Here is a 72089-nt window from a genome sequence, read left to right as displayed (position 1 = left end):
ACATGAGGACTTTTATTTTGTTTAAGAAAGGCTATTTCAAAGATGTAGTGCCTTCTGTGTATATTTAGACAGGCAGGGGAAAATGCCAAAATATTATTGTCATGTCATCACAGTAAAGAAGTGCACATTGTGTTTTATATTATGTGTATTTGAAGTGGTCTTATTTTGTGGTACCATCTTTTTTACTATTGTGGCTTTTTTTTCGGTATGCATTGCGGTTATCGTTTTAAGTATCTGTGCCAGGCGCACCTATTTTTTATAGGTCTAGTGACATCATCAACAACTAGAATTTTCAATGTTTTATGCTCTGTTTAGTAAGATCACCCATAACTAGGATTGTAATTGTTTTTTTTTTATATATGAATGCTGTTGTCTTTTTGTGAACAAGTAATATTATATAGTTATGACTTGCCCTTCCTTAGCCCTGCCGGACCTCTGTGGCGCACTTTAAATGACCACCAAGTGTCTGTGTCCAACAGCATTGCAGATACATTGTCCCCTATAAACCAGAATGAAGGTAACATCATTTCAATAGTGTGGAACATATTGGCAGTACATCTCACCCCACAGTAGAAGGCTGTCCACAATTGATTTAACACAATCTGCCAATTGTCTGCAGGGCTCACGCCAACCCCCAACTTAATTAACAAACTCCAGATACCACACGTCCAGACCTTGTCTCGACACATTACTTGCAGCGACTGACAATAGTGCCCAATTACGTTACTGAGTTGCATTCGAGGACACCTCTTTAAATGCATTACGCACTGCAGTGAGAAGTGATCAGCAGGAACATCTGGGTATGTGCCAAGCACACCCACTTTAACTTAGACAGGTTCAATGTGGGACCACACTACTGGTCTGCGGTGCATCCAGTGAATACTGTGTCTAGCTTCCAAGTAGCTGCCTTTACGTCTTTTTGGCACAGTTTTAAATATGCTCCCCTATTTAACTCATTACACCCTGAATGAAGTAAATTCAGTTCCTTGACCGTCACACCTCACGCTTCTCATCTCACCTTTCTGGCGAGCTTGGACCCTAAGTAAAGGATCTTCCCATATTGAGTCAAGTGGTAGAAAGAAGGGGAGGAAGGATTTGAAAGCATTATTTGACCACGTCACACAGCAACCTTTTTATATGTTTTCTGGTTGCTATTACGCTCTAGACTTGGCCCAGCATCAAATGATAGACCAGCCACACAAAAGAAACACTAGATTTAGAGCAACGTAAATGTCGGAGCGGATGGTGGTAATTATTAGAGAGAAGAAGGGAGATAGATTGATGGAATGGAATGTACTCTAGCTACACCCATGGTTTGACTTGATGATCACAGGTTCAAATGCTACTAGGTCTATTGAGCATTTCATTCTTCTAAGGTGGATAGATGCTAGGTCTCCTCAGCCTTTCATCTTTCTAAGGTGGATAAAATGAGTACCATTTAGGTAGGGGAACAATAAAGATTTGCTATTTAGCGCCACAATATTTATTTATTTATTTATTTATTTCAGCATTTGTAGAGCGCCTGGATACACCCACAGGTGTGTCCCTGCGCTATATTAAACATTCTGCAATCTTCGGGAAATATGTCTTCCAGATTCATGTACTACGTCTTACTATTGGGTGAACAGCCACATTGTACAAACATTTCGGAAGAGTTTCTTTGATGGTTCCTCCCGGAGGGTCAAAGGTAGTGTGTTCCAGCTTTTCGCTGCCAAGTATCCGAAGGAGCGTGCCCCCATTCTTGCCTTCTTGATCCTTGGGACTTTCCCCAGATGGGTCCCAGTGTATCTCAGTTGCCTTCCTGTTTTATATGGAGTCAAGAGATCGTTGAGGTACGGAGGACATCTGCCCTGTAGGATGCGATTCCCAATACACAGTGCCTTAAATGTTACTCTTTTCTGGATGGGTAGCCAATGCAGTGTCTTTAGTGCATTCTTCGAGGGTGCTTTCCTTAGCAGATTCAATTCCATGAGGGCCGCTGCATTCTGAACAGTTTGTAGCTTTTGGAGCCCTTTTTTGTTGGCACCAAGATACAGTAGGTGTCCATAATCTAATTTAGATGTAACAAGCGCATGGATCAGGGTTTTTCTTGCCGCCAGAGGTAGAATATCTAGTGTCTTCCTTAATATTCTAAGGATTCCGAAGCATCCTCCTGCAACCCTCTTGATCTGGGTCTCAAAGGATAATCTATGGTCTATCCATATCCTAAGCTTGCTGGCCACCAAGCCGATGACCAGATGGATGGGGTGTTTCCGACTATTAATATTTCCGTCTTACTGCCGTTTAGTCTCAGGCAGGTATCTGTCATCCACCCGGCTAATTCTTTCAGGCATTCCGCAAAGCTATTGGCCGCTAGTGCTGAATTTGTAGTTAAGGTTACCACAAGCTGTGTGTCATCTGCGTATGAACTATAGTGACACTGTATTTGTCCACAATCTCGGCCAAGGGGGCGAAGTATAGATTGAACAATGTTAGGCTCAATTTTGAACCCTGTGGCACTCCCTGTGCTAGCTTGATGTGTTCTGAGGTGTATGTGGATTGCAGTGGCGGTTCTCCCATGGAGGCGTTTGGGCGCCGCCGCACCTGTTTTCTCGCCGTGCGAGAAGAAGGCAGAAACAAATGGTAGTTATTTATTAATAACTACCATTTGTTTCTGCCTGCCCTTCTCGCACGGCGAGAAAGCAGTCAGCCGTCAGCTGATTCCGAACTTCCTGGTTTCTCGAGCCTCAGGGCAGGGGGGAGTGGCTTGCCTACTGTTGTGAATACATACTGTTTGGACAGCCTGAGAGGCTGTCCAAACAGACAGTATTAGCAACAGTGGGCAAGCCGCTCCCCCAAGCCTCCTCCCACTCTCCGTTCTGCAGGATGCAGACTGTGAGAAATGACGTATTTAGGGCAGCTGGCCGAACCAATCAGCGCCGGCTGCCATGGAGGGGAGGGAGGCTGCCTGCAGCAGCCTTCAATGACGAGAGCCCACATTCAAAATCCAGGACGAAGGCGGGAGCAGTCTCGGGACGGAGTCAGCGCGGGAACGAAGCCATTAAGCCAAGGTAAGTTTTTTTATTTATATTCATTGTATTTTGAGATCCTTTCTTATGGCCCAGCTTGTAAAGGACGTTCTGTTACTTCTGCAGTAGAGATGGTTTCAAAACAGTGAAGGAAAAAGGTTGTTTACTCCCACTATATCCAAGCCTGTGAGAATCACCCACTCTGGAACATTTTTCCATTCTAAAGTTCACCAACAAATGGGTCAAAAGAAAAATTCAGGGTGCTAGACTGAAACAAATATTCTCACATCTACAGTGGAGAGATTTGGATCTACAACACTAGGCTGCCCCATCCTGATAGATCTATTGATTTTTATTTAACTTATTGCATGAAAAAAGCATCACAAAATGGCCACCATATTTTAGTGTTCGAGTGTGGGCTGTATGACCTGTCGGAAGGAGAATTTTTTTTTTTAAAATCTTTATTGACAGGAAGGAATATTGTTCATATAGTAACATACAATCATACGGTCGTGGTTACATTTTGTACAGTTATCTCTTCATAGGTGGCAGTACTCATGTTAGAAGCATAGATTTGCATGTATTAAACCTTTGAAGACTCTTAGATACATTTTCGTGTGTTCTAGTCGTATGTACTACATTTTAATACTTTTCCCCCCTTGTGCATTATTCAACAGCAATATTACTTTTATATTATAGAATGAACAAACACCCCCCCCAACCTGTGTCATCATTGCCATTGTGTTTCCACCCACTTCTTCAATCAGCCACTTCCTTAGTGTTCTCACCGTTACATAGCCAGGTCAGTGCAGAAACCATTGTGCATTCGTTTTGCTAAGGTTAATACCCCCACTCCACTCTTTCACTCCTCCTCCCCTTCCGAGTCTAGGTCGTCCCCCTCTGGCAAAAGGTCACATATCTCTCCCCTGTACACATTCCATGCTGCCCATACCTTGTTCCACTTGCGGGGCGCCGCGCGTAGGACGTATACTGCCCTTTCTGTGACCATCAGGATGTCCATGTTTTTAGCCCATCTGCTCGCGGTGGGTAGTTCCGGTGCGCCCCACTTCTGTGCTATATCTCGCTTGGCCACTGTCATGGCCAGTGTTGCCCAAATCAGTTCATATCTACCCAAGTCATTGGGGTCCCAGATGTTTAAAAGGCATTTGCGTGGTTCCGGCAACACGGAAATTTTAAGTGCTTGGGAGATCGTGCGCATTATCTGCCTCCAGAATTCTCGTATCTGTGGGCATTCCCATAGTGTGTGAAACAATGTCCCCTCCTCCCCGCAGCCTCTCAAGCAAAAGGGATGTGGCGCTCTCTGTATTTTGTGAAGTAGCGTCCTGGTGTAGTAGATGCGGTGTAAAATTTTGAGTTGCACCAGTCTGAATTTACTCGAGATCCCAACCTCTCTTGGGGAGGCCAGCACCTCATTCCACTCAGATTCATCCGCCCCACCTATTTCTCCCTCCCACCTTTCTTTAAGTTTCAGTGTGGGATCCTTCAGATTATTGATCAGTTTTTTATATGTGAGTGAGGTCGCGCTGTGGATCATGAAGTCTGTTAATAGCCTATCTTCCAACGGAGAGGATTCCGGCAGAGTAGCACCCGCAGGAATCGCTCGGAGTAATGCGTGTCTAATTTGTACATAACGGAATGTTTCTGTGAGTCCGAGGTTATATTGCTGCTGTAGGTGTGGAAATGGTACTACCGTGTCATTGTCCCAGAGGTCCCCCACCGTAGAAATGCCTATGGAGTCCCACCGTTCAAAACCCTTACAGCCTCTGAGGTTTCCCAATGATTTTGTGTCCCATAATGGTGTCATTTTGGTGATTCTACCTGCCCATCCCAGGCGAGCCTGCGCCATGTGCCATAGGGCCGCCGTGTGTCTGGTCGGACCGATTAGACTTTTAAGTTGCGATTTATTGTATAGCACTGACAGCATGCAGTCCGTTCCAAGCTGTGACCAGTCCGCCCGATAGGCCGGGTCCTCTCTCGGGGTGTGGATCCAATAATTTATTACTTTAAGCTGGGCCGCCCAGTAATATAGCTGAATGTTAGGGAGTGCTATTCCTCCCTCATACCAGCTTTTAACCAACTTGTCGTACGCTATACGTGCCGGGCCAGTATCCCAGAGCAAGGTAGAGACCAGCGCCACGATCTGCTTGAAGTATCGTGGTGGCACTAGATGTGGGGTGTTTTCCAAGACATAGAGGAGCCTCGGGAGTGCCATCATTTTGTATAATGCCGCCCTTCCCAGTAGAGTCAGGGGCAGGGCCGCCCAATGTTTAACGTCCGCCCGTAGGCGATCTATAGGTGGCTTTAAGTTACTGGTAAAGAAGTCTGTTTCCTCACTCGTGATGATAATACCCAGGTATTTGAAGGAGGTTGATGACGTAGTCAGGAGACAGTCATCCCGCAACCTTGGTGCCGGGCCTTTCAGTGAGTATATGACAGATTTCGACCAATTCAGGGTGTAGCCCGACGAGCGTCCGTGCGTGTTACAGAGTTCTAGCAGGGCTGGGATGCCGTCGTCAGGTGCAGTCATGTAGATGAGCATGTCGTCGGCGTATAGAGAGACTTTGTCCTCCCATCCCTCCTCCCACTTAATGCCCGTAAATAAGGGTATAGTCCTGATCTGAATTGCCAGGGGCTCTAGCACCAGCGCAAAGAGCAAGGGCGACAAGGGGCAACCCTGTCTAGTCCCCCTGCCTAATTGGAACCTCGGCGATATGTGGCCATTAGCCACTACTTGTGCGACTGGCTTCGTGTAGAGCAGTCGTATCCAGGCTATATATTTCGGCCCAAATCCCATACGCTCGAGTACCATGAAGAGATATTCCCATTCTACGAGGTCGAACGCCATTTTAGCGTCGAGAGAGAGAATCACAGCCCTCTCCGAGAGGAGGTGTGCACGGGCCATCACTCCATGAACTCTCCGGAGATTCAGCGCCGTGCTTCGGTGAGGCATAAAGCCTGACTGGTCAGGGTGGATCAGGGTACTTAGGTGTGGCAGCAGACGGGTGGCCAGAAGCTTAGCCAATATCTTGGCCTCAATATTAAGTAATGATATCGGGCGATACGAGGTACATTCAATCGGGGGTTTCCCCGGCTTAGGTATTGCCACGATTGTGGCCGTGCGTTGATCCAGCGGCAGTTCTGCCTTTTCCCTGCTTTCCAAATACATGGCCAGCAGTGGGGTACTGAGCTCCGGAGCCATAGACTTGTACCATTCCATGGGTATCCCATTCGGACCCAGTGGTTTGCCAGACTGTAATGCCTGAATTGCCCGCTGAATTTCGTCTTCCGTCGGGTCTACTTCCAGGGCTCGCATATCTTCTTGCGTAATGCTGGGGACGGCAATGTCCGCCAGTGTTGCTTCTGCCATTTGCTTTGTGACTATGCGGTCTGGGGTGTATATTGTTTGATAATGCTGGGCCACGGCGCAAACTATTTCCTCTGGGTGTGCTAGTGTCCGCCCTCCCTCCGTGTGTAGTCTCTGAATGCCCTTCGCTCCATTCCCCCTCTTATCCAACCATGCCAGCATGTTACCCGCTTTGTCTCCCACGTCGTATACTCTATGTTTAGTGTTTGCGATGTATCCCTTCTCTGTCGTCTTAAGGTGGGCCTGGTATTGCTGTTGCCGAATTATGAGTGTGTGTGTCGTGGCCGGGGAGGGGTTCTCCGTGTGTGCAGTGTTGGCTGTGCTGAGTGCTAGTTCCAATTCTGTGAGTTCCTTCCGGGAATCTCGTTTGTGCCCCGTTATTGCTGCTATGGCCGCCCCCCGGAGGACTGTTTTGTATGCTTCCCACAGGATTGATGGCGATGTCACCGTCCCTGTGTTTTCAGCAAAATATTGCGTTGTCACTAGTTTCAGTTTCTTCCGAATCTTCGGGACTTTTAAAAAGTTTGGGTAAATTGGGTAGAGTCTTGCGCATTTTCTTTCCCTGGTGGTGAGTGATAGAGCAATCGGTGAATGGTCAGAGATGCCCCTGGGCAGGATGTCCACTTTGTCTACTATTCCCAGTCCTAACCTCAGGGCTAGAAAGTAATCTATACGGGATAAGCTATTATGTACAGCTGAGTAGTAGGTGTATTGAGCATCCTCGGTATGTAGATGCCGCCAGATGTCTACGAGGCCCAGGGCTTCTACAAAATCCGAGAGCGATGCAGTTCCTCGTGAGCGGGCCCTAGAGGGAAAGGTGTCCATTAGTGGATCCATGATTGCATTGAAGTCCCCCCCAATAATCGTATCCCCTTCAGGGAGGTTAAGGAGGAATTTGCCTAGTGCAGGCAGGGCCACGGAGTGCAGTGCCGGGGGGATATATACCTATACTATATTGAGAGATCTGCCTTCCCATTGGCCATGTATTGCAGCAAAGCGACCCTTATCATCCGCCACGCGATGTGTTATGATAAAGGGAGATGATTTTTTTACCAGTATTCCCGTTCCCCTGGAGCCGGTAGTGAATTCTGCATGTATCGCCATTGCATAGCCGCGCCTATCAAGTGGTTTGCAGGTGGATCCCGCAAGGTGGGTTTCCTGTAGTAGGACTAAATCCGGGCTTTGTCGCTTTATGGCCTGCAGTACCAAGCCCCTTTTTATTTTGTCTCCTAGGCCTCTGACATTCCAGGTTAGCATGCGCAGTGGGGGCACCCCCATAGCCACAGGGGAGCCCTCAGCGGGCGTGTTGTGAGGCGGCCTGGCCATTGAGTCTGTGTGAGAGCATCGCATTAAGTGCGTCCCTAGGATAAATACATGTATTGCTTCGTGCTATACAGTGGAAGAAAATGGCGACATTCGAGGTGGTGGTATAATGTGAGTGCTGAGTGATGACTATGAACAAAAACATGAACTCTAACAAGAAAACTTCATTCCCGTCCCCCCTCCCTGCTACCCTGCTCCACGGACAAACCCCCGCCCGATTCCCCAACTTTGCAGAGTGCTTTAGTCCTTCCCCAGCCATCTTACTTGCTCGTGGGGTTGGTGAGTCCCTTACGGGCACTGACTGTGCCCACCTTGCTCAGCTACGCCAGGTCCAAGGCCTTTCGCGCCACACCCAGTCCCGTACAAATACAGTCCGGCTTCAGACCGGAGCCAGTTGCCCAGAGTCAAGCGGGTCCCTTTCAAGATCGGATTCCGTTTCTTCAGCGCCGTCTTGATGGGGCGAGTGGGAGGTCTGACTGTTCATTGTCTTATCTTTACGATGTGTCGGGCGGTCCCGATGTGAGCGATGTCGCTGTCTCGCTGGCCTCCAGCCCTCTAGCCACTCTTGTGCCACTTCCGGCGTATCAAAAAACCACGTCTTTCCCTCGGCCACAATTCGTAACTTAGCAGGAAACAGCATGGAGTATGGCAATTCTCTGTCCCGCAATGCCTTTTTCACCTCCGTGAACGATTTACGACGCCTGGCCACCTCTGCCGTGTAGTCTGGGAAGAAAGCCAAGGTTGCATTTTGGATCCTAACAGGTGGTGAGGTTCTTGCCGCTTGCAGGATCGCATCCCTGTCCCTAAAATGGAAGAGCCTGGCCAGCACAGGCCTCGGCGCTGCTCCTGTCTTGGGCGGACCTCCTGGAACTCTGTGCGCCCTTTCCACCGAAAAGAAGTGGGACAGGCCTTTAGGCTGCAGTTTGTTCTTTATGAGATCCTCCACGTAGAGGTCCATGGCCCCCTTCCCCTCCGTCTCTGGAAGTCCAAGGATGCGCACGTTATTTCGTCGCGAACGCCCTTCTTGGTCGTCCAGCTTGTCGTGCAGGAGCTTGGTGACTTTCTGCATGCGTTCCATGGCCACTTGCAGGTCTGATGTGTCCTCCACAAGAGATTTCGTGACCACCTCCACCTGGGACACTCTTTCCGCCATTTTGTGAAAGTCTGCTCGCAGCAGCGTGACTTCAGAGGAGATGGCGCCCACTGTAGTTTTAACCTCTGAGAGGGTTTTCATAATGTCTTCCAGCGTTATTTTTTTGGTTCCTTCTGAGTCCTGGGCATTACCCGTGGAGTTGCGCCCTGCATTGTTCGACTGACGTTGCTGGCCGTAGGCAAATTTATCCAACTTGGCCTGTGTGGAGCCACTCCTAGTGCCTTTGCCCGCCATGGTTCTGGGGCTCGTGGAATCCGGAGTCTTTCCCTGCCGAGTCGCCGATTCCGTCTTGTTCCGCGGCTCGTAGCTATGAAACAGGGAGCGGTGGGCTGGCACGAGTTCGGTGGAGTAATGTCTTCCTCCGTCTGTAGAGGCCACACCGGCCGCTTTAGTGGTGCAGGATTTCACCGTTGGTCGCTGCGTGAGCTGCGATTTGCCTCTCTGCAGGCCGCGCCTCGTGGTCTGCGTTCTCACCGTCCAACAATTCCTCCCTGAGCAGGGACAGTCTCGGCAGCCTCTACTTGGGGTCCTCTGGGCAGGTCCACCTCAGTTGTGTTCCTCGGATGGCGGAGGGTCTGTTTTGGGCAGTCTCTCCCCCACCTATAGGCCAGGCAGGCCGCAAGCTCTCTCGCTTGGTGTACAGGATCTGCGTCTCCACCGTGCCAGGGCTGCTGACGCTTCTGGGTCAGTATGTGAGCCCCGAGTCCCCTCTGTAGGTTCCTGCGTGGAACCTCTATGTGCCACCGTCCCCCGGGGGTACTTATGCTTCTCACCTCAGATCGGGGCTTGTATCTGCGTCCACTCCGTCCTGGCGGCAAGCGGGGCGCGGGGATCGCCGCAGCCGTCCCGTGCAGTTCGCTAGGCCCCCGGGAGGGGGCGGGGGGGGGGGGGTATTGCCGCTGCGTAGCGCGCTCTTGTCCGTATCGGTCCGCACCCGTGCCTGTGCGCCACGCCAGTCCCGCAGACGCCTGTATGCGTTCTGTAGGGTGGTGCCTCTATACGGAGGCAAACTAAACGTTCATAAAAAAGTTTTTTTTTTTTAATGTAAACAGCGCAGTGGTTTACCAGCCGTAACACTGAAGGGTGCTAATTTTATGGCAAATGTGCACATGGATCGCAAGCAAAAATGCCGTAACTCGCGAAAATTCGAGACACTGGGTCAAAGGGGGCTGATCCGTTGCCCCATACTATAAGTTGTGGTGGGCGCAAGAAAAATGTATGTGAATTAGTGCTGTGTGCTTTGAATGGGTGTGTGCATGGGTATGTGCTAGCGAATGATGGGTTTATGTGTGCGCTTGTGAATGGATGGGTGTGAGTGCACATGTAGATGGGTGGGAGTGAGTATGTCAAGTCAAGTCAAGTCAGAGAATTTATATAGCGCACTACATACCCAGAGGGTCTCAAGGCGCTTAAGGAGGGGTGGGGAATTACTTGTCAAATATCCATGTTTTAAGTTGCTTTCTGAATGCTAGGTGGTTCTGGGTAAGGCGAAGGTAAGTGGGAAGTGAGTTCCAGGTTTTAGCTGCCAGGTAGTAGAAGGATCTACCTCCCATGGTGGTTTTGTTGATGCGAGGTACAGTGGCAAGGGCTTGGTTGGAAGATCGTAGCTGGCGGGAGGGGGTGTAGAAGGACAGTCGAGTGTTGAGGCATTCTGGTCCGATTTCGTAGAGTGCTTTGTGTGCGTGGGTTAGGAGCCGGAAAGTGATCCTCTTATTGACGGGAAGCCAGTGGAGGTTTTTCAGGTGACCAGAGATGTGTTCTTTACGCGGGATGTCTAATATGAGCCTGGCTGAGGCGTTTTGGATTCGTTGGAGTTTTTTCTGGAGTTTAGCGGTAGTACCGGCGGAGAGGGTGTTTCCATAGTCCAGTCGGCTCGTGACCAGAGCGTGGGTGACCGTTTTCCTAGTTTCGGTGGGGATCCAACGAAATGTTTTTTTGAGCATGCGAAGAATGTTGAAGCAGGATGAGGAGACGGCGTTGACTTGTCTGTTCATTGAAAGTGAGGAATCCAGGATGACGCCCAGGTTCCGTGCGTGGTCTGTCGGGATGGGTGCTTTTCCAAGGGCTTCTGGCCACCAAGAGTCGTCCCATGCGGAGGGGGAGGTACCTAAGATGAGGACTTCTGTTTTATCTGAGTTCAGTTTCAGACGGCTGTGTTTCATCCATTCGGCTACTTCTTTCATTCCTTCGTGTAGGTTAGTTTTGGCAGTGCTAGGGGCATTGGTGAGTGATAGGATCAGTTGAGTGTCATCCGCGTAGGAGATGATGTTGAGGTTGTGTTGGCGGGCGATGGCCGCGAGGGGGCTCATGTATACGTTGAAAAGGGTGGGGCTGAGTGAAGATCCTTGTGGTACGCCGCAGATGACTTCAGTGGCCTCTGACTTGAATGGTGGAAGGCGGACTCTCTGGGTTCTTCCGGTGAGGAACGAGGTGATCCATTCTAGTGCTTTTCCTTGGATTCCGATGTTTCTGAGGCGCTGTAGAAGGGTGCTATGGTAGACTGTGTCGAAGGCTGCGGAGAGGTCGAGGAGGATGAGGGCGACTGTGTCTCCATTGTCCAGTAGAGTTCGAATGTCGTCTGTTGCTGCGATGAGGGCGGTCTCAGTGCTGTGTTTTGCTCGGAAGCCGGACTGTGAGGAGTCGAGGGATTTGTTGGCTTCGAGGAAGGCGGCGAGCTGGTTGTTGACAGCTTTCTCGATGACTTTGGCCGGGAATGGAAGGAGCGAGATGGGGCGGTAATTTTTGAGTTCGGAGGGGTCCGCTGTGGGTTTTTTCAGAAGGGCGCTGAGTTCAGCGTGTTTCCAGCTTTCCGGGAAGGTGGCGGAGTTGAAGGAGCAGTTGATGACGCCTCGGAGGTGCGGTGCTATGATGGAGTCTGCTTTGTTGAAGATGTGGTGAGGGCATGGGTCTGTGGGGGATCCTGAGTGGATGGAGTTCATCAGGCGGATGGTGTCCTCAGTGGAGATTGGGTTCCAGTCATTAAGGATGTTCGAGGGGGGTGAAGGTCCAGCAGATGGTTGGGTGGGTTGGTCTCCGGGTTGGTTGTCGAAGCTGTTGTGGATGTCTGCAATTTTGTTGTGGAAGAATGAAGCTAGGGAGTCGCAGAGGGCTTGTGAGGGGGTGATGTTGTTGGAGTTGGCCGAGGGATTGGTAAATTCCTTGACGATGTTGAAAAGTTCCTTGCTGTTGTGGGCGTTGTTATCTAGTCGGTCCTTGAAGGCGGTTTTCTTGGCCTTTCGGATCAGTTGGTGGTGTCTGCGGGTGGCGTTTTTGAAGGCGTCCTTGGTGCTGGTGGTTGGGTCTTTTTTCCAGGCCTTCTCAAGGGAGCGGCAGAGTTTCTTGGATTTCTTAAGATCATCGTTGAACCATGAGGCCTTCTTGCTGCCAAGTTTGCTTTGTCGTTTTTTCAGTGGTGCTAGGATGTCGGCGCTGTTGGATAACCATAGGGTGAGGTTGGTGGCGGCTTGGTCGGGGTTTGAGGAGTGGGCTGGGGGGTTTAGAAGAAGCGATGAGGAGATCTGGTCGATGGTGATTTTGTTCCAGTTTCTTTGCAGAGTTGGTTGGGGGTGGTTGTTGGGTTTGGGCTTGTTGTAGGTAAAGTGAACGCAGCTGTGGTCAGTCCAGAGGAGAGCTGTAGTGTGGCTGAAGGAGACATGATTGCTGGAGGTGAAGATAGGGTCGAGAGTGTGACCTGCGATGTGGGTGGGGGAAGTGACCAGCTGTTTAAGTCCGAGGTTGGCAAGGTTGTCCAAAAGGGTGGTGGAGTTGCGGTCGTTGTTCTTTTCAAGGTGAAAATTGAGGTCTCCCAGAAGGATGTAATCTTTGGAGGGGAGCGCGTGTGGAGTGATGAAGTCCGTGATGTCCTCGCTAAATTGTGCGCGGGGTCCTGGTGGCCTGTAAAGGAGGGTGCCTCTGAGTGTGGTCTTGGGGTCGATGTGGATCTGGAAGTGAAGGTGTTCAGAGTTGGCGTGATTGACGTCAGAGCTGGTTGAGATGTGGATGGATTTCTTATGGACGATAGCGATTCCTCCTCCTGTGTGGCCTTTACGGTCCTTGCGTGTGATCTTATAATCTTCTGGGATGGCAATGGTGATGTCTGGGGCGGAGGAGGCGTTCATCCATGTTTCTGTTAGGAAGGCGACGTCCGGAGAGATGGTGTCTAGTAGATTCCATAGGTCAATGGCGTGCCTGTGGACCGATCGGGTGTTGAGCAAGATGCATTGTAGGTGGTTGGGGTCGGGAATCTGAGGTGTGATCGTAGCGGAGTTGTTGACGGTGCCGATGAATTTGCAGGAGTAGCATGAGAAAGGTCCATGGGTGTGTCCAGGAGCGGCTTGGACGCAGTTGGGGGAGCGGCCGGGGTTAAGGGCTAGGAGGGTGGTGGCATCGTAGGTAATGCGGGAGGGCTGGGCAATGCGAGGGCCAGGGGATCTGGCGCTGGGCGCGGTCCAGGCGCGGACGGGCGTAGACGGGCTTACCTTTGGTGCACCTTCGACGCGGCTGGGGCGCGGTCGCTGCGCGTGGACGCTGCGCGCGGGAGCAACTGTCATATATGGATAGTGGAGGGGGAGGGGCGAGGGCGGCTCAGCTGGGAGGCGGGGCGGGCTATAGAGGACGACAACAACAAACAAAATGGAGGCGGAGGGGGGAGCACAGCAGAGCGCTTGGGGAAAACGCGCTATCAGAGTTAAAGTTACACAGGCAAATCAAAAGTGCATACAAGGCAAAGCGGCAAGCAAGGCAGACTGCAGGCAATGATTCTGAGGCAATATAGATAATAAGCGCAGCACAACGATACCAAGTGCTTGTGAGGGATGGGAGGATGGGACTGTGCTTGTGCGTTCCCACGGCCCGCCCCACTAATCGTCGACATTACGAGCCGCCACTGGTGGATTGTGACACTTGAAAGCTGCGCTCGTAAGGTAGGATGCCTGCCATTTCAGGGCTGCCCCATCCACACCCCCCTTCTGAGTCGGTGCACTAGCAGCTCATGTGACACCATGTTGAATGCTGCGCTAAGGTCTAAGAGACCCAGCGCAGTCATCAGGCGTACGTCCACTCGATTTCATACTGACTCTGTGGCATAGAGTAGTGCTGTCTCAGTTGAGTAGGATGATCTAAAGCCTGATTGTGTTGGATGCAGTAGGTCATGTTTCTTAATGTGTGCTCCTAACTGTACATTCACCACTTTTTCTGATATTTTTGAGAAATAAGGGAGTAGTGAGACTGGTCGTACATTTTCCATAATGTTCCCATCAGCTGTCGGCTTCTTTTTCAGTGGGCGGACAATGGCTTTCTTCCCTATAAAACCGGTACCTTCCCTTCTCTGAAGGAGGTTTTTAACAGCTGCTGGATGTATGGTAATATTGTCCCTAGTCCTGCACCGATGACTTTGGGTGTAGCTGGGTCTTGTGGTGAGCCAGATTTTATGCTCAGTGCTATCTTTCTCGATTCTTCTAGAGAAGAAGGAGTGAAATGGGAGATGCTATTGTTCCTTGTGGCTTAAGTGTCCGTTTCAAGCATTGTCCGGGAAGGAGTCATAAATCTTAGACACCGTTTCCACGAAGAATTCTGCGATTTTATTGGATGATTCTTCTGAGCAAGGGGCTGGTGCTACAGTTCTTTCTAATGAGGATAGTTCTGTGAAAATGCTGAATAGTTCCCTAGATGAGTTATCTGCTGTTTCTATTCTCCCTGTGTAGTATGCCGTCCGTGTTTTCTTTATAAGTGCATGATACTGTCTCAGCTTTATTTTGTATACCGTCTTGTCAGAGTCTAAGAAGCCCTTCCTCCATTTACGTTCTAGCTTTTTACACACCTGCCTTGCCATCCTTAAATCCTGTTCGAACCACGGTGCGCTCTTCATGTTTCTGCGCGGGGTACTGGTTGACCATGGGGCCACCCAATCCAGGGCACCTTCAATCCAGTTATTTACTTCCTGACTTTCCTGGTTAATGTCTGTGTTTAAGAGAGGGGGGTTTGCTAACAGAGCCTGTGTAAAGCTGATTTCCTTGAAATTTCACAATTTCCTATGTCTGCTATTAATAGGCTTATCCCTCTTTGAGAGGTTTTGTTAGAGGAATTACAAAGGTCACTAAATAATGGTCCGACCACGGGACCGCCGTTGGGCAGTCGACTGACAGCCCCTGGCAGTTTGAGAAGATGGGGTCAAATAGATGCCCTAGTTGATGTGTTATCCATGTTGATTTTAGTTCTAGTTAGAAGCCTGCCAACTCTTGGATTAAGGATTGCGCTTCCCCACATGCTTTGCTGTCAAAATGTAGATTTAGATCCCCCAGAACTAGCAGGTTGCTATAGTGTAGTGCCGGTTGGATTAGACACTCCAAAAGACTTTCCCAGATGCCCGAAGCTGGCCCGATGATCTATAAATCAGAAAGCCATTTATTGTCTGCTTGGCGTTAGCTTTTATAGTGAAGGATGCAGCTTCACAGTAACGTATTGTTGCCTCTTGCATTGAGCAGTCTATAGATAATTTATGTATCACTGCTATGCCTCGCCCCTTTTTTATCGGGCTGTTCACTCTCAAGATCCCGTATTGCGGTGGGAGTGCCTGTAGGACATCAGGAGCTGAATTCGTCCAGTCAGGTTTGTGTCAATAATAGGATGTCCACATTCTTTTCTATGATGCAATCATATACCGTATTTTCCGGCGTATAAGATGACTTTTTAACCCCTTAAAATGTTCTGGAAAGTCGGGGGTCGTCTTATACGCCGGATGCTAAATTTGAAGGAATGTTTTCATGCGTTTTTACATAGCGCAGACTACACCCGAAGGTGTCAGACTGCTTCTGCATTATATAAAAATAGGCTGATGTGAGCAACAATAACAATGGATAAATTACAAAAGCAAACATTAAGTTACATGGATCAAAAGTGACAATAGCGAGCAACAAAAATACATGAGGTAGCAATCGGTACATTCCTGGAGAAAAAGTGATAAGTGTGCAGGTTACAAAAACATACAAAGCATACAAAGCATACAAAGTACGAGCCAAAATAAAATAAAATACATTCTCCAAATGGCTATGCAGGACTGCGTTGGACTGCACTGGAAGTGGGGGTAGTCTTATACGGCGAGTATAGCACGAAACCTACATTTTATTAAGCAAAGTAGGGGGTCGTCTTATACGCCGGAAAATACGGTATTTCAGTTTTGTGTTTATTTAGAGACCTGCAATTAATTAGTATGCAGTTCAGCCACTTGACTTCTTGATTTGTGTTGTCAGCTATTGCTGAAGGTAGCTTAAATGGGCAATGAGCACATGTCTTCAACCCTTGTTCCACTGCTATATTATGACTGCATTGTGTGAAACCCCTAGGCTCTAGCTTTCTAAGTTTGCTGCTTGAGTACTTTAAACTTTGATCCTCTGAAAATTGGCCAGCATTCGTGGCCCTTGGCCCGGAAGGACGCGGAAGGGCTTGCCTTTGGTGCGCCCACTGCGCGCGTCCGCTGCACGGCCTTGCTGACATCTGCTTAAGCAGTGGCTATCCTGAACACTAGACCGCTGCCTTGCGGAAGTGGTTTGGCGGAAGTGAGTGAAAGTGGCCTGCCCCAGCCCTCCGCTCAATGGCACTTGCAGTGACGGAACAGGGTGTATCGGTCAGGACCCCAGGTGAGGGTGTTTAACAGTTATTTTAGAGCGCGCAATTTTTTAAAAACCTGTCTAGCGTTGGTTCTTGATTTTCACAGCACTTCAATTTAAAAACTATTTAAAAACACACAATTCCCGCTAAATGCAGTCGCTGGTATTAGCGCTTTCGCAGCCAACTTACTTGCTGCTGTCTTAGCGCGTCCCTCCTGGCATCCGCTTGAGTAGTCACTGTCCTGAACACTAGACCGCTGCCTTGCGGAAGTGGTTCGGCCGAAGTGAGTGAAAGTGGCCTTCCCCAGCCTTCAGCTCAATCAGCACTTGCCGTGACGGAACGGGGTGTATCGGTCAGGACCCCAGGTGAGGGTGCGTTACAGTTATTTCAGTGTACACAGTTTTAAAAAAAAACCTGTCTAGCATTGGTACTTGCATTTTACAGTACTTCAATTTAAAAACACACTATTCCCGCTAAATGCAGTTGCTGGTATCAGCGCTTCCGCAGCCAACTTCTCGCTTCTTTCTTCATTCTGAGTGAATGTGCGCATTACAAAAACTGACCCCCCATTTACAGTGCAGTTAATCCAAAATGCCCTACATCAGGATAGCACCCAAAGAAGAAGATAAAGAATACAGAAGAAATGAAGGTTACAAATACGAGTCTGCGCGCCAGTAACATCGACGAGGTTCATCGAGGACAGTGTCAACGACGCTCGAAAAACTTTCAGTAAACAAAAATGACATTTAATATTCACACTTTATGTGTTAAGCACCATTTGGCATACCATCGTTTTAAATTCGGTCACATTACCGAAAGTTGCATTGAACTAAACAGTCAAAGCTATTTGAATTGCATCATGGGAATTGTAGTGTTCCGTGTATAAAATGTAACGAGGGACACCTGAAGGGCGGAAATTTGAACGGGGAGCCTAATTAAGAAGTTGTAACGAGGGGTTTATAAGAAAGGGTTTCAGGAAGGGAGATGAGGTAGTTTTAACGGAGGAAGAACGTGTGGTTTTTTAACAACAGAAGGCAGGTATGTTATAAGTAGAACACAGTGTAATGGTTTGGTTTGGTGTTAAAGCATCAATGGTAGAGGGGTGGGTACAGAGAGAGATGAAATCGCTTAATAATTATGGGATAGAAGTAAAATACGTGAGACAAAGCTGCGGCGATATGTATACGGGTCACTATTTAAGAAAAAGGTGAACGTAGAGGATTTTGAATATGGAAAAATCTTGAAGGGGCACATTAGCAAGAAAGTATCAGGACGCACTAGAAAGGCACTTGTGAGAAACTTGTATGTAAGGAACTGGGCGATGGGGAGGCTTTCACTGCTGTAAAAACGAACGTAATGAATTGTATAATGGGGAGGTTTGGATAATTTCAATGTGTTAAGTATTTAAATAGGCAGAAATAAATTAATGAATGCGCCGTATACTCAGGGACACTTGCAATGCACAGAACAGTTGCGAAAAGCCTTTTAAATGTATCGATGATTCTCTGAGAAATTATAATAGTTTTGAATTAAAATGGTCCTTGTAGTTGGTGATGCTATAATCGAATGGACAACTGTATTGGTGACTGTGATTATTTTTATTTGTTTACAGAGACCCCCGACGAAGGGCGTTGAGCCCGAAATGCATTGGGTACTTTTAAAATAAACACTGCCTGAAATGAATTTATGCTCTAGTCCTGTTCATTCTTAAAGTCTGGATAGACATAGTTGAACAGTAAAAATTCGGAAACAGCATAGACAATTTTAGCGTGTGGACTCGAATTAAAACAGATGAATAATGATTATAAATTTGGAAGATTAAGGAGTAAAACGGACGAACATGGTGAAAAATTGGTAAAAATTCCTGCAATTGTGCACATTCAGCTGTGCGTTTGTTCGGGGCTAGATGTAGCCCCCTTTACAGTGTACGCATTACAAAAACGCCATATTATTTTAAAAGAAGCTACATTTGCATTACGTACAATTAAGCACAATACATGTGTCTGGATATTATGTGGTGTCAATGGGTTAATAGATTTTTCTTGGGCGGCCTTCAGAAGTAGCACTCCAGGCCGACCACAAATTCTGGCTGTTGAGCCAGGCAGAAAAGAGACTACCTGTGGTTAGTAACGAACATGAGATTGAGAAGAAAAAAAAAAATATATATATATATATATATATATATATATGTAGAAATATATTTGTGTATACAGTTAGAAGAACAGTTTATATGAATGGGTTGCACACCTTTGATAACTACAGTTCCTCCGATTGTCAGGCGCTTTGAAAAAGGGTGCTGAATGGTAACGCACCCAGCTCCCGTGGCACGTGATACTATAAGCACAATAATGGGACACTAAAATAGTGCCCCCAACCATGGCACAATTGCTACTGCATTTGCAGTTTTCATAATTCATTTTCATCCGTTTAAATCTGATTAATTCATGTTTTAACTTCTTTACTCGTTTATCATCACTTTTAGTCCACGTGCAAGTATAAAGCCAATTTCCTGGGTTTCTCATATTTAAGATGGGCCATCCGTGCCTTTTCATTCAAAAATACGTACTAGTTCACATTTCATCCAAAGCAGTTTATTTAAAAACACCCAATGCATTTCGGGCCCCCATGGGCCGTTCGTCAGGGGTAACTGTAAAATCAATGTAAACAAGTATTAATATTCTGTGCGCCATTATATGTACATCATTACATGATTATCAATTGCGACTCATTTTAAAAAAAAACATCGATTGTGTAATCCAATGCCGCGCTCAACTCAAACTGAAAGTCTAACAATGTTATCTCTTCTGGTTAAAAATGCATTTGTACTTTAGATTCTAGTATGATTCTTAAACTTTCCTAGTGCTCGTCGCCTGTGTCCTCATATGTTATGACCTTTTAAGGCTTTTATAGACTCCCCCTTTCCTTTTAAAACCCATTCCCCACGTAGTGGTTGCCTCAGACGAAGACGATTTCACTCTACCCGCTTCCCCCCCTCGTAACTGAAACGTGCTTCTCACTCTTTCTTCGCTCCCCTGCCGTGCTTAATAAATAATCAATCTTGCCTTTTGAACACAACTTCCTTTTACAGTTATTTAGTGTCATTGCATGTTAAACAACGGCTCGAACGCTTTGAATCTATAAACCCCCATCACATACCTGCTACTAAACACTCATCGTCCTTCCTGATCTGACAAAGAATATCCTGCCACTATCGGAACCATGTGGTCTTAAAAGCACAATTCCCACCCCTCCTCTCTAATGAGCCTTCCCATGTACACGACGTCATCATCACCTGCCGGGACCTCATTTAATTGGAGCTTCCTTCCGCACTTTGATTCCCATGCTGCATCCTAACCATTAAATAAATGAAAAAGTCTGTTCCAGTGTACACATATTGAAAACATATCGACATGTCTCTAAATAGTTAAAAACTTGTGGCGCATATCTGAACTCTTACATAGTTCAATGTTGCATGATTCCATTACAGATTGCTTCTGACGCTCCCAATAAAATAAACTAGCTGAGTGAAATGAGATGATACATCTTGCACGCGGTTCGTGTCCTTCTCTTCAAACGAATCCTTTTTGTTCCAATCTAATGTGGGTGCTAACCCGGCGGAGCCGAATCATGAACAGTTTATATGAATGGGTTGCACACCTTTGATAACTACAGTTCCTCCGATTGTCAGGCGCTTTGAAAAAGCGTGCTCAATGGTAACGCACCCAGCTCCCGTGGCACGTGATACTATAAGCACAATAATGGGATACTAAAATAGTGCCCCCAATAAAAGTGATGATAAATGAGTAAAGAAGTTAAAACATGGATTAATCAGATTTAAACGGATGAAAATTAATTATGAAAACTGCAAATGCAGCAGCAATTGTGCCATGGTTTGGGGCACTATTTTAGTGTCCCATTATTGTGCTTACAGTTAGAAGAACACATTGAGCTGTGTAAGTGAACAAGAGAAATAAATTGCATAGGATCACACGACTTGGTAAAAGGGGGCAGCCGAGATTAAATACAGTGTTTTAGGTTTCACAAAATACAGTTTAGTGACCGGGTATGCGTGTATCTATATATAAAAAAATATATATATATACATGCATGTTTCGCTCCCTTTTGACAACTGTACTGTTTAAGATAAGGTGAGCTAAGTGTACATGGATATGTGTGTGGATGAACGCATATCCATCAGTGACACATTTTGCAGACTATGACCACGAAAAGTGGCAAAATATGGCAGGACAGGAACTGAAGAACCGGGTTTTAGAACCCAGCGGCGCCAGGGATAACGCCCGATGTCTTCGGATTCCCCTGCCTTTGCAAACAGAGACACGGGACACTTCTTGATGACGTCAAAGACCAAATTTATTGGCTGCACAGGAACAGAGGTCTACGAAGCACAACACGGGTGGTTCGCTAGAGACTGCACAAATTCACAGAGCGGAGCATCGTCTTTTATGCTAAAAATCACAATCCTGGCTAGCATCATTTACATATAAACTGACAAATCGTAGGGTGACATTTCAAACATATCGCTTGACGACAATCCCACTTTCCGTTGTCCAGCCCACCAGAAATGACGAAGCAAAATCCAACATTCCTGTTCGAACAGGCCGGACAAACCCATCGTAAAGACCTCAACCCATATCAATAATTAAGCCATAAAGGAAGGATCAGAAGCAAATGAGAAGCAAGATAGAAGGGTGTGTGCATGTACCATAAACTCAGCAATGTCCTGCTCTTTGATCTCTATCTGACCAGCTGCTTAACAAGGAACTGGCTCAACGAAGTCAGCCTCGGGCAAGGGAGTCAGCTCGTTCAGGTCACATAGAAGTCAGCTAAGGTGTACGTGTCCCAAAGACTCATTCGGCCGTAGTCATTGTGAGGGCAACCACACAAAATGGCTGCCGTACACAAAATGGAACCCGAGGGTTCGAACGAAATCCATGAATACGTAGTGTTCTCATTGATCGGTTATGACGAAAACACTCGTACATACCGCACTCGTCATTTGCGGTCTGCTGACACCAAAATCGTCTATATCCGTCGACCTTCATTGAACAGGTTCAGAATGACGGAACCACAGGACTGCAGAACCACAGAACCACAGAACATGTCCAATGAAAGAGATGGGGAAATCTCTTAATTAAATACGCTGTTGTTCTAATTAGTGACACATTAGAGGCCTTCATAACACAGGGCCACAATGAGTGCAGCTATGTGGAAGGAGGGGAGGAATAAGTTGTGAGATACGTTAAACGACAGTATGCATGGAGTAAGCAATGCTCCATGCATTGTCAGAATAATATGGGAAGATTTAAAAAGGCCTATTAAAAGTACAGTTGCAGACTTTAGAGGTGGTTGCATATATTTTGCAGTTCGACCACTATGAGTTTTTATCTCCCTTAAAAGTTTCTGTCTCCTGGGAACTATTAGAATACAGCGTATTGGTTCTTCTTTCGCTTTGGAGGTAATTGATGTTTCGAGGTTTTGCAACATTATTATTTTTGAGTTCTTCTCTGCGTCCATAAGAAGTGTATTGGATTTTCTGTCTTCGGGATGTTTGCATACATAAGCTCAATATTATTGTTTTCATCACCTCTTGTCTGGCTAGAAATAAAATAAATATAAAAAACATTTGAAATAAGAATAAAAAATATGAGAGGAGTACAATTAGATCCCTTAGAATAGGCAGACTGCAACAGGAAAGGTTTGTCATGCCACAGGCCCTACTACATTTTCCCACATGTTTGGATCACATCTGGACCATGTCTCCATTATGATATTAAAGCTGCAACGACTTTCAGCAATGCCTGAACGGGCTGCCTAAAAATAAAACAGGGAAGATAAGCGCCATAATTGAGATAAATAAATAAATAAATAAATAAATAAGAGAAAGCAAAAATAGTTATTGCCTATGAATTCCCTGTTTCCACTCAAAAATATTCCAAGTTCTGATCACCACTTAAAAGCCCATCAGCTTGTCAGTGAACAATCAGTGAACAATTGATTAATGTATCAGTACTAGCAACTAGACCTAAAAGTGAAAGTTCTTCTGAAATCATGAAAAATTAAATGTAAAAATATTTGTATGAGTTAACACGAACTGCGAAGTTTCTTTCAACTCAGGTATCCAGGGGAAGGAGAAGGGCCTCATCAATCCTGAGCTCTCACACCTCAAACATTTTTAACCCCTTCGATGCTCATGACGAGCTCAGCTCATCATGAGGCACGGTTGAGCTGTGCTTATGACGAGCTGGGAATGCAGAATAAGCAGCACAGGAGGGGAATTGCTGCAGCAGCGATGATGTTAAGTAATAGACTATTCATCAACAGCTGTCCCCATTGCCAAGAGAAAAGGATTAATAGAACAGACTTCAGGGTCGACCCTGAACCCCCTCATCACTGAACAACAAACTAGAAAAGGTTAATTTGATCCCATTGACTGTCCAAGAAGAAGAAGACGGTGACTGCTTGCTCGTTTATGGATTCAGACATAGCAGCAACATCCGCCGCTCAGAAGTGTCTTATGCGAAGTTATGTATTTGTATGATAATATTTTGCAGTATTGTCAGAGTGGCACTAGAAAGATTTAATTAGCTCACTGTTATATCTCAAAGCATATAACAGTGAGCAGCGGCCCTCATCGGCAGGAAGAGACAGGGACAGGGCCCTGAACTCTGAGCAAAATCACCAAGTAAGTCATCATCTCCTATAACATAGCTGCAGTGGCCAAGACATCTCGCCGTGTTCCGTATAATACGGACTTATCTAGGCATTATCCGAAAAAGTTGCCCTTCAACATGTCTAAAGTAGAATCGACTGTCCCCCTTAACACCATAGATAATTATATGGTTCAAAAAGTTGCAAAAATTAACAGCGACAGGAGATCATCTCTGGGATTGAGTCTATCACCTGAACTGCCATTTGACAATACGCCTTTACCCACTCCTGCTTTTGACATTAGTAACGAGGTGTTTCAGACACCGGAGAACAACCCACTAACACAGCTTCTAGTAGCTATTGCTGACTCAGTTCCTGAGAGCACACTTGATGAAGAAATAATACTGCTAGAAGAGGAGCCCCCAGTACCGGTCCCAGCACCAAGAGCAGTAAAGGGTGGGGAGAAGAGCACAACAAAACGGGGTGGACTTCGTTCAAGTAGAAAACGTCCAGATGCATCCCTCTTGGAAAATAGTGGTGAAGATACAAGGGGAACTTCTGTAGGGAAGGTATATTTGGATGAAGACCAATTTAAGAAGCTGTTAAATGCTCTAGATAGCAAGATTAAAACTATAACTAAGCCTCTCCTAAGTAAAATAGATCAGCTCATGGAAGAGGTGAATAGGTTGGGGGGTCTTTTACAAAAATCAATAGAAGAAAAAGCGATCACTCCTACGCAGAAAACACTTATAGTTGAATTGAAAAATACCCAAACTGCCCCTAGGCTAGAATTACTGGAAAACACTCCCCTGATCCCCATGGTGACTACTGCCCTAGGGAGGGGGGGTCCTGGGGACCTAGATATCAACATTGGTGACTCTGAAGGGCTGAGTCAAAGGGACAGCATGGTAGATTCTAATTTAGAGAAGGGGCCTGTAGAATTAATTGTAGAGGCATCTCCCCTGATATTGGTTTTGGCAAATGTTCCCCGCCTGGAACCAGGGCAAGTAGAGAACATCCCTTCCCTGCTAAACAAATCACTCCATTGGTTATCAAGGAATATGGCCTTTACCCCGGGAGGTAGGGACCAGCTGGCACAAGAAGTAGTGAAAGCTAGAAGAGTAGAATGGATCGGGTGGCACTAAAAAATTTAAGGGGGATTTTGTGGTGTTACACCTTTCTGATCCTGAAGTACTGCCAAACATTCTAGCAAATATATATCCCCCCCAGCGTAGATCCACTGAAATAGTACCGTTAACACTGGATTTCTTCTATACAGAAAAAGGGGGGAACACTCTAAATCCAACAGTGCTTAAAACTAAATGGAACCCTGTACTAAAAAAAGCCAAAACCTTTGATATAAGGAATAATTGGGGTATCCCGATGGAAAATAGGTTCTCGGCCCTTTCTGGTCTTAATGAGTGTGATTGACTGAAAGGGCGGATGAGTGTAGTAAAGGATATCGCTGCAGAGATCCAAGAGAGTGGAACAGTTGTCGCAGTGAAGCTTATTGAAATAAATTCTAGCAATGGTAAGACACCTACTTCCAGTGAAGATTCGCCTAGTATTGCAGAGTATTTGCCACCGACTCCCCGCACTATTGTATGTAATGGGGGGAGTAGCCCCTCATTCCCTTTGACCCACACTTTGCAGGTAGCACCCTTACAAGAGAGGACCACCCAGACGAAAGCTAGCCTTAAACTTATTTCTTGGAATCTGGCGGGAATTCACCACAAATTAGAGACCCCGAATGGGGTGAATTCATTGATAGCCATGATGTTATTATGCTACAGGAAACCTGGGCAGTGTCACCTGTCTTTCGGCAAGGCTTTAAAACATTTTTTGCCCCCGCGAAAAAGAATCCTAAAGGGCGGCCCTCAAGGGGTTTAACCACATGGGTACGTCAATCCTTACAATGTACCATTAAACAGAGGTTTGTTAACAACTGGGACCTACTCCCAATTGTAATTACTTGGGCCGATGGCCAAAACACGGTCTTATATAATATCTATGCCAGGGGAACTCAAGGGGGCAAAGCCTCTGACGTGGTAGTTGCATTGGATAATGATTTAGAGATTCTTCCAACACATTACACTACCCTAGTGGGGGGAGACATGAACATTACTTTCGAACCACTAGGACTTGAGGATAATGAACTGTCCCTTGAGGAAGATACCAAATGGGGAGTTCCTCAACTGGATCTACCGGTGGTAAAGAAATGGACAGAGGTGGCAATACAGGTGAAGAGTTTGTGCTTGCCTAGGGGGTTGAGGGCAGTAAATGGCCGCACCCCCTCAGACCTACGGGGCATGCATACCTTTGATAATGTGAGGTCAAGTAGTCGGATAGACTAAATCCTTGTAGACGTTAGAGACTGGCACAAAGTAATAGATATGAAAGTGACACCGAGATTGGAGAGCGACCACAATCCATTGTGCTTGCTCTTTAATCTGGATCAAGGGGAAAGCTCATCTAACCAGGAAAGGGGTGTTAGGACACTAGACGTTCTTCCAACTAACAACCTCCGCCACATTAAATGGGCAACTTTGGTGGATAAGCCTGGGGATATGCAGGACTTAATGGAGGTCGTTGGCAAAGAGGTCAGCAGATTGCAGGCCCACTGTAACGAATTAAATTTTAACAAATTAATGGAAGAGTCACATCCTAAGTTTTTTGCTAATCTACAGAGGTTTTTCCTAAAAAAACCGCAGCAGAGGGAGGGTGTTAGACCCCAGGGAAAAGGAGGGTGGTATGACCACTCTTGTAGAAAGGCGCGACAGAACCTCAGCCTTGCGCTGAGGACTAAAGAAGGAGTATTGAAGGCCAGGGATGATTACAGGAATGCCCAAGCCAGGGCAAAAAGACTGTGGGATGAAAATCAATGGTTAGACCTCAAGAAGGCTTGTGTAGCCAAGCAGCAGAAAGAGTTCTGGGCCATCTTAAAATGGGGCAGGGGGGGAATAGCAGAGTGTCCAAAAAATCACGTAGCAAAGGAAGCATGGGTGGATTTTTTCAAGCCACAATACGCTGACAATCTGCCCCCACCATCCCACTTGCCCCCCGAAAGGGTATTCTATAGCCAAGGAATATTCTCACTGAAAGATGTAAACGAAGCAATGGATGGGGTAACTAGAGGTAGGGCGCCAGGAATTGATGGAATACCGGCGGATGTATTTTTATCAGACAGGGACAACTGGTGCAAATATTTTGTATGGCTTGCGAATTCTATCGCACAGGGATCGCACAATGATACCAGCATCATGGAAGGGTGCGGAGATTATACCAGTCTTCAAAAAAGGGGATAAGGCTTTACCAAGTAATTATAGGCCCATCAGCCTTATCGACTCAGCACAAAAACTGATGGGCAGGATGATACAAAATAAAATACAAGCCTGGATAGATGATAAGGATATCCTCTCCCCGTATCAAGCTGGTTTCCGTCCACTAACTAGCTCTGTTGACCAGGTATTCCATTTTTTAACTCTGTTCTGGAAAAACGTAACCTTGATAAATGGCCCATTATATGCTGTTTTCGTCGACTTGAAGTCAGCGTTTGATCTAGTACCCCGACAAAAACGTTGGATTGTTTTGCGCGATCTTGGAATAAGCCCCGAATTACTGACTCTGCTCGTGCGTATGCACGAAAATTACTACGCTAGGATTAGGTGGGGAGCACAGGGGGACGTCACTGATTCTTTCCCCGTGGATCGTGGGGTAAGACAGGGATGCGTCCTGGCTCCCACCTTATTCTCTCTTTATATTAATGGCGTAGTAGAATTTCTAAAAAAAATCTCCGACAGATGCCCCGACGCTAGATGGGGAGCGGGTCCCAGTATTAATGTTTGCTGATGACACTTTACTGGTTTCACGGACCCCTAGCGGATTACAAAAGACAATCGATGCATTTGGAGATTTCTGTCGGATTCGGGGTTTGGAATTAAATACGACAAAGACTAAGTTTATGAACTTGAATCCTGCTAAACAATTCAAGGGAAAAATGCACTTTAATGGGTCTCTTTTGGAAGAAGTGAACGCTTTCACTTACCTAGGTATCTCTTTACAAGCCAACATGAACTGGAAATCTCATATGGACTCTGTGGTCTTAAAGTTCCATTAGCTGGCCAGGGCCATAGCACAAAAACATAAATCTTCATTTACAAAACCCATTCAACCAACAATGGAGATTTATAGTATGAAGGTGCTGGGCGCTTGTCTTTATGGATCAGAGCTATGGGGTTTTACCAACTTGAGCGCCCTGGTTACTGCAGAGAACACATTTCTTCGCCGGTTGGTTGGTGTCCCGCAGAGCACTCCATCGATCCCGCTCCTATATTATCTAGGGAGGAAAAAGATCGAGGATATGGCTAGATTGCGCTCACTTTTATATTGGAGGCGCATAAAGACTACTCCAGAATTGGGCCATTACGCATCTGCTCTCATGGACATCATTAGCTCTGATCGGTTTCATAAAATAGCCTGGCTTAAAGAAATTAGGAACTTGCTCCAAAAATTGCATCTAGACCACCTATGGACCACCGTAGACCCCACTGCCTTTCCATCCAAGGCTTTATTGAAAAAAATGTATTGTGACATGATATATAATACAGTCTTGATTTCCAATCAACCTTCTATGTTGGCATCGCAGTACCTGGAGTTTAAAATAACCCCCAAATGTGAACAGTACTGGGACTTGATTACTAAACCTCTAGATAGAAAGTTGTATTTCCAGTTCAGAATTGGCTCCCTACCCCTAAATGCTTTTACTGTAAAATGGCCCCCAGGCAATGTAAATACATGTTGCCATTGCAAGGTACACGTCGAGGACATCCCACATTTCATGTTTGCCTGCCCATTATATGCTGCCCCAAGAAGTAGATGGCTAAAACCAGTTTGCAGGAATTTGGGGATAAGGAAACATCTAGAGGCACTAAGAATATTAAGATCAAATTGTGCCCCCAATCTTGCTATCGCCATAGCCAAATACTTGGGTTGGGCCTGGATAATACGCACGCGCACTTTAAACTGCAACTAACTATGTCATATGGAAAATGTAATTATAAAGATTAATCTCAATTTTTATGAACTAGGCACTGTGACTCTGACTTTTATAATGCTTGAATTTTTAATTGAAGAATTCGCCAGCATTTTGTAACTTGATGGTATTTAATGTGTATTGTATGTCGATATTATTTTTAGCATAGTATTTATTCTGTTTAGCATAGGGAAACATGCTTTTATGACAATGCTGTCGAATAAAGTATTGAAACTTGAACTTGTTATATCTCATTGTGTTAATAGAAAGGCTTGTATTGCTGAAACTTTTGAAGTTGCCAATACCACTGTGCACCCCAAGTCACCTCCAATATACCTGCTAGCACATGGAGAAAATGGCCCTTGTAGGAATGCAAAAAGGTTCAACATCCTCTGCCAGTACCGTCAGCACCCCAAATACTTATGCACACTCTGTGTCCCCATCTACTTTCCCTGTTGGAAGTAATAATGCAATAATGTGAATAGTGCCAAAGCAGTTAGACAGCATGCTGCACATGACTATCTTCACAGCAACATGTTGTACAGTCAAATGACAACAATATGTAGACAGAAGACTATGGAGTACTGCTATATGACTCATACACTCCCCATGCAGTAGGCACAGATAGACTGATAATCCTAGGAACGTACTACTACAAACTGTAATATATCTCCTACACCTGTTCCTCTACAGAATGCAGGAACAAAAGTTCAGATTATTGAGGTCAGTTTCTCTAAAGTGTTTGTACCCCACCCCAATGATGCACGAGGTTATCACTGACAATTCCAGAATAGAAGTGTTGTATTGTTTGTTGAAGGGCCAGGGTTTTTTGGGGTTATTACATAAAGGTTCCTAAAAAGGAGACTATCTTGACACACTTTCTTGGGAGGCAGGTCACACTTGTAGGTCTTTTATTCAGACAAATACAGGTGTCCAAGGAAAAAGAAATATTTAAATCAACAAAATTCAAAAGCAGTCCTGAGGAAGAAGGTTTATAGGCAATGGGGGATTGTCCTTTAAAAGTCTCTGATGTCCTTCATTCCGGGTTTCTCTTCTCTGGGATGGAGGTGTGATATCGCCGTCCATAGGGGAGAGGATGAAAAAACAAAACAACAATAAATAATGTCAGGTCACCATATGGGCTCTTCTCTAAGGGTGCTACTTTCACTAGCTTGCGTTGCCACCAGAGTGAAGGAAAAAGGTGTGGGGTATTATTTACAGGTGTGGCCCCCCCCTTTCTTTTTCCCCACCCCCTCCCTTCTCTTTCGCCTCCCGCAAGCCTCCTCTTCCTCTTAGCCTCTGCAGTAGATTTGTCCAATACACTTGCTTGGAACCACGGTCCTCCTGGACCGTTATCGGGGTGTCCTCTCCTCCTCTGGGATGTCCAGATACTTCAGCATTAGGGGGCTCTGAAAACGAGCTTCTGCTGCACACCGCTCTGGTCCGGTGTTCGGGTCTCTCTGACGCTCCACAGGTGCTTGTCTCTCCAGCTCCTGTGGTATGCGCCCTTCTCCCCTCCCAGTCTTCATCTTTTTCCTTTTTTCTGATCGGCGTCTGACGTCATCCGTGGGCGTAGTTTCAGCGCTAGACCGCTGACCTCGGTCTCGAGGAGAGTCTTGTCGGGATCCATGGTGGAGTTCCCGGCTGGTGGGGTCTCCGTATTACAAGAAGTGAAGGCAACAAGGATATTTTAGATAAGTGTTCCTGATATAGACCTTAGTGTAGCTTTTTGTAGGAACAATGGGTTTATGATAACAGGATCTTCATCAGACTATCATGGCTCTTTGCCCCACACCCTACATTGCTCATGCCAGAATTGAACTACTTTATTGTTATTTGCCCAAATTTACGTCCATGGGAAATGGAGTGCCCCAGGTTACTTGAGGTATAGAGCAGCATCCTTAGGGTAACACAGGGTCGACTAGGATTATGAAGATGAGATAGACAGGTAGTCTACTTGGGGTGGGGAGAAAATGTTCAAAATTATAAAATGATCTCAAATTAACAGACACCTCTTCTCTGTTTTCTAGGATGGCACGGTACCTGTGGGTCGGGACACAAATTGCAAACAGCACTATTTTTAATTCGGACATTAAATATGGCACTTCCAGCCTAATGGACTTTTGCTGGGCCTGCAGAGAACGTCTCTATCTCCAACAGCACTCATGAAGGAGCAGCCTGTGCTCACTAGAACATTGCACAGAGTCTCCATGATAGTTCCAGCAGTAAATATCTCCCACATCCATGCCCATCTATGGGTCAGTTACCTTGCACCACCGACATTGGCAGTATGCTGAGTACTAAGGGTGGACAGCTTTCACAGACCTACCAGAGGAGGTTTGCCTATTGAACAGGGTCCAGCGCCCTATTTTTTACAAAACCATCATTGAGATGTTCCAGATCAAGGCAAAAGCACTCTGGCTTCGAAATACCAAGAGAAGGTTATGCCTTTGGATAAGCTGTTGTGCTGCACATTGCCAACAATGAAGACATTGGCTCCATCACCAAAGCCATCAACGACTTGAACAAGATAGAAAAGAAATGGATTGCTGGAGGAGGTGCATAAGCAGACACAGCCACTGATTGGTTGAACATTGACTGGTTATGTTTCTGGCTGTCTGCCATTGTAAAAGTTTTTTTTGCCGTTGCCCTTTTTGTTGCGTCCTGCAGATAAATGTCATTGTGTGAAAAGATTGAGTACTAAAGTAATAAGAATGACAGGGATATACAGGAAGCCCGTACGTAGGGTCAGTGGACCAAGGAATAGGTATATACTAGCACTGTTAGAGATAGTTGAGCTCACAACGACTGGCTCACACTTGTAGCAGACCCCTCCTGACATCAACTACTAAGTACATACTGCTCCCCCACTTTCCCCTGGTAGACACCTCGTAGGGAAGGATGATAGTGTAGATCATTATGAACAAGTAGCTGACAGGCCTGAAGGAGAATATATAAAGTTAAGAAAGATACACGAAAACGAATGTCCCAAATATGCCCATATGAATGACACCCCTGAGTTACACCTGCTAGGAGTACCTGAAAGGTATGCTGTAAGAATTTTGTTAAAAAATGAACAAGAGGAGGAAAGGAAGCAGGGTCTATTTTATCCACATGGGTTTTACACATGGCAAGTGAAAGTCAGCCCGGAAGGATGACGAGTTATCCAAGAAGAGTGCAAGGCCACAACCTGCCTGAAGTCTGAGAACCGTCAGTACAAGACCTGAATGAATAAGACCACATATTAAAGTTGAACATTTGTATCGGATGTAATGTGAAGGTGGGTGGGAAAATAAAATATGAATACAAATTAGCGGGATGGGTTTATTAACAAAGGGCCAACTGAAAAGAGTGATATGTGAGCATGGTGTGATGATCTTCCATCCCCTGCCTGACCAATTAGAGTTAGTAATTTTACAATAATTAAACATTTATGGATGGTACATGAGGAACGAAAAGGTATAATTGAGGTAGTTTTAGTTAGTTAGAAAGACGTCGATGCTGAATGCTACAGAGCTCGGGATGCTGTTGGAGTAGCGAGTGGTGCCGATGAAGACTGAATGCAGCACTAAATTATTAGGATTAGAAAAAAGATTGGGGAAGAATCCTGAGGAGGAAGAGATTGTCAGAGAGGGGTGCGACGTGACCCTCGGTGCTAGAGAGGTCATCTATCCTGTCCTGAAATCTTTGTCTCCGGAACTATCCCGGGGGACCCCTACCAGCCCTTTGGCCAGAGGGTTGGTCTTCATACCATCCTAGGTAACTATAAATTTTGTGAATTTACAGATGTTCTTTTCTCTCTATGCTCTCCTTTCTGAGCATAAGTCATTGCAAGTTTGAAGTATGTGTTGATGATTTGATTAATTGAACCTTCCCTCCTATGAGTAATTGTGAATGTGCGGTACTTTGAAGTGGCGCCGATGAAGACTGAATGCAGCACTAAATTATTAGGATTCGAAAAAAGATTGGGGAAGAATCCTGAAGAGGAAGAGATTGTCAGAGAGGGGTGCGACGTGACCGCCGGTGCTAGAGAGGTCATCTATCCTGTCCTGAATCCTGTCCTGAAATCTTTGTCTCCGGAACTATCCCGGGGGACCCCTACCAGCCCTTTGGCCAGAGGGTTGGTCTTCACACCATCCTAGGTAACTATAAATTTCGTGAATTTAAAGATGTTCTTTTCTCTCTATGCTCTCCTTTCTGAGCACAAGTCATTGCAAGTTTGAAGTATGTGTTGATGATTTGATTAATTGAACCTTCCCTCCTATGAGTAATTGTGAATGTGCGGTACTTTGAAGTGGTTCACATGCAAATAATTTAGATAAGGACTTAAAAACTTTCCAGAGTCTGTGGTTATTTACTTTAAAGTATAAAGGTTAGAATTAAGTTAATTTTCACCATCAACTAGTTCAACTAATGGCCCATCGACCAAAGGAAAGAACTTTTTGATCAGTGAAAGGTTGGTTAGGAGTAAGGAATAATCAATCTTGAAGTATGGTAAATTTATAAACTTTGACTCCAGCGGTTTACTCAATTGTGTGTGTGTTTATGGGCCCTAGAGAGTATATGGTATTGGTGTTGGGAAACAATGGAGCGGAGCTTGCTTACCTCCGTTTGTTGTCCTGTTTTGCCTGCCATGCGTGCTTGATTGGGTGTGCACTTGAGGTATGGGTGGGGTCATACAGAGTATATAGCGTCTTTTCCTGCACTCGATCAGTGCTTGTTTTCTTTCCCGGTCCTGTGACCCGGACGGACTGTGCTGGTAACCCTGGAGCACTGGAACTTCCTGTTTGCTGGATTTGCCTGACTTCCTATTTAATGGATGACGTGGATTGCAGAAATGGGTAGCTCATGAATTGAGAGCTCGCTGGAATCCACGAGGTATCGGGACGTTCGTTTTTCTTGCTCTCTGGAGGCTGAGGAAGAGTAGAGTTTTTTCTGCTCATTTTAATCCTGTTTTTGTTTTTCTTATTTACACCGCTAAGTGTATATGGGAGCATATGTAGCGGTGTTTGGAAATGCGACTGCAATTCTGTTTTTTCCCTAACAGGAGAATTCCTAGAGCCGAGTGAGATTGTAGTTAGTGGAATTCTGTTTCTATTGTGAGTGCACCCTTTCTGAAGATGGGTACGAATGTATCCTTCACATTTAGTTAGTAGAGGTTTTTTTTGCCATGTTGTTTGGCTTTTTCCCCTGTCTTTATATTTTGATACGAAGAAGGTGTTTCTTTGTTCTGGGATTATTATTTCTTTCTGCGGACATTGGAACTATCCTTACCCCTGGATTTGTACAGCATGGCTCAAGTAAATGTGCTGAGGACACTGGAATGGGACAGTACCTATAACTCCATATGCATAAGAGTATTGTCTTGTTGCCTAAGTGCTATGCCTAATCATGTGCGTATGTATGTGAGTTTGTGGTCTTACCCTGTATTTTGTTGATTTTATAGGTTGACCTGGGTTTCCAGTCTGATATATAGGAAGGGGATATCTCGTCGCCTGAACTGGTCCAATACCTGGTTTTGTTTTTCCCCCCACCCCAGATATGCGGTGGCGACAGGTGCTGAGGAGGAGGAGTGGGACTATTCTTCACTCCCACAGTATTGGATGGTTTCTTCATGGTGGCAGGACAATTGGAGTATATGTCGTTGGTACCCCGCTGGATCAGTACTAGCACGACCTTTGAACAGACCTTATTCAACGAGATAGAGAAAATCAACACATCAGAATTTGAACCTTACCACACCGTCACTAAAAGAAAACAGTTGGCACTAAAAGAACTTACTGACTATCAAGATTTGCTAAAAAAATGGCTAACAAATGTGGCGGGATCATCATCCTAAAAAAAAAATGTTTTTTTGTATTCAATGTATCAAACTCCTCAACGACCTAAGATTCTACGAACTATTGATGGTAGCCCCCACAACAAGACTACATATATACATCGAAAACCTGATTGAAGAAGAAGAAATAAACAGCTGGGTTTCCAAAAAGGAAGCACAATACCTACTCCAAACAGAACCAAAACCCCCATATTTTTATTCTCTCCCCAAAATGCCCAAGAATAAATCACCATCACGGGTCAGCGTAATAGTTTCGGGCATCGGTTCTATCCTGGAACCATTATCACAATTTGCAGACCACTTCCTCTGCCCAATTGTGCAACACACTTCTATCTTAAGGACCCCCAAAACCTACCTAATCTATTGAAAGACCAAGAATATGACCCTACCAATCACCTTCTAGTTGGCCTAGACATCAAGAGCCTGTACATCAGCCTCCCAGGAGAAACCACCTTGGAAACTTTGGAGAACATACTCTTCAGAGAGAACTGGCATTACAGTACCCCTCGACATTTCATTCTTCAATGCAGCAGACTTGCCCTAATGGAAAATCTAGTTGAATTTGAAGGCTCCATTTTTATCCAGACCCACAGAACTTCAATGGGCAGCACTCCACCCCCCTCCTCAGCTTTGCAGGGTTGTATGCCAGCCACTTCGAAGAAACCTAAATCCTTGATATCTCTAACCCTTACAAACAGAGAATATACTTCTGGAAGCAGTATGTTTATGATTAACCCTGGGCGAAGGACTTCGCTACGCCCACAAAGTGGGCGTAGTGTTGCCTACTTCGCCCTTTGCAAAGTAGGCGAAGCAGGCAACACTACGCCCACTCCTTGGGTGTAGCGAAGTTGCCCGCCACCCACCTCCCTCCCGCCCTCCCGAACATATCTAAATTTACTAAATGGGCAATTAAAAAGAAATAAAAGGCACTTACCTTGTCCGCGGCATCCCGGGGCTCCCTCTGCTCGTTCACGCCGCAGTTTTGATAACTAATGCGCATGCGCATTTCTCGCGAGAAATGCACATGCGCGGGCGGCCGCGCATGCGCATTGGTTATCAAAACTGCGGCGTGAACGAGCAGAAGGAGCCCCAGGACGCCGCGGACAAGGTAAGTTCCTTTTATTTCTTTTTAATTGCCCATTTAGTAAATTTAGGTATGTAGGGGAGGGGGGCATGCGGCGCGTAGTGGGGCTACGCGAAGTGCGTGGGTGGGTGTAGTTTCTCGCCCACTTTGTGTAGCTTCGCGTAGCCCCACTACGCACGGTAGACAGTCAAAATATCGAGTTGTAAATATCGACTTACCATAATATCGAGTCTGTAATATCGAAGGAGCATAATATCGAAGGCAAGAATATCGTAGGACAGAATATCGACCCAAGGTAAGTAATATCGAAATACTTAATATCGATGTAAGTAATATCGAAGTTAGTAATATCGATAGCATATATATCGATGTTAATAATTTCGATGACACTAATATCGATATTTGTATTATTTTATAGTTTTTTATTATGTATGTGTTATATGTTTAATTTAAGTATTTAAAATAATTACTATTATATGTGTATACATTTTCTATAATAATATAGAAATTTATAAGTAAATTTGATGTTTAGTACCGGAGCGGGTTGTGGGTTTATAGGGGAATAGGGTGGGAAGTAATTTAATTATGGTAAGTTGATTAATAATTAGTAGGATTAATTAATTAATTATAATTATTTGCTAATTAATATTGATTAATTGGGAAATAATTAATTGATTAATTGATATATATTTTCTGTAGCGGGATGTGGGTTTATAGGGGAATAGGGTGGGGAGTAATTTAATAATAATTAATTAATTAATATATGTTTTTAAATATTTATAACTAATTAATTGGCAAATAATTAATATTAATTAGTTAATTAATTAATATAATTTGGTACATATTTTAAATTAGTAATTAATTGGTAATTAAATAATATTAGTTAGTTAATTACATTATTAGAGTAATTTATTTATATATAATTTTTAGTTACTGTTAATTAATTAATTGGGGAAAAATGATAATAATTATTAAATTATATTAATTACAGCTTATGTGCTAATATATTTACTTTATTGTTATTGTAAATTAATTATTAATTGCTAATTAAATAATATTATTTAACTTTGGGTTAAGGAGTATTTTTAGGGTTCAGGGTCATTTTTGGGTTTTTGGGTAAAGGGGTATTTTGAGTGTTTAGGGGCAGTTTTCAGTTTTTGGGTAAAGGGGTGTTTTTAGGGTTCAGGGTCAGTTTTCAGTTTTTGGGTAAAGGGGTATTTTTAGGGTTCAGGGTCAGTTTTCAGTTCATGGGTAAAGGGGTATTTTTAGGGTTCAGGGTCAGTTTTCAGTTCATGGGTAAAGGGGTATTTTTAGGGTTCAGGGTCAGTTTTCAGTTTTTGGGTAAAGGGGTATTTTTAGGGTTCAGGGTCAGTTTTCAGTTCTTGGGTAAAGGGGTATTTTTAGGGTTCAGGGTCAGTTTTCAGTTCTTGGGTAAAGGGGTATTTTTAGGGTTCAGGGTCAGTTTTCAGTTCATGGGGAAAGGGGTATTTTTAGGGTTCAGGGTCAGTTTTCAGTTCATGGGGAAAGGGGTATTTTTAGGGTTCAGGGTCAGTTTTCAGTTCATGGGTAAAGGGGTATTTTTAGGGTTCAGGGTCAGTTTTCAGTTCATGGGGAAAGGGGTATTTTTAGGGTTCAGGGTCAGTTTTCAGTTCATGGGTAAAGGGGTATTTTTAGGGTTCAGGGTCAGTTTTCAGTTTTTGGGTAAAGGGGTATTTTTAGGGTTCAGGGTCAGTTTTCAGTTCATGGGGAAAGGGGTATTTTTAGGGTTCAGGGTCAGTTTTCAGTTCATGGGTAAAGGGGTATTTTTAGGGTTCAGGGTCAGTTTTCAGTTCATGGGTAAAGGGGTATTTTTAGGGTTCAGGGTCAGTTTTCAGTTCATGGGTAAAGGGGTATTTTTAGGGTTCAGGGTCAGTTTTCAGTTCATGGGGAAAGGGGTATTTTTAGGGTTCAGGGTCAGTTTTCAGTTCATGGGTAAAGGGGTATTTTTAGGGTTCAGGGTCAGTTTTCAGTTTTTGGGTAAAGGGGTATTTTTAGGGTTCAGGGTCAGTTTTCAGTTCTTGGGTAAAGGGGTATTTTTAGGGTTCAGGGTCAGTTTTAAGTTCTTGGGTAAAGGGGTATTTTTAGGGTTCTGGGTCAGTTTTCAGTTTTTGGGTAAAGGGGTATTTTTAGTAAATTAATTATTAATACTTATTGTTTAGTACATATATATTATATCTTTACTGTATATATTTTTATTTATTAATTTTAAACATTATTAGATACTTTTAAATATGTTTATTTTATTTATTAGTGTTATATACTTACTTTTACATTTATATATATAAAAAAAAAATCGATATTTTTAACATCGATATTTTTTACAACGATATTATTTTTTCGATATTTTTGTACTTACCATGTTGTAGATAGGATGTCGATATTTTTGCCCTCGATATTGTTGACTCGATATTCTTGTAGGTCGATATTTTTGTGGTCGATATTCTGTCATAGATCCACTACGCACACTACGCCCAGGGTTATTTATGATATACTCATCATCTGGCATGGAACCGAGGATACAGTCCATGAATTTATGAGATCAATCAATCAATCAGGATTGTTATAAAGCTCAACTGCTCGCCCATGAGGGTCTCAAGGCGCTGAGATGGGGCAGGGGGGGTTGCGGTTCAGTTGAAGAGGCAGGTCGGGGGGTCCTTCCTGAATTGCAGCAGCGATGGTCATTGAGGTGCAGGGGCAGGGAGTTCCAGGTATTTGCAGTGAGGTAGGAGAAAGATCTTCCTCCAGCCTTGGTCTTGCAAATCTGTCAGATGGTGGCCATGGCCGGTTGAGCAGAGCGGAAATGTCTGTCTGGAGTGTAAAAGGAGAAGCAGTGGTAGAGGTATGCAGGTCATGAGATGTGGAGGGCTTTGTAGGCATGCATGAGGAAGGAGCTTGAAGGTGATTCTTTTGTTGATAGGTAGCTAGTGAAGATCTCTCAGGAGGCGGGTGATGTGGCTGCAGCATGGGATGTTCAGGATGAGTTTGGCGGAGGCATTCTGCATGTTCTGCAATGTCTTTGGAGTTTCTGGGTGGTGTTAGCATATAGTGCGTTGCCGTAGTCAAGTCTGCTGCTGAGGAGCGCTTGGGGTACTGTTTTCCTGGACTCGGTGGGGATCCACTTGAAAATCTTGCAAAGTAAGCAGAGCGCGTGGAAAAAGGAGGGCAAAACAGTGTTGATTTGGTGGTCCATTTAGAGTGAGGAGTCTAGGATGATGCTGAGGTTTCGTGTGTGGTACGTGCGTGGGGGGGGAGGTCTGAGCACTGAAGGTCGCCAGAAGTCGACCCAGAAAGACGAATTGGAGCCAAGAATGAGGACTTCGATCTTGTCTGAGTTAAGCTTGCGGCAGCTGTCCTTCGTCTAGGAGGCGACTGGCTTCATCCTGTTGTGGAAGTTGCTCTTCGCGGCTGTGGGTTCATGTGTTGGGGAGAGAATCAGCTGGGTGTCGTCGGTGTAGGAGACAATGTTGAATCCGTGGCTTCTGACGATGGCTGAAAGCAGGACAATGTAGATTTTGAAGAGGGTGGAGCTCAGAGGATCCCTGAGGTACTCCACAACATATCTCTTTGGGTTCTGAGTTAAACGGTGGAAGTCTGACTCAGTGTTCAGCCGGTGAGGAAGGAGCGGATAGATTCTAGGGCTTTGTCGCAACTTTGTGGACTCTTGCGCAGAGGGTGAGGTGGGAGATGGTGTTGCAGGCGGCTGAGAGGTCCAGGAGGAGGAGAGTACCAGTTTTGTCAAGGTCCAGGAGGGTGGGGATGTCGTCTGTAGAGGTGAGGAAAGCGGTCTCTGAGGTGGTGTTGTTCTGAAGCCCAATTGGGAGAGGTCCAGGATGTGGTTTGTTTCAATTAACTCGTAGAGTTGGGCGTCAATGGCTTTTTCAATGACTTTGGCTGGGAAATGGAGCAGAGAGATGGGTCTGCAGTTCTTGATGGCTGAACAAACTAGACATCTACCTAAAATTCACAATGTCAACTAACAGGATACAACTATATTTCCTAGGTGTAACAATAGTTGTAGATGGAACCAGATTGCGCACCAAGACCAACTACAACTGACAGGAACAGCTTGCTCTGCTTCACCTGCTTCCACCCTCATCCCTTTAGGAAATATTTACCATACAGCCAATTCTTGAGGATTCGCCCCAACTGCAGCAGCAATTATGACTTTAATGAGAAGGCGCGAGACCTCCCCAGGAAGGTAAATGACACAGAGTATCCAGAACACATCATCAACAGATGTCGTAAACGTGCCAAAAACCAGGACAGAGAGAGTCTGCTTGATCAAACCAACAGGAGTCCGGAGAGCAACATTATAACATGAATTACCACAAACTGCACAGCAACCAACCACATAAAAAAACTAATCAATAAACACTGCAACATAATCACGTTGGAATCCCTGTACTGGCAAAAAGCGAGATTTGCCCACAAAAGGAGCAGAAATATCCAAGGCTACCTAAGTACACACATGACCACCAAGAATGAAAAAGTCAACAGCACAGTACCAACAGCATGGGACCTGCAACTAGTGACTGGCAATTGCCCGTGCTTCTCATGCTCGGTGTGCGACCTGACTAAGACAACCGAAACCCTTAACCTTGACACCAATCTTAGCTGGGTCCTGAGAAGTTACACCAATTGCAAGATGATGACACTTCATTTACATGATCGCATGCCTGTCTCATCTTAAATACATAGGCATGACCTGTAGAAAAATCAAAACCCGCATTGGGGAACACCGCAGCAACATCAGATGCAGAAGACTACCTACACAGATGAGTTATTACTTTCATTCTGAGAAGCATACAGAAAACGAATTGGAATGGGTTGTCCCTGAAACTTTAGATCACATTGGGAAAGATGAGGATAGGGCACTCTTTAAAAAGAACAAAGATGGGTATACCAGTTGAGGACCTTCCATACAGGCATTAATGATGATATCCCTTGATTAGCACTTAACAAGTAGTTGTCTAGAGTAGATGGGAAGTCCCCACACTGAGGCTGTATTCCTTAACTCCTCGTACAATTTTATGAAACTCACAACACTAGAAGATTCATCATACAAACAGTGACATTCGGAAAACACCACAGGTAACCTTCCTAATCCAATGATAATGGCAATATAAGGTAGACTACCTATGTCCCTGACCATATCTCACTAAAAAAGAACTGTAAATCCAGAGAAATTTTAATGAGCCCAGATACCCTTATTTATTTTTTATTTTTTAAATATGTTTTTATTAGTTTTTCCACACAACATGCAGCAGATAATACAGCATTAATAGCACTCCGTATTCAGCATAGCAACTGCCCCTCTGGTCAGTTATCTCATTGCACATTATTGTCATGATCACATGGATTATATACACACCTTCTTTAGGCTATCTCTCGATAGTCACATATTGTCATAACGTACACCAATCGGATAGAAGCCCATCCGTTGCTAACGTCCAAGTTGTGCCAGTGCCATGCTAACTGAGCAATATAACAAAAAGTGAGCCGACCCACTCCCACCCCCTCCTAGCCCACCCACTTCCACCGGTGTGTCCCAACTACCAGCTGTCTATGACTTATAGAGCAACAGTTCCCTCAGCGATACTTATCATAGTAACATTAGTGCGGTACATCTTAACCTCTAATCACTCCGTTTCAGCGGTTGCACAGTATGGTTGTACTAGGGGATTCCTCACTGCCCCTGTAATTCAGGGCAGTCCCATCTGCGCATTTAGGACCGAGTTTGCATCTTAGTCTGCCTCTGGCGCTTGCAGTGCCACAACTATGGCCTCCCATGCCCTCGCAGTCTCCAGCGCCTTATCATTATTAGCCCGCTTGGCATGCTGTAGCTGACTGTACTTTCACTCGTTGCCCATTTAATTATTTCTGCTTTCCACCTCTCAAAGTTGGGTCCTCGCCTTGACTTCCAGTGCGTTGTGATATCTCTTTTAGCCAGCAACAATTCCAGGTCTAGAAACGTAATTGTTACATTAGTTTTGGGTGTATGAGGAAACCAGTGCAGTAAACAATTACCCATGTCTGGCTCTACTCGTCGTTCCGTAACTTCGCAGAGAAGATCAACTACCTTCTCCCAGTACGTACCCAGTTGTGATAAAACTCCCCCCCTTCAAGTGTACAGTGTGGGCACTGGGAGTGTCCATTTTAAAATACTTATTAATCTTAGCAGGAGTAAGGTAAGCCCTGTGTAGTATAAAGAAGTGGACCAGCTGGAATCTGGCGTTCCTAGTACTTTTCCACGCTCTCCTGACTAATTGAGCTATGTCTTCTCAGGGATCTCCTTGCCTAGATCCACCTCCCATTTCCATTGCAATTCCCTCAGTGGCTCCATTCCCTCGCCCACCATGCGCCTATATAAACATGTAATTGCTTTGAAGGTCCCGCTGCCATCACTACATACTGGAACGCCATGGTCGTCTGTGGTTCCAGGAGTCCCTCCCTCCAATGACGTTGTATTGCCGAAACCAGGGCCGAATGTAGCAGGTAATCCCCCCGAGGGAGGCCATATGTATCCTGCAGAGCCTGATAGGGCACAGAGCCCAACGTCTCCCACTCGGTCAACGCAGTCCAATCCCCCACATGTGGGAGGGTGGTACACATTCCCAAAGGTATTTCCTGGGCATTAGGGTGGGCAATTCCAGCTCTGCGGTGGCTCAGGTTCCAACACTGCCTCAGCGTCCACTCCTTGTTAGAGAGCATCCCAAGGCACAGCTGCTGCTGAAGTACTATAAAGGACACATGGCATGGAGTCCATCGTCCATCAGGGCCATCTGGGCCCCTAAACTCCAGTGCTACCGCCTGGGTAAGCCACTGCAGTTGAGTTGCCAAGTAGTATAGCTTGAAGTCTGGAACAGCCAGTCCCCCATTGACCCTCGAGCGCATCATTGTATCCAGCGCCACCCGCCGCCTTCCATTCCCCAACAGAAACCCCCGACCATTGAGTGGAGCTGTCTAAAAACTGATCCCGGAATCCGAATCGGCAGTGTCCTAAAATAATACAACAACCGAGGGAGCGCTACCATCTTTAATAGGCCCACCCAGCCGGCCACCGAAAGTGGAAAAGCTCCCCTAAATGTTAAGCTACCCCTAAGCCCTCGTATAGCTCTGCCTATATTACCTTCTATTGCAAAAAACACAGTTGATGGACAGAATGCAGAACAATGTCTTACATTCACCCCAGTACAAAGATCTGGGCCTAAATCCATCGTTTCTTTGCACTCCACACCACCCTAGGTCAGACACTGGCTATATGCAAATCAGCCTTGACCCTGTGCCTCATGGGAAGAGTCCAGCCCGAACTACCAAGCCATGTCTTTCCTAGACCGGAATCAAGCATCCAAGGACCGGTTTCTGGCTATCAGCCTTCTTCAGCCTGGATAGCTTGACTCCAGTGATGTGGAGAGCCTGGGACTCACGTCTGAGCATACCCAGCCCACTCGGGGTGAAAATTTGCAAAAAACACAGTTGATGGACAGAATGCAGAACAATGTCTTACATTCACCCCAGTACAAAGATCTGGGCCTAAATCCATTGTTTCTTTTCACTCCACACCACCCTAGGCCAGACACTGGCTATATGCAAATCAGCCTTGACCCTGTGCCTCATTGGAACAGTCCAGCCCGAACTACCAAGCCATGTCTTTCCTAGACCAGAATCAAGCATCCAAGGACCTTTTTCTGGCTACCAGCCTTCTTCAGCCTGGATAGCTTGACTCCAGTGATGTGGAGAGCAAAGGGATCAAGTCTGAGCATACCCAGCCCACTCTGGGTGAAAATTGCAAAAAACACAGTTGATGGACAGAATGCAGAACAATGTCTTACATTCCTCCCAGTACAAAGATCTGGGCCTAAATCCATTGTTTCTTTGTACTCCACACCACCCTAGGTCAGACACTGGCTATATGCAAATCAGCCTTGACCCTGTGCCTCATGGGAACAGTCCAGCCCGAACTACCAAGCCATGTCTTTCCTAGACTGGAATCAAGCATCCAAGGACCGGTTTCTGGCTATCAGCCTTCTTCAGCCTGGATAGCTTGACTCCAGTGATGCGGAGAGCCTGGGACTCACGTCTGAGCATACCCAGCCCACTCGGGGTGAAAATTGCAAAAAGCACAGTTGATGGACAGAATGCAGAACAATGTCTTACATTCACCCCAGTACAAAGATCTGGGCCTAAATCCATCGTTTCTTTGCACTCCACACCACCCTAGGTCAGACACTGGATATATGCAAATCAGCCTTGACCTTGTGCCTCATGGGAATAGTCCAGCCCGAACTACCAAGCCATATCTTTCCTAGACCGGAATCAAGCATCCAAGGACCGGTTTCTGGCTATCACCACCCCCTTTTGTACCGCTTTTGGCCGCCATAAGTGTGGCAAGGTATGCTCAGACGTGAGTCCCTTGCTCACTTTGCCACTGGATTCAAGCAAGCCGGGCTGAAGACGGCTGGAATGCCAGAAACCGGTCCTCGGAAGCTTGTTTCCGGTCCAGGGAAGACATGGCTTGGCAGTTCGGGCTTGACTGTTCCCATGAGGCACAGGGTCAGACTGATTTGCATATAGCCATGTCTGAACTGGGGTGGCAGAGTGGGCTAAAGAACGGTGATGGATTAAACCCAGATCTTTTGACTGGGTGTAAGTGTTTGATTGATTCAGATGCTCCGTCCATCACCACCCCCTTTTGTACCGCTTTTGGCCGCCATAAGTGTGGCAGGGTATGCTCAGACGTGAGTCCCTTGCTCACTTTGCCACTGGATTCAAGCAAGCCGGGCTGAAGACGGCTGGAATGCCAGAAACCGGTCCTCGGAAGCTTGTTTCCGGTCCAGGGAAGACATGGCTTGGCAGTTCGGGCTTGACTGTTCCCATGAGACACAGGGTCAGACTGATTTGCATATAGCCATGTCTGAACTGGGGTGGCAGAGTGGGCTAAAGAACGGTGATGGATTAAACCCAGATCTTTTGACTGGGAGTGATTGTTTGATGATTCAGATGCTCCGTCCATCACCACCCCCTTTTGTACCGCTTTTGGCCGCCATAAGTGTGGCAGGGTATGCTCAGACGTTAGTCCCTTGCTCACTTTGCCACTGGATTCAAGCAAGCCAGGCTGAAGACGGCTGGAATGCCAGAAACCGGTCCTCGGAAGCTTGTTTCCGGTCCAGGGAAGACATGGCTTGGCAGTTCGGGATGGACTGTTCCCATGAGGCACAGGGTCAGACTGATTTGCATATAGCCATGTCTGAACTGGGGTGGCAGAGTGGGCTAAAGAACGGTGATGGATTAAACCCAGATCTTTTGACTGGGTGTGAGTGTTTGATTGATTCAGATGCTCCGTCCATCACCACCCCCTTTTGTACCGCTTTTGGCCGCCATAAGTGTGGCGGGGTATGCTCAGACGTGAGTCCCTTGCTCACTTTGCCACTGGATTCAAGCAAGCCGGGCTGAAGACAGCTGGAATGCCAGAAACCGGTCCTCGGAAGCTTGTTTCCGGTCCAGGGAACACATGGCTTGGCAGTTCGGGCTGGACTGTTCCCATGAGGCACAGGGTTAGACTGATTTGCATATAGCCATGTCTGAACTGGGGTGGCAGAGTGGGCTAAAGAACGGTGATGGATTAAACCCAGATCTTTTGACTTGGTGTGAGTGTTTGATTCAGATGCTCCGTCCATCACCACCCCTTTTTGTACCGCTTTTGGCCGCCATAAGTGTGGCAGGGTATGCTCAGACGTGAGTCCCTTGCTCACTTTGCCACTGGATTCAAGCAAGCCGAGTTGAAGACGGCTGGAATGCCAGAAACCGGTCCTCGGAAGCTTTTTTCCGGTCCAGGGAAGACATGGCTTGGCAGTTCGGGCTGGACTGTTCCCATGAGGCACAGGGTCAGACTGATTTGCATATAGCCATGTCTGAACTGGGGTGGCAGAGTGGGCTAAAGAACGGTGATGGACTAAACCCAGATCTTTTGACTTGGAGTGAGTGTTTGATTGATTCAGATGCTCCGTCCATCACCACCCCCTTTGATACCGCTTTTGGCCGCCATAAGTGTGGCAGGGTATGGTCAGACGTGAGTCCCTTGCTCACTTTGCCACTGGATTCAAGCAAGCCGGGCTGAAGACGGCTGGAATGCCAGAAACCGGTCCCCGCAAGCTTGTTTCCGGTCCAGGGAAGACATGGCTTTGCAGTTCGGGCTGGACTGTTCCCATGAGGCAGAGGGTCTGACTAGTTTGCATATAGCCATGTCTGAACTGGGGTGGCAGAGTGGGCTAAAGAACGGTGATGGATTAAACCCAGATCTTTTGACTGGGTGTGAGTGTTTGATTGATTCAGATGCTCCGTCCATCACCACCCCCTTTTGTACCGCTTTTGGCCGCCATAAGTGTGGCAGGGTATGCTCAGACGTGAGTCCCTTGCTCACTTTGCCACTGGATTCAAGCAAGCCAGGCTGAAGACGGCTGGAATGCCAGAAACCGGTCCTCAGAAGCTTGTTTACGGTCCAGGGAAGACATGGCTTGGCAGTTAGAGCTGGACTGTTCCAATGAGGCACAGGGACAGACTGATTTGCATATAGCCATGTCTGAACTGGGGTGGCAGAGTGGGCTAAAGAACGGTGATGGATTAAACCCAGATCTTTTGACTGGGTGTGAGTGTTTGATTGATTCAGATGCTCCGTCCATCACCACCCCCTTTTGTACCGCTTTTGGCCGCCATAAGTGTGGCAGGGTATGCACAGACGTGAGTCCCTTGCTCACTTTGCCACTGGATTCAAGCAAGCCGGGCTGAAGACGGCTGGAATGCCAGAAACCGGTCCTCGGAAGCTTGTTTCTGGTCCAGGGAAGACATGGCTTGGCAGTTCGGGCTGGACTGTTCCCATGAGGCACAGGGTCAGACTGATTTGCATATAGCCATGTCTGAACTGGGGTGGCAGAGTGGGCTAAAGAACGGTGATGGATTAAACCCAGATCTTTTGACTGGGTGTGAGTGTTTGATTGATTCAGATGCTCCGTCCATCACCACCCGCTTTTGTACCGCTTTTGGCCGCCATAAGTGTGGCAGGGAATGCTCGGACGTGAGTCCCCTGCTCTCTTTGCCACTGGATTCAAGCAAGCCGGGCTGAAGACGGCTGGAATGCCAGAAACCGGTCCTCGGAAGCTTGTTTCCGGTCCAGGGAAGACATGGCTTGGCAGTTCGGGCTGGACTGTTCCCATGAGGCACAGGGTCAGACTGATTTGCATATAGCCATGTCTGAACTGGGATGACAGAGTGGGCTAAAGAACGGTGATGGATTAAACCCAGATCTTTTGACTGGGTTGAGTGTTTGATTGATTCAGATGCTCCGTCCATCACCACCCCCTTTTGTATATTACCTTCTATGCATGATAGATGTTGGTTCCGAGATAGGGCAACCATCGAGATTCCCACCGAATGCCTTCGACATGGGTGGGGCCAGCATGGGGTCACTGGAAACAGGCAGGTCTTCGCCCAGTTCACCCCAATCCCTGAAACCCTGCTAAATTTGCGAAGTAGGGTTGTCGCTCCTTCCAGAGCCTCTGTTGTATTAGCCAGAATCATAAGTAAACCGAGGGCATAGAGTGAAATATACTGCACAGCCCCATGTAAGTCCAGCCCGAGATAGTTCCGTCCCAGTCTGGCAAGTTCCGCTAAAGGCTCCATGGTCAATGCAAATAACAAAGGAGAGAGCGGACACCCCTGTCGCGTTCCTCGGCCTACTGGGCAAGAGGAAAAAACCATAGTCCCCGTCCTAACCCAAGCCGTCGCCGATCTGAAGAGAATTTCTGTCCACCCCACAAAAGCATCCCCAAGACCAAAAGTGGGCATAAAGTGAAACAGATATGGCCATTCCAGGCTATCAAATGCCTTTTCGATATCTACAGATAGGATGGCCACAGAGGTAACAGAACAGCATTCCTCCCCTAATATGCGGATTCAACGTCGCACATTGGTGGATGTATTCCGGGCTGGTATAAATCCCGCTTGGTCTCGGTGGACCAGTTGCACCATATATAGGAGGAGCCGAGTTGCAAGGATCCTACTCAAAATTTTATAATCGGTGGAGGCCGGTAGTACTCCATCCTTCCTTGCCTCTTTAAAAACAGCCAACAACTTAGGGGCCAATAAATCAATGTAAGCAGAGTAAAATAATTCAATGGGCAGCCCATCTGTACCGGGTGTTTTATTACGTGCCATGTGTTTAACCACACTCCTAATTTCCTCTAGTGTAATCTCCTGTCCTAGCAGGTCTGCCTGCGTCTTTTCTAGTTGCGGTAGCGCTATGTCAGCCAAGAAATCCCCAATGGCATCCCCAGTAACCCGTAATTTGCTCCGATACAGCTCGTTATAAAGGTCTAAAAGCAACCCCTTTATCCCCTGTTGGGTATACACCGGGTCTCCCGTCAGAGGTGTCAAGTTTAATATGGGTGTACCTCGAGGGGCAGGGTTGGCCAGCCATGCCAGCAGGGTGCTTGCCTTGTCTCGCTCCGCGTGTGCTCACGCCAAGTATTTCTTGTCATCGTAACAATGCATCCTCTCTATTTGTACAGCCACTGCTTCTCTAGCATCCGAGACTTCCCCCTGTTCATCCGGGTTCTCAGGGTGAGCCCTTTCAGACGTTTGCAAGCGTTTCTCCGCCGCATCTATATCCTGCAATAGTGTCTTTCTTGCTCCCACCATTTTAGTGATGCACAGTCCCCTTACCACCACTTTAAAAGCGTCCCATTCCAGTGCCGTGGTCGACGCCGTACCCTCATTTTCAAGGAAGTATTGCGTGACACCTGTCCCGACCTCTGCACAGAAGACCGGATCTTCCAATGCCTCTGGTTGCAACCTCCAGGCCGGAATCGCTGGTTTCTCTTGGGCCGATTAAATCCTCAATAATAGCGAATTATATTCACTGTGACCCAACATAATATGTATGTCTGGGGTACATAGTATCTCATCCAGCCGCAAATACAATTCGTGCAGCGCAGGGAAAAATAATGATCTCGTTCCCCCGGCTGCTGCACGCGCCACGTGTCTATTAGCCCCCATCTACACTGCCAGTCCCGTTTGACTTTGGAAATTCTATGTATAAGCGCTTCAGGCAATGGGGGATGAGACTTATCCATTTCGGTGTCTGTTATAGAATTGAAATCTCCGCTCATAATTACTGGGCCAGTCAAATATGGCACTAACGTCCCTGACAGGTGGGTAAAAAGGACCACCTGGTCCACATTGGGGGCTTATATACTACATAACGTTACATCTTTACCGTTAAGATGACCCGCCACTACCACGAATCTCCCTTCTGGGTTCACTAAATGCTGTGTCGGCTGGAAAGGGACCCCTGCTCTAACCCATATCAGTGCTCCCCTGACAAAAGCTGAGTATGTTGTGTAAAAAAGTTGCCCTCTCCATCTAAGCTGCAACGCCAGGCCTTCAGCGTGGCTAATATGTTTTTCTTGGAGGAAAGCAATCTGGGCCCCCATGGGCACTAAGTAGGCATGCACCCTCTGGTGTCCCAGCATTGTGTGTAACCCCTGTGCATTCCATGTGATGCATTTTAATTCAGGTAACGTCTCCATATTGCAATCGAGGTCCCCTAAACGACCGCTCGCTCCGTTTGGGCACACCGGTGGCCCCAACTTCCCCAACTTGAACCCAGAAAATCCCCCAACAACCCCGCCCCAAAATCCCCAGCCCCTTCACCCCAGACGAGGCGCTAAAACTCTAGTTCCAATCCAAACTAGCAAAAAAACTATTTCCTCTAGTAGCTAATGAGGACCAACAAACCCAAAAGACAGGGGAGGCGGCCAAGAGCCAAGAAGACCAGACTAACTGTGTTGCCAATATCTGGTGCCATACCCCCATTAATTGCGAAGCCCCTATGTTTCAGGGGGCCCGCATCTCTGTGAGAGCCACCACATTACAAATGGCTAGTATCCACAGAGCCTGTCAGTCGCTATTATCCCTGTAAAATAATTGCAAGAGTATTCCAATGTGAACAAAGGAGCAGTCAGAACGTAGCCCTGCGTAGAAGCAATCTAATCAATCTCTTACAACATTAAGCATCAGCAATCTCGTCTGCTGTCCCCGGTGTAACAAGCGGCAGAGAAACACTTCCCGTCTCAGTCCCATCCGAGTCAGACACATCTGAGCCCTTCTCCGATTCCGTGTCCATCTCAATTGAGAGAGCCTTTCTTGGGAAATTCCTGACACGGCCTGCAGGGCTGCAGACCTCTCCTTCTCTGTTTGGGTTACAGTGGGCCCCCTTAAGCCAAGACGACGCTGTCTGTACGTTTCGATCTGCAGGGGCACGGTCCCTCGGCAGGCGGCCTCACATTGCGACCTGCTCCTCCTATACCTGCTCAAAAAGACTCCAGCCAAGCCCACGCCTCCTCCGGACTATAACTAAAGTGTTTTTTACTGTCCAAAATTATTCTCAGGCGCGCTGGAAACATCAGCGAATATTGCAGTCCCTCCTCTCACAGTGCCTTCTTGACTACCAAGAATGAAGCACAACATTGTTGTACTTCAAGGGTGTAGTCCGGAAACAGTGACACATTGCCATTTTCTACCTTGTAGGTGCCTGATGAGTGGGCTTTATGCAGCAGCAGGTCCCTGTCCTTGTAATGAAGTAGTGGCGCCAACACCGGCTAAGGATGCCTTCCGGGTGCCAGCAGGCGTGCCGGTACCCTATGTGCTCTCTCCAGTGTGTATAATGGAGACAGGCTCTCCGGTGCAACCTCGGTCTTCAGCCAGTCTTCCAAGTAGTCCACCATATTGGCCCCTTCCACTCCTTCCGGCAGCCCCACCACCCTTATGTTGTTCCTGTGGTTCTGGCCTTCGGCATCCTCAGCTCTCCGATCCAGAGCCTGTAGTTGATGGGTGACATCCCCCATCTGGGCCACCAATGTCTTCTGGGCCGGCACCATGACCTCCAGAGTCGCTTCCATCTGCTTCACCCGATCAGTCAATTTCGCATGTTCTGTGTTGTAATGTACTTTTACTTAATACACCCTCCCTACTGTGGTTCTCTCCCTGCTGCTCAGCCAGTGATGACATCAGATGGAATGTTGATTGTGTTGGTTTGGATGAGTATGTCAGTTGGTGTGGATGGGCTGAGCAGTGAGGAGCCTGCTCCTGGTGGGGCATTCCTATGGATCTTACTACATCTGGTCACTCACCTGTAACTAAGAAGAGATCTATAGAATAAAGCAGAGATTTTATTCACCTACTTCACTTGGTCTACGTCTCTTTTACCGTTTTAACACTGGTGACGATTCAAAGAACCCATGGAGCTACCTTGATGGATTGACTTTTAAAGACTGAAGTAAATGAAGCCGCTTTGAAGGAGTAAAGATTTTAAGAAAATGTTCCTTCTGTTTGGAAATTTATGAGACTTAAAAGACAGAAGTAAGTGAACTTTGACTTATGGATATGATGAAACTAGGCACCCAATTGCCCCACCAGTGACCCTGCCAACGGTCGCCCTTACTAGATTGTGCCAGTTTCTATTTGCCTGCCTACAGCCTGGGAAGAAAGTTTCACCATATAACTGATTTACCTTAATGAAAGTTTAAGAGAGCCTCTTGTGTTAATGTAAAGGATTGGCAACTGGACTGGATTCCCTTCATCAAACCCTTAAGAGAGTCAAGCTTTTTTCTGTTTTGGTCTGCATCAATCTACCCGTATTTTTTGGCTATTGGTTGGGAGGCACACTTCAAGTTCCCGTGTTTGATTCACAGTTTAAGTTTAAAGAACTGATCAACTGTTTGGTTTGGAGGCACGTTATAGTTCGTGTCATAGTCTGCATACCTCATGAAGTAAACCTGCAGTGTTAGCATGTCGGCAGCTGGATCTAACTCTATTTTTGATCAATATGGATTTTAATGTCAATCTACAACCTGGATATTTAGTGTGAATCAGTTTAAAAAAATCGCGCCTCGGCAGGGAAGTACTTCAATTCAGCCACTGGGTGGTGCTGATGTGTTTTCTACCACATTCTACAATGTAATTTTTGTTTAGCCTTCGTGAAAACATTGTGTTACCTGTTTCCCTGCTCGTCCTGCTTTCGACTGCACCGGTTCTCTCGTCTGGCTCCTGTGTTAAAACGGTAAAAGAGACGTAGACCAAGTGAAGTAGGTGAATAAAATCTCTGCTTTATTCTATAGATCTCTTCTTAGTTACAGGTGACCAGATGTAGTAAGATCCATAGGAATGCCCCACCAGGAGCAGGCTCCTCACTCCTCAGCCCATCCACACCAACTGACATACTCATCCAAACCAACACAATCAACATTCCATCTGATGTCATCACTGGCTGAGCAGCAGGGAGAGAACCACAGTAGGGAGGTTGTATTAAGTAAAAGTACATTACAACACATCCCTCGCTTTAAAATGAAAGAAAACAAACAAAACATGTGAAGATGAAAAAACACACGTTCCGACAAAGAGGATGCAATAATAAGAAACAATATACAACATCCCATGCTAAAGTGATCACAACAACAAATGTATGAAAGTGGCCAAACATACAAATGAGGACAAAGGAAAATGGATGAGAACTCCAATACTACACCCATCTCCCCTTTATAATGATCACAAACAAAAAAAACACAAGTTAATTAAAAAATACTTCAAGACCAGTGGAAACTATCCACAAAACTCACGTCCCAAACTATGGGCACAATCATGAGTAGCCAGGTGCACCACAAACTAAGGCACATAACAGTGGCAGAAGAGGGATCGACAACCCCCAACCGCACAAACCAAAGAAAGGACCAGGTCTACCCAAAAGAATTGGACGCGTCTCTTACAACGCAAGTGGTAACCACGACTTGCGCTGGAGGGCGCTCAAGGACAAGGAATAGTTAATTTACTATTCCAACACCTTCCCTACTATCCACGCGGACTGGTGTTGTAATAGTAAATTAAACTATTCCTAAGTCCGCACCCTACAGCGCAAGTCGTGGTAACAACTTGCATTGTAAAACACGCGTTGGAACGGTACGCGTGGTAATAGCCCGCGTCATACATCCGATATGCAAGGCCTGCCCCAATCAGCGCTCCTGGCGGGTCACCCTTAGAGCGTATAGCAACCAAAAGGTCCCTTTGCCCCTTCTAGATGGGCCTGGTCCGCTGTGTTCACAACAATCCAGGCTGTTCATAAGGACCTCCTGTGCAAGGCCAGTCCATAGGGCATCCCCAGTCAGTTGCTCCTCTTCCGCTGGTCCGCTCTCCTCCTCCAGTTAGACAGACAGAGTGCAGTCGGGCAGCGCTTCTCAGCCAGTGCCCTGTCGATGGTGTCACTCCCCTCGTGATTCTAACCCAGCCATATAAGTCCTGCCAGTTCGCGGCGCTCCATCCAGCCCGATCACACCAGCAGCAAGTTTCTCCCCTTATGCGACCGTCCTGAAGGGTCACCCCAATCGCCGCTGTGGGCTCACTTCCACTTGTCCCCTAGTGTGATATCCACCGACCTCTGACACTACCAAGATGGTGGCAAGGCCCTCTCTCAAGTCCTCCAACAATAGCACCAGACCGGATCTCAAGCAAGGGAGGCACTGCCAAGCCCCCCATTGGTCCTAGCTCACCAGGGCTGTCACAGGCCCCGCTCCTCTCACCTTCACGATCCGCGGTCCTCTCGGGCTCCCCCGCGGTCAAGCCAGCCCTTCACTACAGGCTTTTTTAAAAAAACTTTTATTGTTGCATCAAGAAGTATATGTATAGAGAGAATCATCTGCTGGCGTAGCGTCAACATTCAGCCACTGTCAGCCATTTGCGCAACTTTTTGGTTCTAAAAACTCTTATTTTGCATTTTATGTTCATAACTTTAACAATACAGGCATGATAAAATGCAGCATACACCCCTCTACTCCCCCCTCCCACCACAAAGCACAAACATTACATCATCCTATTCTTGGTCTCGTGCCCACTGCCTTGTCCCTGTAGTGTGCCTATTCGGTGCTCTCACAGTCAGCAATGTTACCTTTCATAGTTCCGTAATGGTCTCGATCCCCCCACCCCCGGGCTCCCCCCCTTACTGCCCACCCTCCAATCCATTTTATTGCCTCCATTTTGCCCATACTCTCCGGAACTTTTTGGGACAGCCTCTTGCTTTATAAGTCACTCTTTCTGCAGCCATATATAAGTCCAAGCCCCTCCTCCATTCCTCTATGTCAGGCGTTTCCGTTGCCCCCCAGTACTTTGCAATGTCCCTTTTAGCCACCCCCAATGCAAGTACCAGGAAGATAAGCAGTGGACGTGGCAGGTCCACCTCGTTTGTCATGCCTAATAGTGCCAATTTAGGGTCTTGCGACAGAGTCACCCCTAGGACCTCCCCTAGCTCCGTGAATATGTGCGACCAATATGTTTGTATTCTGTCGCATGCCCAGATAGTGTGATAGAAGTCCCCTTGCTGGTGACGGCATCTAAGGCAGGTCGGATCCTCTATTTTTCCCATTTTAAGGTTTCGTACCCTATCAAAATAGGTTCTGTGGAGCACATTCAGCTGGATGAGGCGTAGTCTCGATTTGATCGCCACCTCCCGGGGGTGCATTAGGACAATCTCCCAGTCCAGATCTTCCATTTCTCCCACTTCCGCTTCCCACACGCTCCTCAGCCCTGCCAAGTCGCCTAGCATATTATTTATCAAAGTTTTATATGTGAGAGATACCGCCTGACCCATGATCTGTTCCTGAAGCAGCCTACCCTCCAATGGTGCATATTCCGCTATCTCCATGAGCGTGATATTTTGGGCCCTCCACGCATGTCTCAACTGTGTGTATTTGAAGAGTTGTGTGTGGTGAAACCCAAATTCAGTCTTAAGTACCTGGAAGGACTTCAGCTCCCCCTTTGCAATCACATCTCCGATAGTTGATATGCCTATGTCATCCCACCTTCGGAAGCCACGCATCTTACTGAGTTCTTTTAACCATTGACAGTGCCATAGCGGCGTCTGTCGGGTAGGTCTCCTTTCCCACCCCATTCGCCTTGTGGCCTTGGTCCAGGCATTCAGTGTGATTACCGTTGCCGGTAAAAGCGGTACCCGCACCACACCTCCGTAGAGATGGTACAATAGATTTTTGGTGGACATTTTGAACCTTTCCAACGCATAGGTCGGGTGGTCCGCCGGGGCGTGCATCCAATCATTTATTGGTGTTAGGTGTTCTGCCCAGTAGTAGGCCTCTAGGTTGGGGAGCGAAATCCCCCCACTATATTAGTGGCATTGGAGCGTCGACAGGGCTACTCGCGGCTGCTTCCCAGCCATAGAAAAGTACGAAGGTCCGCGTGAATTTTGGGTATCGTCTTGGCCGGGAGTGGGTAATATTCGTTTTGGAGCGCATTTAGGAACTTAGGGAGGACAATCATTTTGTACATTGCCGCCCGACCCAATAGGGTGAGCGGCAGTTGCCTCCGCCTGGTCATATCCGCCACCGCGCTATCCATTATCCGCTCTATATTCTTACTGAATGAAAGTTTCCCATCTAGAGTAATGTAAATACCCAGGTACTGAAATCCTTCCGAGGTATTGACCAGTTGCTCCGGTAGGTTCCCCCCTCGGTCCATTCCCTGTGGATCATAGAGGACCGATTTGTGTCAGTTTATGGTATGACTCGCCCTTGCGCCATAACCATCTAACTCCCTAAACAGTTCCGGGACCGTAGTTTCAGGTTTAGTAATGAACAGTAACACATTTCAGCGTATAGTGATATTTTTTCTTGTGCGGAGGCTGAGATTTACCGGGAGAAGCCACAAATCTCTGGATTCTGTCTTATCTTTGCCGCCAGAATTTCGATGGTTAGTGTGAGTAGAAGGGGGGACAGAGGGCAACCCTGGCGCGTACCCCTTTCGATTCGGAATTCGCGGGACAACCTCCCATTTACCCGAACCCACGCTCTCGGTGCCGTGTAAAGAAGCTGAACCCACTTCTGGAATTTCGGGCCGAGGCCAAACCTCTGGAGCGCCGCCATCAGAAATGGCCAGTGTACCGCGTCGAATGCCTTCTCCGCGTCGAGGGAAAGAAACCAATGAGGCTCACTCCTTCCCTTGACTTCTTTCAACCAATTGTGCGTGCGTCGGAGGTTTAGCTTGGTTGCCCTATCTGGCAGAAACCCCGACTGGTCCATTTGTATGAGCTCTGGAATAACCGACCTCAAGCGATTTGCTAGAATAGTCGCTATAATTTTCACCTCCATATTAAGGAGGGAGATGGGACGGTATGAGGCACATTCGTCTTTCGGCTTGCCCTCCTTATAGATCGGGACGATCGTAGCCAGGGCAAGGTCCGGTGGCAAGCTCCCCACCTGATATGCTTCCATGAAGAGGGCTTTAAGGTGTCGTGTCAAGAGATCAGTCGTCCGCTTAAAAAATTCCGCTGGAAATCCATTCGGCCCTGGTGTCTTACCCGGTTTCAGTTTGGCTATGGCGTCAGATATGTCCTCTAGTGTTACCTCCACCTCCAGAGCTGTGCACGCTTCTGAGGACAGTGAGGGTACCTCCGTGAGTCCTATGTATTGCAGCGCATCTTCACTAGTCCCCAGGTCTTTAGCCTCATAGAAGTGCTCATAGTGCGACGCGAACACGTCTGCTATTGCCTCATCTGTGTGGACCTGTCTTCCCTTCGCCGACTTGATCTGTTCTACCCACCTTGCCGCCTGTTCCTTTCTGCTGAGCCAAGCCAGGAGCTTGCCGGATTTATCCCCATCGTCATATAGACGGTGAAGGGTTGCCAGGGATTGGGTCCGTGCCTCCAATGAAACCACCTCCCTGTACCTCCTTTGGGTATCTAGCAGTTGTCGGAGAGTCCCTGCATCTTTTCGTGTTTGATACTCCTCCTCTAAGGCAAAGATTGTTGTTTCCAGGCCCGCAACCTCGGCCTGTTTTGTTAGTCGTTCCTCCCCCAACCTACTCTGTATTCTATCCCGTAAGTAAGACCGGTTTCATCGCCTCCCAGAAGGTGACTCCTGAGTCGACTGTTCCTTCGTTCTCAGCCACATACACCTTAATGTCAGCTCTGATGCCACGTATTGTCTCCGGCGTTTGAAGGTCCCACGCCGCTAAACGCCATTCAGCTCCCCCCTCCCCCGCACCCGTCCCATCTGTACATATAAGGGAGAGTGGTCTGAGATACCCCTCGCTTTGTATTCCGCCACGTCATCCGCTGTTAGGTACTGTCTCAATGTGAATATATAGTCAAGCCTCGAAAAGACCCTATGTGCCCCTGAGTAGAAAGAGTAAGCTGTCTGCGTAGGGTGGAGCCACCTCCAAACGTCAGTGAGTCCTATGTCTGTCATCTGCTGTGCCAAAGCTGTTTGTGTCCCCCCTCTACGCGCTGTCCCTGTACGGTCCTGCACTTCACACATTACGTCATTAAAGTCATCACCCACTACTTGTATGGTATCCGCTGTGTCCAGGAGAATGGAAGTGATTGCTTTAAGTGTGCGTGCCTGGAGTTTCGGCGGAGCATAGACCGAAATGATAGTGTACCTGCGTCTTTTCCATGTCCCTTGCACTCCCACATACGTCCCCTGGGGGTCTAGCCATGTGCGCGTAATGCAAAACGGGGATGTTTTTTTAATTAGTATCGCCGCCCCTCTGGAGTCTGACGTGTACCCTGCATGTGCCAGGACCGTATGGCGGCCTCTCGATATGATCGCACATTTAGTACCTCTAAGATGTGTCTCCTGTAACAAAATGATATCCGGTGCTACTCTCTTGAGGTAAGCATTCACCAGTCCCCTCTTAATTTTCGACCCCAGGCCATTCACATTCCAGGTTAAGATAGTGACTCCCTTGTCACCCTATTGCGGTACGGCTAATGTACTTGCCATTGTGTAAAGTGACCCTCTTTCATGGTGTGTCCCTGTGATGGATGTGTGGTACGGTGTATCAAAGTGTGCTGCTGCGTCTTCCCAACTGTTACCCCCCTCCTCCACCTAACCCTCCCGTTCCCCAACTTGAGAGAGTTCGAAAAACCTCCCCCCCTCAAACCCATTCCCCCACCTCCCTCCCCTTCCAGTTGCATCCTAACGGAGGACCAAACTATCAGCGGGAGAAGGCCTGTCGCCCTCCTACGTATCCCTCCCTTCACAAACCAAAGAACAGTAAAAACTTAAAGAACAGAGAAGGGCGTGTCAACTTGCGTGCTCCCATATGTCGAGCTGCCATCTCCAAAGTCCCAGAGCACCATCATTCATGAGTGTGAGTCTTGTGTGTCCATTGCGGGAGCGCTGGACTGCCCTGAAGAATCTTGCTCCAAATGTCGAATTTCCTCGACTAGTGGGTGGACAGAGTCCCCCCCTCCCTCCTCTCCCTCTCCTCCAGATGCACGGCCCTCCGATCCCTCCTCGTCGTCTCCTTCTGAACGGATTTCATTCCGCAGGCAACAAAACCTGGAGCCCGCCACGGATTCGTTTCCCGGTGAAGCCGATCTACCTCTTCTCTTGTCACCCGCTCCATGGCCCTGGTACGGCTTCGCCGGTGTCTGCTTCCTCACCCTTCGCGATTTCCGTCTTCGTGAGACCGTTCCCGCATCGATCTATCCAGCACTTCTTGCCCCACGACCTCTCTGCTGTTCAGTATAGGGCGTTCCTCAAGCCACTGCCACGCTTCCTCCGGGTGAGAGAAAAAGATGGACTTGTCTTTCTATAGCACCTTGAGCTTAGCAGGGAAAAGGAGCATGTATGTGATGTTCAAGGTCCTCAGCTTTGCCTTCACTGAGTCGAACGAGCGGTGCTGTTTTTGAACTTCCTGGCTGTAGTCCGGAAATATCATTATGGTTGCATTCTCCGAACGGATCTCCCCCATTTTTCTGGCCTCTCTCAAGATCAGGTCTCTTCCGCAAAGTTCAAGAAGCGCGCTATGACTGGCCTCGGTCTCGCCCCTTCCGTAGGTTTAGCCAGGAGGGCCCTGTGCGCTCTTTCAATGACAAAACAAGGGGAGAACTGTGCTGCCGGGAAGGTGGTCTTCAACCAGGCGTGGAGGAATGAGGACATGTTTGTCCCCTCAATTCCCTCTCTAAATCCCACGAAACGAAGGTTGTTGCGTCTCAATCTATTTTCAGCATCGTCCACCTTCCACTGCAGTTGGCGGTGCGATGGCTGCAACTCTGCCATATCTCTCTTCAAGGCAAATATCGAGTCGTCATTTTCGCTGATCCTCGTTTCAGTCGCCGTCACCCTATCGGACAATTTCCGAAAGTCTTGCCGCAGCAGTGTTACCTTGGAGCCCACTTCCCCAATCTTAACCTCCAGGGCCGCCCGAGACTCCTGTATGTCCGTTCTGGATGCCTGGATAGCCTCCATCAACAAGGTCGTGTCTGTCCGCACCCCGGATGCCACAGACTGAGGCTCAGCCGTGTGTCTTGGCGCCGCAAAGTTGTCCATGGGCCCTTGTTTCGTAGTTTTAGGGATCGTGTCTCTTTTCCCCATGGCTGTCCACTCCTCAGGGGAGGACCCCCGTATCAGATCATAGGCCTCAGACTTCTGGCATGCCGGTCTCATGGCAGGGCTGAGCTGGAGGGGGGGGGTCCCCCCTCTCCTAGTGCTGGTGTACCGTGAGTTTTGTACACCCCCAGCCTCCCGTGTCAACTTCCCCTCCGCTGGCAGTGATCGAGGCCCCCTCTTTATGCACCTGTCACCTTCACAGCCCTCTGGGCCCGCTCTTGTGTTTCCCTGCAGGGGACAGGTGGTCACGGAGTGAGAGCGACCCCTTGGCACTTTCCTCCCAGCCAAAGAGGGGTTCAGCGCCGCCAGATACCCAGGACGCCCTCACCAGTCTCTGCTTCTGGCCCTCCGGGTCTCTCCCCAAACAGCCGGTTGATAGGGGGTTCGAGTGATCAGCCCTCCAGAGGGAGGAGGGGGGGTGAGCTCAGGTCCCTCACCGCTGGGCCCCACCTTTCACCGGTCTCCAGGTGCCCCCGAGGCTTTCGGCCCCTTTAGGTGCCCTTCTAGCACCGCCGCCATGTTGGTGAAGGCAGTACACAAATAGAGGTGTGGGATCCTACTACTGACCAGCCTGGACCTCAATAATCGAGAAACAGAACCAAGTGGCTGATCAGGATAGTTAGTGATAGAATCTGAAACTACACAGCCAATGAATGCCGTGCAGCCAAGGGTTTAAATATTACCGAACAACTTTAGTATTTTTTGAGAAAACTTCTGTATTATTTCACATATAATCAAATTATTATGATGACACCGGCTATTGTCTGCAATATGAATTCAATAGCACATGATTGCAATTTGAACACTTTTTTAACAATGGCTGCGTGGAGAGAAGTGGAACGAACCACTGGAAATATTCTGAATGCAGTGTCAAAGATGCCAGGATCAGGGGCGCCCAGGGCGATCTGTGTTAATCAGTAGGGACTCACATTCTCTTTTCTGTATATTTTTAAGTTGTGGAAGGCTGCACTAAATGTGCGCTGTACGAAGGAAACGAGCCACGGTCCCTGGGCGCCCCTGATCCTGGCATCTTTGACACTGCATTCAGAATAATTCCAGTGGTTCCTTCCACTTCTCTCCACGCAGCCATTGTGTTGGCTGAGAAGGTACATCTTTACCCAGTCCTCGTCCTGAGGAGAACCTAGACTAAACAAGGTTCGAAACGCGATGACCCCCAGCCTGTGTCAAGAACAAAGGGTGCAGCTAGGGACAAACTCATACCACTCTCGTGGGCCCTATCTGTAATTTCTTACAACTCACTACTCACAGGTGTTGTGTGACAGGCAGGCTATTCCATCTCAGTTCCGCCCTGTTCACAGGTTTTGTTACCAAAGGACTGGTTCATTTCTTTAATGAATTGTTAAAAAAGTGTTCAAATTGCAATCATGTGCTATTGAATTCATATTGCAGACAATAGCCGGTGTCATCATAATAATTTGATTATATGTTTTCCCCTTGTTTCCTTAAGTGTATGTTGCCTTCATTGTTATATTGTTGTATATATTTGTATATATTCTTCCACGTTTTTGTACTAACTGTTGTGATGGAGTGTCTATTTGATGTCATGTTTTTCATGAAATAATACAGAAGTTTTCTCAAAAAATACTAAAGTTGTTGGGTAATATTTAAACCCTTGGCTGCACGGCATTCATTGGCGATGTTGGTGAAGGCGTCAGGGTCTTCTCCAAGGGGCCCCCTGCTACACCAATGTCTCTCGGCCTCCTATGGGACAGCGTCCCTTCGGGGATCGTGCCGGAGCTCTCTCGCTCTCCGACCCCTCAGTCTGGTGATCGCACAGCAGGGTGGATGGTGGTGACGGCCCTTGGTTCCCTCTTACCGGCTCAAGTTCGTGCCGGCCGCCATCTTGGTAAAGGCGGCCAGTCTCCGGTGTGTCGCTTTTCTCCCCTCCGGGCTCCCAACACCACGGACAGGCTCCTTTGCGATGTCACTCCAGGCGGCGGGTTTTGGCACTGCTGGGTCCCGGGCGTGCTTCTAGGAGCTCCGACGACTGCCGGGCGCTGCGGCCGCCATCTTGGCCACCCAGGGTCGCGCCGAGTCGGCGATCCGATCTGTTATTTCTGCACGCTCCGGCGCAGTTTCTTCAGTGGAAGCACCCTCGCCAGCTCCCGGGACGTTGCGGCTCCCGCTGGTAAGTTTTGTGCCCCGGGTGGGGGGGGGGATAGTTTTACGGCGGATCTGGGTGCAGCTCGACAGGAGCTCCGGCAAGGGACTTCCTAACCGGCCATGCTGCTTGCCACGCCCCCCCTTCACTACAGGCTTGTCTCGGCGCCCCCCACATAGCTTGCCCCTCGGAGGTCCCGCTGGTGTCAGAGATGTATGCAGCCAGGCACATTCAGCAGTGCCCCGCCATCCCAGTCAGCACCGGGGGGTATGTTTCTATATATCCCCAGTCACGGAGTTCACTGCCTCGCGGATTGTCCAAAATGGCAGCCAAGTCCGCTCTTGGCTCACCGGGCAGGACAACACCCCGGATCTCCGAGAAGAGAGGCACCCTACAGGCCCCCTATGGGTCTCTGCTCCCCAGGGGCTAACACGGGTCGCTCGTCCGCCTCCTTTTCTCCTCACTGCCATCTGCCACACAGATGAGCACCGCTGCAGCCAGGCAGCCCTTGCAGCTTTCACAGTCCTATGGCCCCCTCTCAGCGTATACTTCAGGTGGTCCCGCTGGTGACAGATACGGGTGCCGCCCGTTGGGCTCCGCAAAGCCCCTTCGACCTCCGGGGCTCCGTTCTGATCCGTCCTCTGGGTGCCCTACAGGCTCCAAGCTGCCACTGCCAGTGACATCTTGAAGGCGACCGGCCCGGGGTCTCCATGTCTCTCGGCCTCCAGGCGTAAGCAGGGATAGGATCTCTCCTAGAACCGCCGACTGCAACTCCCAAGGCCAGCTACTGCGGTACGAGGTCCTCGGACGGATCTCTATGGCTCCCAATACAGGATAATCATTGGAGTCGGCGCGGAGCTCCTGGCTCACGCGTCCGTCCTCATCAGCTCCTTAGCCATGTCCTGAGCCCACATACCCTTATGACAACTGTAGGAAGCTGGCTTTGTAAATACTATACCAAAGTAAGGTATAGTGTACACAGAGTAAAGTTTATCACCAAAGGCCTACATAGGTTAAAGTAAGTAAGTACATATTTTATTGTTTTTGATTAATTAAAACCATTACAAAAATTCACTCTGATAAAACATTTTTTGGTTAATTAGCCTTTTCAATTAATACTCTTATAAATTAAAAAATACAGAATTTTTTTTATAAAAGCAGAGTTCCCAGTGTTTCTATTTTGCTCTAAGCCTCTGGAGTCTATACTCAGATTACAGTTCGGAAGGATCAGAGTTTTTTGTTGTTTTTATGCGCCCACTGGACCTTGCTTAGATGCTGCTAGTTTCCGGAACTTGACTAGCTTCCCATTAAAATGTGGGTCACTTGGATTAAAGCAGGCAAGTACTGCTTGTCTCCGGGTACTTATACCTCGTTCATTAAAGTGGCTGTTTAGGAGGTCTGCCCTTTCCTCTGTTAGCTTAATGCAGGAGCATATTAAATGTTCAATATCTTCATTTCCGACTCCACATAGCCTGCATAATTTCCTGCAGTTCTCTCTCTGCCATGGTGGGAGATGAAGTATGGCTGGAAGGATTACTAACCTATATTTCAAAAAGGATTCTTTAGTATATACATATATATAGTATAGGTATAGTGTACACAGAGTAAAGTGGATCTCCAAAGGCTTACATAGGTTAAAATAGATAATGCCTTACTCTCTATTTGTGGTAGTGTGGGCGAGCAGTAAGGCTTTATCAGAGGTTAGTGTTAAGCATTTATTGTAGACCCTCAGGCAAGAAATGATGTCTCACACTCAAATACTGATCTCATAACAATAGGGTGTATAAAAAGTTGTATTTTATTTTCAGAACCAAGCTGGTCTTGGCACAGGTAAGTGGAATTATACATTTCAAGATAAATTGATCAAAAAGCTAGCTGGATAAAAATTACTTTTGTTATAGGTTTCTAAAATATTCAAATATAGTTGGAATTACTTTTGGATTACTTTGTAGATTACTTTTTCTACTCAGTGTGATATCTCTAGATATCACACTCTTTTTTTTTTTGTGACTTACATGTGTACATTTTATTGCATTGTGGTAGTGCAGTTGTACATGGCTTTTTTTTTTTTAAGTATTTTTTATTTGCATCAAAAGTACACAACAACAAAAAGAACAAATCAAAAATATACAAAAATCACATTTAGGCATTACATTAATCACAGACAAAAATTACGGTCATGTGAAAAGAAAAGAGAAAAAAAAAAAAAGAGAGAAAAAGAAAGAAAAGATGTCAATAGTTAAGACATAAATGTTCCCCAAATTATGTCCATTTTTTGTTTAGCCCGAAGGCCCTTTGAGTTGGCAAGAGTGGTCTCCATAGCATAAATTTCTTTAACAAAGCTCCACCATTCCATAACAGTTGGTGTATTTTTCTGAATCCAAGCTCTGGCAATAATAAGTCTAGCACACGAAATTAAAATGTTCAACAAGTCATTACCTGCGTTTTGACCCACACATGTACCAATCAATACATCAGTTGGAGAAAAAGAAATTGGTTGATTAAGTCTATCCGAGACCACTTTAAGTATACCATTCCAATAGTCTTTAAGCATAGGACAAAATAGAAACATATGAGCGATATCCGCCCCATTTAGATCACATTTAGGGCATTTCGTGCGTTCACTAAAATTATTGTTCCTTGCCCATTTAAGAATTCTCTCTGGGGTATGATATAGTTGGCATATAGTTTTAAACATTTGCAATTTAAGGCTAGAAGAATGAACTGACATATCTAAGCTCTTAAAAGATAAGTTAATTAAATCGAGTGGTACATTTGCGGTTAGCCTTGTATTCCATTTCTCGGTTAATTTTATCACATCGCTAGATATAACACTCTGACATTTTCTAGATAAAAGGTAGGTAAAACAGTTTTCACCAAAATACAGTTTCTTATGTTTCCATACAAACACCTTCAACACTTAGAAGTTTTTCAGAAGAAAACAGACAATGCAATCCGATGGAGAAAAATTAAGTTATCGGTTTGCAGGTAAGTAAACGATCTTTGGGGCAGCGTTTCTGGGGTTAGAACAAGGTCAAGGATGCACTCAAAAAGCACCCTAAGCAGCACTAGGGCAGCTGGGTTCAGAGTACTGAGGCCTAATGTTATCCAATGTGGGATAGAGAGCATCCGGTTGGTGGCTGCTCACGGGCTGCCACTTGGATGTGGGAGCAAAACTCCTAAGGTTTATCTCAGGGCAAAGGGGGTTACGAGTTAGCACACAAGTTACACCCATGCGGCACAGGGGCGGCCGGGTGCCGGGTGCTGATTTTGCTCCAGGTGCCTTGTTGTTTTCAACAGAGATTGCTGGTTTTGGTCTATGGTTGCAGGCTTGGTCGAGGAAGTCTTCTAGGAGGAACCAACAGCTAGGCAGGTAGGTTGGAGGGTGTTAGAAATGGGGATCTCTGGTTGGCTAAAGCTTGCGCCAAAGCCAGGCAGAGACCACCACTCTAGTCAGTGCTTGGAACCACACGCCAAAGATAACCCCTGCTCACCCCCTTGGTAGCTTGGCACGAGCAGTCAGGCTTATCCCGGTGGCGATGTGTAAAGCATTTGCCCAACACACACACAATAACAACATACTAGGCACACCACAAAAGGAACTCCACACAAGGATATATATAAAAATAGCCTTTGTATTATAATAAAACACATTAGATAGTCATCACTCAATAAACATTGTGCCAACTGACACGGGCAATACTTACAGGGGATTATTTACACAGGACAAGGCCACGTGGCCCACTGACAGAATTGTCACTTGGTAAAAAATAGTAAAAGTAAGAATATATTAAGAACTTAGAACACAGCTAGTAATCCCTGGCAGACAGTATACTCAGAGTGAACCTATAACATAAATTATAACATGCACAGTATCACATAAGGCGAGAACTCTCGCCAACATCATAAGACTAAATATAGTAGACCAAATTCTCCTAAACATAAGTTGCACTAGGAAATAACTTAATAACATAACCTGCAGTAGAGAAGAAATCAAACCTAGACCACAGTAGAGAATCAAATAAAACATAAAACAGTAGGTAAAACCTAATAAGCATAAAATCCCATCTATAAGCATAATCAATGTGCATAAAACATAGCATATACATTACATTTCCTAGCACCTATAAAAATCACACTAGAGCCTTGCCCCCTACAAACTTAATAGTCCTCTGGCCCAACTGGCCATCTCTAAGGGGCTCTAAAGCCCTAGGTCCAAAGTCAGGGCGCGCTGCCAATGCAGCGACAGTCAAGGGTGCGCACTTGGCGCAAACCTAATCGTTGCAGCTGCCCACTACCTGCTGGGCAGCTGTGAATATTAAATGAGGGCCTAAACGTAGCAGCTGGCACTAAGTGATGCCCAGCTGTGCAGGAAAAGATGGGGGCGAAGGAGAACGTCTCACTCCTGAGTCCAAGACATGTCCCCTAAGATAAGGCAAGGCCTAAACGGTGCAGCTGCCCACTACTTGCTGGGCAGATGGAAAACATTCAAATGGGGCATGGGCTGTCAGGGGCCCTTCAAACAATTTATGCCCCCTTTGTTCGAGCCATCTGGCTCTTAAAAGTAAACATGTCCCCGTGGAGCGCACGGGCTCCTGAAGTAAATATGCGCCAAGAAAAAGAAAGAACTGGTCCCCAAGCCCTGGGGAGGCCACTGGCTCTACTCTAAAAATAATGTTTTGCCAAAGTGGGAGTGCCCTAGGCTCTTAAAATCGGCGGAGCCCTCTGGGCACTATGAACAAAAACATGCCCCCTTATCATTAGAGCTAACCCCTGAAAGACGGGGCTGCTCAAAAAGAAGAAATGGTACTGTGCCTCATTGGGCATCCCACAACCTGGAGCCCCCACTCACCTGGACTCCGCAGCAGGACCGGTCTCCTCTCTGGCTGCAGCAACCCGCGGGACCGGCACCACTTCTCCCGGTCTCCTCACCTCACTGTTGGCCTGGTAGCAGCGTCGCGCTGCATCTCTTCTTCAATCGCAATGCGGCGGGGTACAGGCACCGACAATGTGCCTCGCACCGCCAAAGGCACCATCACCACCGCAGGGCCCTCCCTCGCTCTTGGTAGCCCCGCATTACTCCTGGCACTGGACTCCGCTCGCGTGGGCCGCACTTTCTCTTTTGTCCGCAGGCCCCACCCACAACCAGGCGGGCCGGGGCAGCGATCTCCGTTCCTTGGCGGCAATGAGGGGAAGGGTCCCTCGGGATTCAAAATGTGAAGTGGGGTGGGCACCCACTTAAATTACGGGCAGAGTCGCAGGGTGGGCACCTGCGCACTAAAATAACAGCAAAGTCGCGAGGTGGGCACCTGCGCATAAAAATAATTAAATAAGTGGGGTAGGCTCCTGTAGAAAGAATAAATTAAATCAAATGTGGCCATGACACTGGGTGGGCACCCGCTAGGTATCAGCCACAGCGGGGGAATCCCTACATTGGGATTCCCTCGAAAATGAGCTCCGCTCCGCGCTGCAGGCTGAAAAGAGAGGCACTCGATAAAATAAGGGAAGCGCTCTCCAGGGGAATCTAGGTAAGCACTCCCAGGGTGCAGCAATGCTGAAAGTCAGGTCCTTTCTAAAATAAAGCAAAGCGCTCACATGGCGCTAGGGAGCCCAAGAAGTCCTAGGGCAAAGAAATGGAGCACAAACTCCCAGCAGGAAAGTCCTCCAGCCATCCAGGCAAGGCAGAAGGGTCCCAGAGAAAGAAGTTCTTCAGGCATCCAGGGGCAGGGCAGGGCCCATGGAGGAAAGCATTCCCCTGAGCCCCAGCAGCAGCACGCCCCTGGTAGATTCAAGTCCACAAACAAGAACATTTTAGATGGGGTCACAGCCCCTTCTTATACCACAAAATCCTTTGTTCTAGCAGTGTAGGGCATGTGGGAACCTGATACAACTGGTTCAGGAGCACTTTGTTTTTCCCCAGCTCCTCTCTCCGTTTCACAAGACAGGCCAGGGACATCAGACGCACAACAGGGGGTGGAGCCAGCATTGTGGGGGGAAGGCACAGCCCTATTCAGGTCCCAGGTGCAACTCCTCCCTCCCATCTACATGCAAATCTCCCTACTCACCACCGGGCAGACTCATCCTGGCTCCTGGAGCCAACCACACCAGCAAGCCCCTGTCACTCACAAGTCAGGCAGGCAATTCACATCTCACAGCAAACAGAAATGCCAACTTCTAAAAGTGGCACTTCTCCACTAGACACAATGAATCTGCGACACACCATCCCGCAGCATTTATTCTCACGAGTTTGCACATACCAAACTCGCCCCTGCACTCCTCTCATATCAGGAATAACCATGGACACACATATCCCCCATGCATTCCTATGGGAGGGCTGGCCATCTCACCACACTCACTCAGAGTGTGCACGCACTTTACACTGGGCCACAGTGCTAAAGTGCGCAGAGGCCTAAAATCACTACTACTATGCCAGAGGCTAAAGGCAAAAAGTCTAGGGATGAACCTGCCAAAAAGGGCCCAAGTCCAACAGAGGGCTTGGGGATGGAGGTGAACCTCAGGTCCTCATCTCCAGGGCCCAGGGCGGCCGGATGCAGGGGTGCCTTTTGAGATCGTATTTCACCTTACCAAGCCTCTCCCGGTTGGGAGAGGTCTCTGTGCAGAGGCTGCAGATGATGCTGAGGAGTCCTGGAGGGGTCAACCCTTGGTGGACTCTGACTCTGAAGCGCTGTGGGACCTTGCTGGGACCGGTGGGCTACTTGGATTCAGGCAGTAGGCGTCGGCTGAAGTGGTGGTTCCAGGTGTTGGGTTTCTTTGTCCTCAGCAGGCTCAGAGCCTTTCTTTGGTGACTCTTGTGAACAGAGCTGCTGCTCACAGGAGATCCAGTCTTTTTTGAAGGCAGTTAGCCCTACCAGGGGTTCCTGAGGTCGCTGGCTGCAGGACAAAGTGACTTTTGGTGCAGGATCTCTGGAAACTGCAGGCGGGCCGGTAGGGCTGGGGCCCAGTCAGTTCGTCTCTGCAATCTCCTCTGCTGGGCGTCTTCTTTAGTCCTTCTTCATAGGTTGCAGGAATCTGCCTTCTTAGTTCAGGGCTTCCCTCTAAGTACTGTATTTAGGAGTGTTTTAGGTAAGGGTGGGCGTAGTGAGCGTAGTGGGGCTATGCGGAGCTACGCAAAGTGGGCCTGAAACTACGCCCACCCACGCACTCCGCGTAGCCCCACTACGCGCCGCCCATCTCCCTCCCGCCTTCTCCTAAATACCTTTTTAAATGTAAATATACAACAGAAGTAAATTAAAAGGCACTTACCTGGTCCGGGGCTCCCTCTTCTCTTTCGCGCCGCGGTCTGCCATCCCAATGCGGGCAGCCGCGCATGCGCATTGGGATGGCAGACGGCGGCGTGAAAGAGAAGAAGGAGCCCCGGGACGCCGTGGACCAGGTAAGTGCCTTTTAATTTACTTCTGTCGTATATTTACATTTAATAAGGTATTTAGGAGAGGGCTGGAGCGAGGCGGGTGGCGGGCACTACGCTCCGTCTACGAAGCGTGCATAGTGCTGCCTACTACGCCTACTCCGCAAAAAGCGGAGTAGGCAGCACTACGCACACTCTGTGGGCGGAGCGTAGCAGTACGCCCATGGTTAGTTTTAGGGGTCTTGAGGTCCTTGAGGTCCTCACCCCACGTGGGGGAGTGGGCACAATCCCTAACCATGATCGGAGAGTGCCTGCCATCTGCACGATGGTGGGCACTGAAGAGTGGGCTTCACCTCGCCTCCGCTACCTGAGGGGCGGTGTTGGCAAAGGTCGGCACACCGTCTGAAATGTTCAAATTTTTCTCACCTGCCTTCCTGCCAAAAAAGAGGGGGGGAGTCAGGAAGGGGGCTTGCTCCTGATAGCAGGAGAGGGTGGGGGTCATGTTAAAAGGTGGCAAGGCCTTTGAAGCTCCCCTGCCACAGATGACTCTTCCTGACCTGGGGGAGGTGTGACCACCTCTTCCCAGGAAAGCCTTTGTTTCTGGGTCCAGGGAGCGAAGGCTCCCTGCCCGAGGGTCCAGAAACATGTCTCATGGTGGCAAGGCTGGTGTTTACTAGTCAGAGAACCACCAGAGGCTGGTCATTTTTCAGGGTACATCTCTAAGATACCCTCTGAGTTCATGGCATAATAAATCACACACTGGCATCAGTGTGTGTTTATTATATTGAGAAGTTTGCTACCAAACTTTCCAGAATTCAGTAAAGCCATTATGGTGCTGTGGAGTTCGTAATGACAAACTCCCAGACCATATACTCTTAATGGCTTTACTGCACTTACAATGTGTAAGAATGGACTTAGACACTGTAGGGGTACAGTGCTCATACAACTGTACCCTCACCAGTGGTAAAGTGCACCCAGCTAGAGGGGTGTCTTACCTATACCATAGACTGTGGGTTATAGATATGCCATGCAGGCATGTGTGTCATGTCGACTCTTCACTTTTCTCGGCACCAAAACACGCAGTCTGCAATGGCAGTGTGTGTGTGTTAAAATATAGGACCGTAAGGGTGGCACAGTATGTGCTGCAGCTCTTAGAGGCCGTCCCTGGTCACAGTACCCTTGGTACCCAAAGTACCTTTTACAAGGGACTTACTTGTGGCCAGATAGGTGCCAATTGAGGGTACAAAGGTGCAGTTTAGGGAAATAACACAGGCCATGGGAATCTGATTGGCAGGGACCCTGGGCACATCAAGTCAAAGTGCATCAGAAATCTGTAACAAGCATTTACAATGCAACGGTTTCGCCTTTGTAAAAGTTAGAGCTATTGGCATTGTAAATGACAAATTTTGTATTTATGTGTTGGTTTTGAAAACAGATAAATTAATGGCATTGTCATTTACAATGCCACTAGCTTAATCTCTCACAAATGCGAGACCTATTGCATTTGCACGCACACAGAGCACAAACACACTCACAGAAATGGGGGGGGACGAGGTGCAAAATCAAGGCCCAAGTGATTGGTTCTTTCTGAAATGATAGTGATGAGCTAAAACGATAGCATGGCATGCACTGCTAGTGATTTAGAGTAATTCAAGCATTTCCACGTGTCACTTTTATTCTCTCCCAGGAATGTACTGTGGTAAAAAAAAAAACGAATGTGACCTTTGCACTGTAGCAACAAATGTGTAAATACATATTTATTAATAAGGTTACTCTAAATAATGTTATTGGGACACATTTATTTTATGTCACAGCAGTGAAATAAATATGGCCAAAAATGTACAACAATTCTACTAATAAACGTGCACACATCCACACAGTTATTACTTCAGTGCAAATGTCACATTTGCACACATTTTAACTCTTGCACCCTGTGGTTTTGGTTAAATAGCTTTCGTTAAACCAAGTAAAAAAATGCCATAGCATAAATCATATATGCAGATACGCAGAGTGTAATAAACTACGGATTCCCAGTGTTGTGGGAGGGATAAGGTTTATGACTAGCTGAAGGTTCCGTTGGTACATTTTGGAACCCTGTTACTCATGTATGCCCTGGAAGCTGGTGAACAGGCGACTGTCACAGTTCCTGGAGTCCAATGGCTTGTTGCGGAATTCCCAAACGGGATTCAGGCCGGGCCAAGGCACTGATACTGCCCTTCTGGCAGTCGTGGAAGAAGCCAGGAGCATTCTGGACTCAGGAGGATCGGTGGCAGTGATCCTCCTGGACCTTAGTGCGGCTTTTGACACCGTAAACCATCAGGTGTTGCTCCAGCGACTGTCAGAGGTAGGCCTGACTGGAATGGCCTTAAAGTGGCTCGCGTCTTTTCTGCACCAACGAACCTACCAAGTCTGGGAAGGTAGTGCACAATCTGCCCCATCCCCCTTCAATGTGGTGTGCCTCAGGGCTCCTCCCTGAGCCCCACATTGTTTAATGTCTATATGGCACCATTGGAGGATGTGGTGGCACCACTGGGTATCAAAATTATCAACTACGCTGATGATATCCAGTTGGTGGTGGCCCTTTCCCAATTGGTGGATCATCCGGACCTGTTGCACTCCTGCTTGTCCAAGGTGTACACATGGATGGGCAATTCAGCATTAAAACTGAACGGCTCTAAAACAGAGCTGATGTTGCTGGGACATGCGGGGCCTTCTCTGCCGCCAGGCAGCTTGCCAAGTTGTCTTGGCGATCCTCCAAGCCCCAAAAAGGAGATCAAAAGCCTGGGTGTGTGGCTTGAACAAGACCTGTCTTTCAAGACCCATGCAAAAAAAAACGCCGGAGTCTGTTTTGCTCTGCTCCGATCAGCCCGTAAGATCTTACCCCTTCTCCCTCCGACCTCCAGGAAACTTCTTATCCAGGGGCTGATTGTCTCGAGGTTGGATTATAGCAATGCGCTTTTTTTGGGCGCTCCGGAAGCAACGCTCAATAAACTCCAACAAGTGCAGAATGCAGCAGCAAGGCTGCTGATGAAGATTCCAAGGAGACAGTCAGCAAAACCGGCATTAAGAGCATTGCATTGGCTTCCGGTACGGGAGAGGATAAAATTTAAATCGCTCTGTACGGCTCATAAAATCCTGCAGGGGAAGGGTCCTCCCATCTTGCGTAATATGGTGCTCCCTTACAAGGCTACTAGAGCCCTACGCTCTGACCACAAATCTTTGTTACAAGTGGCCAGAGTGAAAAGAGCCCGGACGGGTGGTAGAAGATTCTCGGTGAACGCAGCCAAGTTATGGAATACGCTGCCTTTGAATTTACGGATAGAGACTGGTACTATTCGGTTCCGAAAGCTACTCAAGACCCACCTGTTCCCCCCTTAATGCTGTCTTCTTAGCTCCATTCCCTTGAGTCATGAACGAGCGCTGGGATGCCCGAGGGTAACCGTGCGCTATACAAGATTCCAAATAATAATAATAATAATAAGCCCCTCACACTAGTTCGCACAGACGTTATAATCAGTGACCTGCAGATTACACAAACACATTTATGGAGAAGTACAGAATTTGATAGTGGTCCTCTATAGGGGGCCGTAACCATAGTAACTGAGAACCAAGGAAAAGAGAACCAGCTTAAATCTAAGTGAGCTGTGGCACAGAGAATGAGTGAAAAAGAGACAGGGTGCGAAGGTAGCTTTAGGGTAGTGGCTATTCGCGTGTGCTACATTGTTTTGTGGTTTTTCGCATGTGCTGCAATGTATAGGAAAACTGGTAGGTGAGACGCTTAGTCGTTTTCAGTGGGTGCTGCACGAAGCAGTAAAAGGGTGGCAGTTGTTACACAGGGAGCATGGAGCAGAAAAAGAAAGGTACTTATTGGCACGCAGTGGGTGATGCAGTAGAACAGAGGAGGTGGTTTGGCAATCCTGTATGGTACAGCAAAGGGGTGGTGATTATTGGTAGGCAATGAATGCATCGTCTGGCAGAATGGTGGCGAATATCACAAGGCACTCTCTTGAACACTGG

Source organism: Lissotriton vulgaris, chromosome 2_1, assembly GCF_964263255.1.
Source record: "Lissotriton vulgaris chromosome 2_1, aLisVul1.2, whole genome shotgun sequence".
NCBI lineage: Eukaryota > Metazoa > Chordata > Amphibia > Caudata > Salamandridae > Lissotriton > Lissotriton vulgaris.
This window is presented reverse-complemented; position numbering follows the sequence as displayed.